This window comes from Lygodium microphyllum, chromosome 28, assembly GCF_053477565.2.
Source record: "Lygodium microphyllum isolate KBCC chromosome 28, Lygodium_microphyllum_v1.1.10, whole genome shotgun sequence".
Taxonomy (NCBI): Eukaryota; Viridiplantae; Streptophyta; class Polypodiopsida; order Schizaeales; family Lygodiaceae; genus Lygodium; species Lygodium microphyllum.
The window spans coordinates 25054397-25126485 of NC_141162.1; positions in this window are offsets into that span (position 1 = coordinate 25054397).

A 72089-nucleotide genomic window follows, 5' to 3' on the forward strand; every position below is an offset into this window, starting at 1 on the left:
AGAGTAGGTTAACAGTAGGAAATCACACCCGAGAGGCATAGGGTTTGCTACTGTAAAACAGGGAGAAAATCGGAGAAAACAGGGGAAAAATGGAGGAAATGCGCATTTGAATGTGTAGGAATCGCAAGGAGAATGATCAGTAACATCCAGGGAATGTCCAGCAGGGTTATAAGTTCTTGAAGGGCAAGGGAATCCTCATTTGCAACCAGCTGAGAGAGAGAGAGAGAGAGAGAGAGAGAGAGAGAGAGAGAGAGAGAGAGAGCTTGGGCGACCCGTTCAATCGATCAACGCAAGGAGTGACGTTGCTATCGGTGATCCCCAGGTATATAGATCTCTCCCCCATCACTCCAACATCATTCCTGGTGAATTTTATAGTCTATAGTCATCGATGACTTGAGATTTTGGACGAATTTGTGCTCGAAAGTACATTCGGGCCGGCGGAATCGGACACCCAATTCAATGTCCGATTCTCAGAATCGGATGCTCGAACAACCATTCGATCGGACCAACCCGTCTGACTCGGACACTCGGACTCAGACACTCCGACACTTGGACCAACCCCATCCGATCGAACTACTTCTCTGATTGTCCGATCGAGGAAATCGGACTCACAAATTAGGACACGTCAGTAATCGGACCACATGCCTGGTCCGATCGGACCACTTGTCTGATTTTCAAAAATCGGATACCTAACCCCTGTCCGATTCTGAGACTCGGAAGGCTCAAACTCGGACCCACCTGGTCCGATTCCTAGAATCGGACAACTGGTAAATCGAACCACTAGAATTGGGCCACTGGTAAATCGGACATTTGATTCCCAGAGTTGGACACACCTTAGGAAAAAAAAAAGGGGGAGAAAACATCAAAAATTGACCCCCACGAGCCACTGGAAGTGCAACCCGCTCCAAGACAACAGGGCGAATGCCTTGTAGGCAGTTCCCGACGTAGAAGTCAAGACCAAGGGACAGAGGGATAGTGCTAGAGCACTCCCCAGCGACCTAACGTGTCGATAATGGAAATCCAATCGGAGGACCTATGATCGACCCCCCTAGTGAACAGCAAGAAGCAGCGCAGACCCTAGAACCCGCTAGAACGGCCAGGACTTGAGCAACGAAGCCTATCAAGCCCGAAACAAGCGAGAGTGTGTAAGACATCGAGGAATCGCTTGCAGCACTCACATTGAATTTTCACACTTGAAGTACACTTAAGAAAGCTGAAAGCCTGATTGGGCACAAGTGCACGAGAAACAACACACTCACCGAGTGACCATAAATTGAGGTTTGTATTCAATAACCAAAGGAACTCACTCAGATAAACCACTCAAGGAACCCACCAATAAGAGAGGACCCAATACATAAACAAACAATTGAAGCGCAGGGTAGGACCAAGCAAGGAGTGCCAACAACGAGGATCAGTCAAGTCTATTCACCCTGGTCGACAACGTAGTGGAGCGCACGAACTCAACCATGACTGAAGAGAGATCCGACCATCGATCTAGTGAGGAACTTGATTTGAACATATTCCCAGATGCTATTCAGCAGTAGCTGGTGAGCAGCTATGACGAGCACGCCCGGTACGAGCACCGTAGCAGGACAACAGACACAATCATTGCAGACCTAGAGGAGGAGAGAAGGCTAGCCCGCAAGGCACTGTAGGGAATAGCTGAGTATAATAGGGATTAGCAGGCTAGGAACCAAAGGCAAAGCATGGAGCTGCATGAGGTGCAGCGAGTGCTAAACTTGGCTGGCCGAAACCAAACGGACCATGAGAGAGCACTAGAGGGAGACTTGACATTGAGCGAGCTCCTCATGAAATGACTGCTCGATAACACCGCAGTAGAGCAGAGTGCCGCCACACTAGCGACGTCTCTGCTTGCAAGATTAGGGGCAAACCAAGGCTCAAAGATCCAGGCCAAAATACCGATTGTTGCCAAGCAACTCGATAAGTACCATCCATACAGCTTTGTTGAGTAGTTTGAGCAAGTCTGCAAAGCCAACGGCCTCAACGACTAGACTCAATGTTTGCAAGCATTCGGGCTTTGCCTAGGCGACAAGGGTAGGACGTGGTATACAAGCCTGGATGCCGTATAGCGAGCCAACTTCAATAATCTCAAGGATCTCTTCGTCAAGAGATTCACTGAGCCGGGATACTCCGATAACCTGCTGGTATGCTTGATGAACGTCAAGCAGAAAGAGAAGGAGGACATCCACGACTACATGACCCATGTAAGAAGTCTCTTTAAGAGAATCCCTCTAGGCGAGCGACCAACTGACAGAGCAGTTTCAACTGTATTCATCAGCGGAATTCGAGATGAGGAGTTATATAAGGCATTGGCAGGCAACTCAAGCTTTCAGCGGGACGTGGTGGCTAGAGTTTTTTAGGAAGCCATTAGAGTCGATGACTAGTTGAAAGAGGGGAGCTCTAGAAGCTCAAATCTAGAAGAGACCAACCCGCGAAGCTCAGAGAGAATGTCAGCCTCTAGTGAGCGGTCAATCCCATCATCCCAAGATAAGGGGAAGGCCACTAAGATAGACCAAGGCTTGGCTGAGGTCAAGATGGAATTAGCCAAGCTACAAGACATGTTGAGACGACCAACGCGCCCACACATCCAATGCGTGTACTGTGGCGGAAACCACTTTCCGGCCAAATGTCAAGACCCTAGGTCAAGAGCTTGTGCTAACTGCGGTAGGTTCAGCCATGATGTCGCGCATTGCAGACTACCAAGAAGACTTCCATACTCGCAACCCTACGGCCAGCCTTATCTAGCTAACAGGCCGTAGCCATTCTTCGGAAGGGGAGCCCCATTGGCTCTTCCCACGCCTAACGATATGAAACCAGCCATCCCTAGAATGGACATAAATCCTATAGGCATTCCTAGACCGCTTGGTCCTTATGTGACCCACCCACCGAGCGACGCTCCAGTACACTACGTGGAGGAGCCTAATGATGAAGAGACCTCCATATACCCTCTCGAGGACAATGCGGTCCTCATGGATTATCAACTCGTGCCCGTGATGGCGTTAGGATAAGGACGAGGTAGAGGCCTAGGAGGGTAGCCGCATGATCCAGTCACTTGTGGACTTGCGGACACCCCGGTCATGTCTCATCACGCTGCCCTGAAAGAAAGTAGCAAAATAGGGACAAGGCTGACCAAAGGTGCGCAGAGTGCGGAATCACCCATCTTTTCATAGACTGCCCAAAGCGGAAGCCGTCCTCTAGCTCAGCCAACTTGCCATCCGTCCCATTGGGGCTGTTTGGTATCGAAAACCCCAATGGGGAGGCCACACCTATTCCCTTGTGGGTTATGACCCGAGCCCAAATGAAGCAGGCCGGCATCTCTCTGCCAGGACCTAGCAATCTTAACGCAACCTCGAAAGGAAAGAAAAGCCGCAGGCTGAAAAAGAAGAGATTGGAAGCTAAGGTCACACTAAAGACCGAGAGTGCAACGACTCTACCTACGGGAAAGAAGGTCTCAGATGCGGAGGCAGAGACTTCAGCCCCTAAGACAGCCGAAAAAGGAAGCGCTAAGGTAGGGGAATACCTGCATCTGAAATGACAATTAGAGGCCATAGAAAAGGTGAAGGAATGGGTGAGGGAGGCTCAACAGCATCTCAAAGATGCTGAGCCCATCGTAGAGGACGAGATCGATGATCTCTCCAATGTAAGCAAGCCAATATCACCGCTTCAACCTAAGTCAACAGAAGCAACTGTGCTGCAAGCAGTGCCGCTAAGACCAAGCCTATACACGACAGAGCCGTAGATCAGCCGCGCAGTCATTGGCACCGACAATCTAGACTAAAGGAAGGAAGAGCATCTAACGATCTCTTGACCACGCTAGTGACCACCCTTGTAACACTTAGCCTGGGAGATCTGCTTAAGTAGCACCCTCCCCTATGGCAAGACCTTAAGCAGTGGGTCGAAGGATCACAAGAGCAGGTCACGGCGGCAGACCCTCAAGACCAGGATGTAGAAACGCAATTGCCAAGTTTGACACTGCACTCTGTGCCTAAATCCTTGCATGTCAATGCCTTTTGGAAAGGCTCTGAGATGCATGTGGTCCTGTCGGTCCTAGCCCTGGGTGACACAACAAGGATGGGAATCGTAGACATGAGAGCTGGGGTTAGAGTGCTTAGCCACGTAGTGCTTCAGACTTGGGGAAACCTGCCTGTCAAAGCTGCTAGGTTTAATGTCACGCTAGCAAATGGTATGAGAGTGAAGCCATTCGGGGTACTAAAGAATTGTCCAGTGAAGATCGCAGGTGTCCAGTTCTCTGTCGACTTTATAGTCATGAAGGGAGTGGACTACGATGTCCTATTAGGCCGACCCTGGATGCTCAATGCTAGAGTCATTGAAGATTGGGGTAACGGCTTGATCTTCCTTGGCAATAGAACGAACGCCGTAAGAATAGAAATGGACACTTGGAAGACCTCACCAGGCGACCTAGACGCCATCTCTGCTATGCTCAAGGGGAACACTCAGGTCAAGAAGCCCTATGGGTCCTTGACCAAGTATATCCCATGCCCTGATAATGAGTGAGATTGGATGCAAGTTCTCGCTACAATCAACTTGCCATTATCAGACCATGAGGCATATGAGCAGGCCATCAAAATGATTGGCAAGACCAACGAAGCACTCTCTACACCAGTCTGCATGATGGTAGCAAGCCTCCATGGAAAGCCTAAGCATGTCACCTTCTAAGTACCATCCAACAAAAGGGAACTCCAAGGGATACTGGAATACCTAACGGACCAGCTAGCTGGCAACCCAGCTGCAAACTTCAAACCACTCCATGATCTCTTAGAGGATTCCAAGTGGCAATGGACCGGGGTGCACAAGTTAAACCTCATGTATAATTGGACCATGGTTCCTGACCAACGACACGAGGCATACCAAGCCCTAGGAGATTACGAGCAGTCGAATGACAAAGATTGCAGTGTGACGAATACGAAGACTACCAATCCTTCAGTGAGATGAGAGCGAGGGTGAAGTAGATACCATAGAATACGACACTGAAGGGCAAGAAATTGAGCAGATACGAGCAGACGCCAAGCTGCAGAAAAGGCAGGCCCTTAGAATAGAGCTAGGAGTCATGCGCATGGAATGTGATCGTGCTTTGTTGGAATGCATATGAGCCATAGACCTTGAGCAAGCAGGCCTAGCCCAGCCAGGAACGACATTAATACTTAGGACCGAATCGCCATCTAAACTACGGCCACCAAGGGAGACCACCTGTTCTAGTGAAGATGGAGGGTTTGAATCTCAATCAAAAGTTACTTCGGATAGTGACTCAGAGATCCCTAGGCCGCCCATGACCAGATGCACCGAGGGAGACTTACCCGTCCACTTGAGGCACAGACGGTTAAGGCAGGATAAGGCAAAGCACCCTAGGGATACACGATCAGAAGAACAACGGAAGCTGCAAGACCTCCCTAAACGCTTCAGGAAATTCAAAAAAGGGGATAGGGTAGTAGTTTTGCTAGGTGCCAAACGTCAAGAGTAGAAGAGCGAACCAATCGAAGGACTAGCCAAGGTCAAGGAGGTAGACCTAGCCCAGAAAGGGGAAACACCCCGACCTGTGTTCATTGCCGAGACTGGACTGGTAAAGAAGAAATGAGTCTTGTCACTCTCTTGCGAGAGTACATAGACGTGTTTGCCTGGTCCTTAGAAGAGCTACGGGGGGTAGATTTGAGTGTTGTGACTCACAACATACCCATGACGACGGATGCAACACCGGTCAAGCAGCGACTGTACCATATGAATCCAAAACATGCTCATGCTATTAAAGAGGAAATTGACAAGCTGATGAGAGCTGGATTCATTTACGAAATTGAGCACACAGACTGGGTATCACCCATAGTCATTGTGATCAAGAAGAACAGAAAAATCCGAGTGTGCATCAATTACAAGAAAGTGAACGCTGCTACAAAGAGAGACAACTATCCATTGCCGTACAACGAGCACATGCTGGAAAGGGTGGCAGGCAAGGAAGCCTACAGTTTTTTGGATGGCTTCTCAGGGTACAACCAGGTGCAAGTGCATCCTGCAGACACAAGATTGCCTTTGCCACTGAGTGGGGCATCTTTGCATACATAGTCATGCCCTTCGGGTTGACCAATGCCCCTGCCACTTTCCAACACCTCATGTACACCATCTTTAAGGACATGCTTCGCAAGGAGTTAGAGGTCTTTGTCGACGACCTGTGTGTCCATTCAACGTGGATCAAACACTTAGACAAACTCCGCGCAGTCTTTGAACGGTGCCACTTATATCGTCTCTCCTTGAACCCCTTGAAGTGTCAATTTTGGGTGAAGCACGGATGCATCTTAGGACACGTGGTGTCGAAGAACAGCATTGCCACTGACTTCTCGAAGGTCAGGGTTATTGTTGACCTTCCACCCCCAATTAATTACAAGGGAGTTCAATGCTTCTTAGGCCATATAGGATACTATCGGCGGTTTGTGCTGAACTACGCGTTGATCATCAGACCATTGTACAAGCTGATGATTGTCTTTGAGTGGATCGAGGCATGTCAACGAGCATATGAAGAATTGAAAAATACTCTAATAACAATACCAATTTTTCGAGCCCCAGATTGGACCATTACCTTCCACGTGCACATCAATGCTTCTAAGTTTGCCGTGGGGGCAGTGTTGTGCCAACCTAGTGAGCATAACTTAGATTACCCATTGAGCTTTGCTAGTAGACAACTCACTGAGATGGAGATGAATTACTTGACAACAGAAAGGGAGGGATTAGCCATGGTGTTCGCTGTGAAGAAATTCCAGCATTATCTATTGGCCACACCCTTCATCTTTTTCGTGGACCATCAAGCCTTGCTCTATTTAGTGAACAAACCTTGTGCTACAGGGCGCATAGCTCGATGGCTCCTCCTACTCCTAGAGTTCAATTTCTCCGTGGTGGTACGAAGGGGAAAACAACATTACATGGCTGATCACATGTCCCGCATACCCACAGGAGAAGCCACTGGACAAGGCATCATTGACGAGTTACCTGACGCCCACTTATTCCACCTGTCCAGTGAGAGAGATCTATTTAAGGCTGATCTAACACCATACTGGGTAGACGACATAGTCCAAGTGCTCGAGCATGGACTACCTGAGCGACCAATAGAAAAAGGCACGACTTAGGCGCTTGATCCCAAAGATCCAGTCCTACCAGCTGATTGTAGGCCAACTCTATAGGCTGGGGAAAGACGGATTGCTGTGTAGGTGCATGTGTGAGCATGAGATGCACGATGTGCTCTCGGAGGCACACAGTGGTATTACGGGAGGACACTTTAGCAGAGACATGATAGCACGAAAGGTGCTGCAGTCTCAACTATGGTGGCCCACACTTTTTCGCGATGCAAAGCGATTCATCAAGCATTGTGACGAGTGCCAATGGACAAAAGTCCCGATTCATAAAGATCAAATGGAGTTAACCCCAATTATTGCTCGCCATCCCTTTGAAAAATGGAGAATTGACTTCATAGGACCCATCAGCCCTGCGGTGCAGTACTCACAAGCCAAGTACATCGTGGTGGCCACGGATTACCTCACAAAATGGGCAGAGGCAAGAGCCACACAAAAAAACAACGCTAGGACGACTACCAAGTTCTTATGGGAGCAAGTGATCTCGCGCTTCGGTTGCCCCATCAAACTGGTTAGCAACCAAGGCACACACTTCATCAACGAAGTGATAGCACATCTCCTATCCACCTTTCTCATCATCCATCGCAAATCCTCACCATACTACCCTCAGGCTAATGGCCAGGTAGAATCAACTAACAAGATTCTTATCAATGTCCTAACTAAAATAGTCTCAACCTCACGAAGTGACTGGGACAACAAGTTGATGGCAGCCTTGTGGGCCTACCGCATAGCTTATAAAATGGCTATCGGCCAAACCCCCTTTAGGCTGACCTATGGGACTGAAGCAATTCTACCATTAGAATTCTTCGTTCCTAGCCTAAGAGTGGAACTTCAAGAACGATGGGAAGGGAAGGAAGCATGGACGCAACACTTGGTCGAGCTGGAACGCCTATCAGAGACTCGTCTTCTAGCCACCCATGCGCTTATCTACGAGAAAGCCTGACGCAAGAGCTGGTTTGACAAGCATGTCAAGCAGTGTGAGTTTGAACAGGGTGACTTAGTGCTCCTCTGCTCAGTTAAAGGACATAAGCAAAAGATGAAATTCAGAGGTCTTAGACCCTTCAAGGTTCAAGCAATCAGCCGAACCGGCAATGTCAAGATCTCGGAGGAGGAGCAAGTGAAGTATGGCCTCACGGTGGAGACGAGAGCCTTCAACCAGTTGAAGTTCCATCACGTCTTGAACCTTGAAGACGTGATCATCGAAGAGCTAATAGTGCGCCAAATTATAGATCAGTGCCACCTGCAGAAGTACCTAGATGCAATGGGCCGGAGGGTGGACTACACCCAGTGCGTTGACTTCTTGTGCACCTTCAATAGGAATAGAGGCACCATCACGGTGCGCGACAATGAAGCCACCAGACGTGCAAATCGAGCTGACCCTCAAGCTGGTGGAAAGGGCACTAGGGCTGCCGAATAGGGTGGAAAGAAAGCCGAAAAGAGACATCTATGCCATGTTGGGAATGGACAAGGTGAAGGTCCATACCAATGATGGGATTAGCTTGGCGGACATCCCAAACCCAGAAATCCAGCTGTAGGAAAAAATGGTGCACGCCTTGTTCTCAAGCCAGAGGTACAACAGCATAATGAGCCGAATCAACGTACCTCTGCTTGACAACATTGCGGCACAATCGATGGACGAGGTGAACCTTAATGGGTTTTTGAGGAAAACCATAGAGGCTTCAGCTAAGGCCCTGGCAACAGGAGGAAGAGCCGTTGGAGGGGAGTCCCCTCATCCCGATCAACCCGCAAGGCATCATCCTCCAAAGCCGCAACCATAGGGTTTGGAGGTGTCCTTACGGCCATCATCCAAGCACTAGGGCAAGGACGAGAAGGAGAAGGCAAGAAGGGAGGTGATGAAGGAAGTGACGAGTCACCATCACAATCTGCACCTCACACAAAAGAGCAGCTAAGGTCGTCAGATGAAACAGAGACTGACGTAGACGAAGAGGGAGAGTCCCAAGGCACCCCACAGAGGCATGCAGAACAATAAACCAAAGCCCTGCATGGAAAAAGGAAAGAGGAGCGCAAGAAGAAAGAAAAGGAAGATGTGGAGAGGGCTCGAAGGGAGTCAGTCAAGGATGAGGAGGAGAGCAAAAAGAAGACTGAAGAGGAGCTGAGAAGGAAGGAAGAGGAAGAAATAGCGCTGGCCACCCATCGCTCCATCGAGAAGTAGCACAAAAGAGACGAGGAAGGCGTAGAGAGCCCGCACTGAACAGAGGCACCTGGTTCCAGTACCAATGTTCCGAAAATCACACCCCTACCCCCAGCAGAAGGAAAAGGAAAGGAACCAATGGTGCCAACTCCCCCCCTCTTCATACCTTCCATGCCAGCCACTCCTATCATGACAACACCCACTGCCACCGCCACCCAAGGTTCCACCCCAAAAGTTGATGAGAGCAACATGGTCACTTGGCTACAATTCCTGGGGGAACAAGAGCTAGCAAGAGAAGCAGCCATGGCCACCTCAGCATCAGGAGTCAAAAGGGCATCCATGGCTGATCTGGAGCTAAGGCCGAAGTTGAAGAGACAGAAAACAGAAGACGCTGTCACCACCACCACCATGCCCCACCCCTCACCTCCAGTAGGCCAATACGATGAATATGTTAAGGAGATGCTCTCGCAGTTAGAAAGGGCCAGGGAAGAAAGGAGAACAGTTGTGGAGGAGCTGGCAACAGAACGAGAATCACAAGCCACTCTCCAGCTGGAGAAAACAAAACAGATAACAGAATACCAAAGGGAGATCATTGCGCTCAGGGAGGAAGCTAGCAATAGGGATACATATGAATCAAAGATCCTGAAGGAACGTGACGCTGCTTGGGAAGGAAGGAGAAAAATCTTGATGGAGCGTCTCAATGAGGAAAGGGAGACCAATGCTCACCTAGGGCACAAGAACGATCAGCTATCTACAGTCAACCTGGAAGCACAAAGCCAGCTTGACAAGATCAGACAGGAGGCTGCAGAGCTGGACTAGTTAAGGGAAGAGCAGATGCAAAGGATGCAGGTGAAGCTGGACTAGCTCAATGCACAAATCGCCAATGAACGCCAGGAGTAGTCATGTCTACACCGTGAGCTCGAGGCCCAACAGCAACAACTCATGGCTATGACCCTCCATCAGGGGGAGAACCTGGAAGATATAGAAAAAAGAGCAAAAGAATGGGCTGATCACAATGAGGGGAGAATATGGGACTTGGCACACCGACTAGCCAAAGCTGAAGGAGATAGGGTGCTGGCTGAGAATCAGGCAAAGGCGGCCCAGTTCCCCATGATAGCCCAGCAGCACACCTTCCTCAATACACTACTCCACTCCACCAAATCGGAAGGAAATGAAGCCAATGATCAGCTATTGCAGAAGAAGCTAACCATTGCACGCAGAGCTCTAACAACAGGCCTGCACGTGCCATGCAGCTAGGAGGCTTGCCGCTAAGCCTGGAGGAGCAAAGAAGATATCTTGCACAGGTAGGCCTAACGGCGTAGGAAATAGATAAACTCGGTTTCACAGAGGCGAAGGCACAAGAAGACGTGTAAGTAGAAGGGGGTGAACCAAAGTTTGATCTGGGACCTTAGGAGAAGGAATACGTCCCACCACCCCCTAAGCCACAACAAGAGGAAGTGTAGCCCCCTGATACATCTGCTGAGAGAAAAGCAGCCCAGGCTAACCGCAGGAAAGAAATGGTAGAGAAGGCAAGGAAAAAGCTGAATGTTAGACCTGTTCCAAGACAGCCTGCCCCGCTCCTACTGTGCCCTCAAGATCCCCCTGCTGAATTCCATGCCGAGTTGATTATCTGGGAACAGCAGGAATGTAATAGCGACCCCTTCGACTTGAACTTTGAGTTTCCCACCACATTAAATAGAGTAATGCCCATTAAACTTGTAAATGACGTCATCGCTATGGGTGCAAGGCTCAAGGCCAAGTGGCTAGCAGAGCGAGAGGCCAAGTGGCTAGCGGAGCGAGAGCTAAGGACCGCGAATTTTGGCAGGATAAAGTCCTCCAGGTGCCTAGATCGGTGGAAGGCTATAATTGCCAACCCACCTGGAGAAGACGCATTTTTTACGTCAACCTTGACGCGTGGATGGCATTTTGTAACACCTCCCTTCTGAAAGAAACGACCCCACTTTCATGCCGTATCCTTGAAGGGTAGGGGTTTGACTTTCCACGGTAGGTTCGACTTTCCCATTATCTATAACGCCAATAGCACCTCCCATAGGGATGCCCTTCTCTTTACCCTCCCTAATTTGTACAGCTCTATAGATAGATTTCTTAGCGAGTTCACCTCCTGTCCTGACACCGCCTTCATAACCACTTGCAATTATCTTAGACTAATTAGGGTCCTAGTCCACCAAGAGCCTGCACCTCAAGAACGCCACCTCTTATCCCTCTACTTTGACCCCAATGCCATAGATAGCAGCACCATAACTCGCCTCATGATGCGCGCTTCTCTTTTGCCATACTTCTGTGTTGCACTACTCGAAGATATGAGCGATAGCAAATTCACCCAGTGCAACCACCCCTTCCTTTCCACCACCACTCTCAAAACCCGCCTCAACCTCAAGGGCTACTTGTTGAGTCGTAGATTCCTTAACAAGGCCCCCCGCGCTCCACCATCCCCTACCCACCACTCGGATGACGAGGAGTAAACTCCTGTCATGCCCTTGTATCACATGTATCCATGTATAAGACTCTTTATATTTATTATTTAAAAGAAGAAGAAGAAGAAGAAGAAGAAGCAAGCCACAAGACAAAAAAAAAAGAAGGGGTGAACTGGAAAGAAGAGACGACATCAAAGCATAGCAAAGCCAAGGGATGCATCTACCATTAAGCAAAGATAAGCGGTGAGACCTTCGCAAGATCTACTTGCGACCCCCCATTCGCCTCGACGTGCACTACCGGCACTGCACCTAGGGTTCTATCTAGCCCCTTCCCCACTTCACGCTTAGGGCACCTCCAACAACACACTAATTGGGTTCTCAAGTATGGGACATTACCAAGGGCTTGCCCAAGGTTAGACCCATCTCCCAGTTCCACTGCCACGGACACCACGCACTCCACGGAGAGGCAGACACACCGCCTAGGGAGTGCACAACTTTTCTTGCAGGTTATGATCAAGTCTCAAGAACTGGCTACTCTGCTAAAGAGGATCATCCACGGCATCCTTTAATGACCAAAACTTTTTCCGCGTACCAGTGTCCAGCCATCTGCCTAGATGGCTACCATGATTGAACCAAGCCAGGATAGATCTGCCATTGGCATAGATCTTGGAACCTCATCTTCCAAAGATGCATGTCCAATGCCTCAAGATCTATTGTTGCTTCCTTCTCGGTCTTTCAGCCTCAACTCCTCCTCCATCAATAATGCACAAAACTCCTCAAAAGTCAAAGCTTGAGATCTCACCTGAGTATTAAGGGCAGTTACTAGTCCATCAAACTTTTGTGGAAAAATCCGAAGACACCTCCAAGCTAGCTCTTCGCTAGTCTTTTGTATCCCAGCGCTAGCAATCTGGTCACCCAGATTCTTAATTCGAGTGATGAATACTTCAACCGTCTCTCCTTCAGCAAACTTCTCCGTTGCTAGTTGATTCTCCAAGTTTTAAATCCTTGTTTGGTTTTGTATTTCATACTGACTCCTTAGTACATTCCAAGCCTTTGACACTTTGGTTATATGCTGAATCAAAGTCAGAATACTGTCAAAACAGCTTGTAACTAAGGCACACAATGCATCTGCATTCCTTTGTTTCCAAGCTTGTAGAAGATCTGCATTCGGAGAAATCATCACACTAGAATTTGATGGGTCGGGGGTAGGCTGTGGTTTTGCGTCAGTCCCCAGCACAGTCTCCAGAAGCTCATAAGAATCAAGGATAGTTGTAATTTTGAACTTCCACAAGGTGTAGTTTGTACCATCTAACTTGCCTTCGCTAAAGGTTGGTGGACGAATCCTCAGTGTTTGAATAGCCGGTACAGCAGCACCACCTCCTGCACCACTTCCTGATGTGCCAAAACTGCTTCCAGAAGTCGACATAGTTTCTCTTTGCTGTTGAAGCCTTTGCCTCTTGCACACTCTCCGATCTCTAGATGTTGAGATGACAAGCTCAACACATGCGGACATTGATGATGGACTACCTGGTTAGATGGGTCCACATGTCTACACTTAGCACGTCAGTGGTCATTATGACTCTCACATGGCCACTGACTCATTACTTATTATATTCACGTTGTTACACCTATTTACAACTGGCATAGTTATAGTGCCAGTCGACTAGTGTAGTCGGTTATGCATTGTTTGACTTAGTAGGCCACTTTCCTCTATGTTGTATCTTATCTATACTTTGTGTACATTGAAAAGTTTGTGGAATAAGAAGAAGAAACTAGCAAGAAAACGTTTTGGCCTCCATCTCTCTTCTTGTCACTTGAGTGAGCTTCTCCTTGTGCATTCTGTGTGTGTTCGACGCAACATCTTGAGCAAGTCCCCCCCCCCCCACCACGTGATTCTTGACATGGTATCAGAGCCGCGCCATTGAGAGAGGCTAATTTCGGAGGCTAAAGTGAAGGAGAAGAAGCAAGGTTCAAGCAAGCAAGCCACAGGTAATAAGCTCTTCCATCCTTCCACTCTTTCTCTTAGATAGTGCCTGTGGAGGCACCGAAAGCAGGGCAGAGCAAAAATCTCAGATTGTAGTGAGATTTGGTGTGCGTGAAGAGCGTTGTGTATTCTGCAGATTATCCCTTTAGGGCCGTCCGGCAGTTGTTTCGGGCATCTGAGCCGTTTCAAGCCCCGTTTTAGAGCCGCAAGGTTGCAGACAACAGTTTCAGGGTACACTGTGATTTCGGCTGTTTTGACCGAAAGTTGGTGCGTAGGTTACAGATTGCGAATTTGTAATTCTTGAGGTGTTTGCAGGAAGCAAACATAAGGTTTATCTACAAACAAGTTGCAGATTGCATGTATTGTTGAGCAAACAGTGAAAAAGGTTGTCTAGTGTATTGCTGTGCACTACAGGTCGAGGGTTGCAGAAGATTTGCTTACTGTTTGGTATTAGTTTTGTGATAATGGCAGAGAACAGTGGAAGCCCCATCATTGAGAAGCTCGACAAGAACAACTACCCTTCATGGAAGTTCCGTGTCACGAACTTCCTTATTGGAAAAGGCCTCTACGAGTTTGTTACAGGTGAAGAAAATGAGCCAAAGGTGAGTGATCCTCCAACTACATAAGAGACTTCGTATAAAGGACAACCTTCTCATAAAGGATGTAGTGCCTAAACTTTTTAGTCACAAAGACCATTGCAAGGCATAAATTTTCCATATAAGTATAATTAATTTCGGATACACCTAGCTCTGGCAAAAGTAATGGGGTGATACCACTTCTCTTCCCACATCTACGCTAAACAGCAACTAATGCTATGCATAGTAGCTGCTAAAAAGATATAAAAAAATCTGCCCCTCTTTGAGACTTTTAGCATAGGTTCTCTTGCGAGTTCTTGCTTTACATCATCGAAAGCCACCTTACAAGGGTCACTCTACATAAATAAACAATTGAAGGATAACAGAATTGTCAATGGCAATGTTCTTTCTGCTAAAGCATTTATGAACCGTCGATAATATCCAACTAATGACAGAAAGTTGTGGACTTCTTTGGGGGTGTGTGGCAGACTCATGGCAACTATAGCTTTGATGTTTTTAGGATCCGTCTCAATCCCTACCGAGCTAACTACATGGCCTAGCAGGAGCCCATAAGGTATGCCAAAAACACACTTCCTCGGATTAAGAGCTATGCAAAATTGTATGCATCACTCAAAACATTTTCGTAAAATAATCAATTGCCTTTCTCTCACAGTGGCTACCCCTAAATCATCAATAAATACCTTCAACTCCTCAAGGGAAATGTCACCAAAGTTCTTATTGGTAGTTCGTTGCCAAGAACCAAGCACATTGCATAGACCAAATGCCATCACATGATACACAAAGGTTGCGAAGACTATTATGAACATAGTTTTGAGCTTATCCTCTTCTACAATCGCCATTTGATTATAGCCTGCAAAAAGTCCATGAATGAATATATCTCCCTACCCGCCAATTGACCAAGAATCTGGTCGATAAAGGGTAGTGGGTAGTAATCCTTAACTGTTTGCTTGTTCAACTCTCGAAAGTCCACACACACAGCCAGATTCAATTATTTTTCTTCTTCTTGATCACAACTGGTGAACACCATTCAGTGTGCTACACAAGGAAGATCAAACCCGCCCCTAAGCTCATTGTAACTCCAAGTGAAAATATCATGGAACTCTTGGATCAGAGTGACATAATCCTCCCATTCCTCTGCACTAAGCATGGACCCTAGCTTTATTGGCCGCTCATTGTTTGGCGTATCAAGGTCTAGCTCGATAACATCTACATCTCTTATTCTATCTTGAGCTTCTAATGGCTCATTAAACGTTACTTGATAGACGTCTTCTGTGGTGTTCAATCCCTCTTTGGATTCGTCAATCAACGACGTCTCACTTGCAGACACATCTCCCATTGTCTCTAACTCTGTAGAAGACAGAGGAGCTCGCTCACTTTGAGGTGATTCAGGATATGCAACAACTACCACACGTCTAGCACCTCTGCCAAATATCAATCTACCAGTAGGTATATCTATTTGACAATCTGCTTGCAAAATCCAAGGTCGAACAAGCAATACTTGGTAACTCAGATGCCCTACAAATTGGATTACCCTAAAGTCCAACATGCATTCTACGTTGGCAACTATCACGTGGACTTTAGTAATGCAGCCCTCCGACTGTCTCAGAATATTGTTGGCATTCCAAGGATTGTGAAGGCATCTTTTTGAATCACAAGACCCAACCTCTCCATCAATTCAAAACTCATAATATTAACCAAGGATCCTATATCGACGATAGCATTATCCACTAGACTGCAACCCTTGGGCAGTGCTTTTCGGCATGTTCAAACCAGTCATCCCCTACCTACGCTATTCCCAAGGGTTCTACGATATAACCCATACGGAAGATCTTTTTAAATTCTTTGTGTACTCCTAGTGACAGCTTGATTAGCTACAAAGGATTCATGTCTGGTTTAACATCGCAAAGGGGGCTAGCTAAATCAAAATAGTGATAATTTGCTAAAGCTCGCTTCTCGTGCCAAACCATCTGCTCTTTAGGACACTACACCAACTTTATTGCCTCTTTTTTAACTCTCACCTTCTTTCTCGACACCTCTTTATCTCTCTTGGCGTTAGCCTTACTCTTTATAGGTTTCAGAGGTTCCCCTTCCTCATTAGGATTTAGAACTTGCATTCCTTTATCATCCTGCCTAGGGCTTCCATTGACAAGTTTTACATTATCTTTGTCGCCTTCTCTATTTTTTTTGGCCTCTTGCTACGGCACATAGGCGAGAAGCTTCAATGCCATTAACGTGCATAGCCTCGATGAGGCTCACCCCACTACCACCTAGCAATTCTTTGATAGTAGCCTTACCCCTTTGGAGTATTTGTTTCGGCCCATCATCCTGCTGAAAATTGTTTCCTTGCGCACGATGATTAACAAGCCCTGGTTGCCAACTGCCTTGCTAGAGGGAACTGATCTTGCTCCAATAAGTGGCTGCTAAATGGTCGGACTTCCCGCAAATGTCGCACTTGACATTTTTCAAGAATCGCATGGTGGGGGGAGTTGCTCAAGATGCTGCGCCGAACACACACAGAATGCACAAGGAGAAGCTCACTCAAGAGACAAGAAGAGAGATGGAGGCCAAAACGTTTTCTTGCTAGTTTCTTCTTCTTCTTCCACACTCTTTACAATGTACACAAAGTATAGATAAGATGCAACATAAAGGAAAGTGGCCTACTAAGTCAAACAATGCATAACCGACTACACTAGTCGACTGGTGCTATAACTATGCCAGCTGTAAATAGGTGTAGCAACCTGAATATAATAAGTAATGAGTCAGTGGCCATGTGTGAGTCATAATGACCACTCACGTGCTAAGTGTAGACGTATGGACCCATCTAGCTAGGCGGTCCATCATCAATGTCCGCATGTGTTGAGCTTGTCATCTCAACACTCCCCCTCAAGCTCAACTGCATCTCTGCAACTCCAAGTAAGCTTCAAAAATTTTGAAGCTTCTCTGTACCCAATGCCTTCGTGAAGATGTCAGCTATCTGATCCTGTGTGGTGACATACACCAAGTCAATCTCACCTGCTAGTACCTTCTCTCTCACAAAGTGGTAGTGTACCTCAATATGTTTTGTCCTGGCATGGAACACAGGGTTTCTAGCCAACTGTATACTGCTCATGTTGTCACAATAAATGACAACTGGACCTTTCACCTGCACATCCAAATCAGCCAATAACTTTTGCAGCCATACTACCTCACATGCTGCAACAACAGCACCTCTATACTCAGCCTCTATACTCAACAAAGCAACTGTAGATTGCTTTTTGCTGCTCCAAGCAACTGCTGCACTACCAAGAGAGAACATGTATCCACTGGTAGATCTTCTATCAGACATAATACCAGCCCAATCTGCATCTGTGTATCCAAACACCTATACATCTATACCTGCCTCATAGAAAAGTCCATAATGTAATGTGGACTTCACATATCTCAATATGCATCTGACTGCATCCAAATGTGGCTTTCTAGGTACTTGCATAAACTGACTCACAAGACCAACAGCGTAGCTCAAGTCTGGCCTTGTAATGGTCATGTAGATCAAACTCCCCACTATCCTCCTGAACATAGTAGGGTCTTCTGTCTCATCCCCAACATCAGCACTCAACTTTACATTCTGCTCCAATGGGACTGAAAGTGGTTTGCATGCTGTCATACCATACTTGGACAACATATCCAAGCCATACTGTCTTTGGGACAGCCATATACCATCATCACATTTGATCACCTCAATGCCAAGGAAGTATCTTAGCTCACCTAAATCCTTTATCTCAAACTTCTTCTTCAAAGAATCCTTGACTTCAGCAATCCCACTATCACTATCACCTGTAATAATCAAGTCATCCACATAGATGACTATGATGACCAAACCTGCATCTCCCTTTCTCACATAAAGTGAGTGATCAGCATCAGAAACATAAAAGACAATATTGACAAGATACTCTCTGATCTTGTTAGACCGTGCTCTAGGTGCTTGCTTGAGCCCATAGTGCGCCTTCTTCAACTTGCACACATATGTGGGATGCTCTAAATCTTCATAACCTGTTGGCTGATTCATATACACCTCTTCCTGCAAATCACCATGCAAGAAGGCATTCTTCACATCCATTTGCTGCAACCTCCAACCTTTGGTTGCTGCCAAAGCAATCACACATCTGACAGTTGCCATCCTAGCAATTGGACTGAAGGTTTCATCATAATCTATGCCATATGTCTGGGCATAGCCTTTTGCAACCAACCTAGCTTTGTACCTGCTAATAGAACCATCTGCATTGTGATTAATCTTATAAACCCATTTACATCCAATGGCTTTCTTGCCCTTCAGCAATCATACTAGATCCCAAGTCTTATTGGCCTCTAATGCAGCCATCTCCTCATCCATTGATGCATCCCAATGAGCATGACCAATAGCCTCCTCAAAACATGTGAGCTCAACATCCTCAATTAGTTTCACCATATAAGCATAATGGTGAGCTGCATAACCTTCAAAACCAAATCTTTTAACAGGGTATCTGACCCTGCTAGATCTGCATGTCACTGGATCACTCAATGGAGTCTTTGCATTAACGCGTGCTCTTTGCACACCTAGAGTCCTCACTGAAGGAATGCCAAGCTCATCATCCAAGCTCTCTGAGCCACTGGAATCTCCATCAAGAACTGCATCAATGCCTTCCGACACTTTATTCTTTCCTTTGTCTTTACATGCAATGCTACTAGATGCACCCGAAGATGTAGAGGTACTCCTTAGTCTCCCAGACCAAGGACTACTAGATGATGTCTCTGGTCCACTAAGAGTCCGTGATTCTTGCTTTTTAGCCTACATATGAGTGTCATGATCATCATCATCATCCAATGCATCACCACTAGATGCATACCAACTGCTCATTTCATCAAAGATGGCATCCCTACTCACTCTGAACTTACATGTGGCAGGGTTATAAGAGCGATACCCTTTCTGCTCTAAAGAGTATCCAATAAAGACACACTTTTCAACCTTTGGATCCAGTTTCTTTCACAACTCATCTGGCACATGAACATACGCAATGCAGCCAAACACTTTCAAGTGTGAAACATCAGGCTTCTTACCTGTAAAACATTCTTCGGGGGTCATACCATGAACTACAGTTGTGGGAGTTCTGTTCATAATATAAACAGCAGTATAAACAGCCTCAGACCAAAAATGCTTAGACATATTCTTTTCAGCCATCAAGGCATGTGCAACTTCTACAATATGCCTGTTTTTCCTTTCTGCAACCCCATTTTGCTGTGGGGTATACCTGCATGTGAATTGTCTCTTTGTCCCATGAGACCTCAGAAAATCACTGAACTCATTTGAGAAGTACTCTCCCCCTCCATCTGACCTCAAGCACTTTACTTTCAAGCCTGTTTCTCTTTCAACTGCAACCTTGAAGGTTCTAAAGTGCTCAAACGCTTCACTATTTTCCTTCATAAAATATACCCACAGCTTTCTAGAACAATATCAATGAATATGACAAAGTATGAAGTGCCTCCAAGAGATACATTTTGTGTAGGCCCCCAAATGTCCATATGCATAACATCAAGGATATTTCTGCTTACATCTTTGTCATGTGAAAAGGGTTGTCTTGCTTGCTTACCAAACTGACATGCTCCGCATACCTTATGAAATTCTGCAACTTTCAAACCTGTAACCAACCCTTTGGACTGCATTAATTTTAGCCTTTGTACATTTGCATGTCCAATGCATTTGTGCCAAATTTCAATGTCTGCAACAACACCTTTTCCTTTGGCATACATAGTAGCATTCATAGTAGGAATTCCAGCATCCAGAGTAAACATACATTCAACTCTACTTCCCTTTACTACCAACCTGCACTTGTCATTGAAGTCTTCTACAAAGCAGCCCTTTCCATTAAATCTGACTTGCAGCCCTTGCTCTACCATTTGACCGACTGACACCAAGTTCTTTGTAATAGATGGCACATGTAATACATCTGAAAGACTCTTTGTCTTACCATCATGCAAGGACAAGGGAACTTTTCCAATGTGTGAAATTGGGTGGCATGAGTCATCACCCGTCTGCACATAACCTACATTCTGCAAATCCTGCATCTCTCCAAACCATTCTGCATGGCTGGTCATATAATTGGATGCACCTGAATCAACATACCAAACATCTTCATGTGTTCCCTTTCCTATAACAGCATTCAGCATATGCTACATAACGAACAAACGTTCATTTTTGTCTTCATTCTGTCGTGAAGACGATGCATAGTTTCCTTGCTGTAACTTACCACTACGGATATTATCTTTCTTAGCATAACATTGGGCTGCAATATGACCTATTTTGCCACAGTAGTGGCACAAAATACCAAAGTTGTTAGAACCTCTATTCTGCCATCCACCTCTTCCTCTAAAGCTCCCCCTGCCTCTAAAGTTACCACGACCTCCTGAAACCTGCATATCGCCAAATTGCTGATTCAATCTGTTTTGCTTGTTGTCACTACCACGTCCTGTATCACGGCCTCTTGAAGAGAACCTGCCATGTCCCCTTCCTGAACTGGAGTAGAAAGCCTGGACCTGTTCACCACTTCTTTTAGATGTCTCACTCTGCATATTGATTTCTTCAGTGATCATTAGAGAGACCAACTTATCGAAACCTGGGAATGGCTTTCTAACATATACAGAAGATACAAAAGACTTCCAAGCCTTTTCATTGTTAAGTCCACCCAAGGTTGACGACACCAAATCATCATCATCGGGCATTGCATCAATCGCTGCCAATGCATCTGCAATGCTTCTTACCTTCAATGCATGCTCATTGATAGACATCTTCCCTTTCTTCAATGTATTCAACTCTTGCTTGAGTTGAATCTTTCGTGCCTTTGTATTTACAGAAAACATACTTTCAAGTATGATCCAAGTTGCATATGCATTCTTTGCATTTCTAATGTGTCCCAGCATATTATTGTCAATTACTGCAGACAACCAATACATGACCTTCTTGTCTTTTGCATTCCACTCATTTCGTGCCTTTGTCTCTTCTACAGTTGGAGGATCACTCACCTTCGGCTCCTTTTCTTCACCTGAAACAAACTCGTAGAGGCCTTTTCCAATAAGGAAGTTCGTAACACGAAACTTCCATGATGGGTAGTTGTTCTTGTCAAGCTTCTCAATGATGGGGCTTCCACTATTCTCTGCCATTATCACAAAATTAATACCAACAGCAAGCAAATCTTCTGCAACCCTCGACCTGTAGTGCATAGCAATACACCAGACAGCCTTTTTCACTGTCTGCTCAATAATACATGCAATCTGCAACCTGTTTGCAGATAAACCTTGTGTTTACTCATTGATAAACACCTTTGAACTTACAAATCTGAAATCTGTAACCTGCGCACCCACGTTCGGTCAATACATTCGAAGTCACAGTGTACCCTGAAACTGCTGTCCGCAACCTTGCGGCTCTAAAACGGGGCTTGAAACGGCCTCAGATGCCCGAAACAACTGCGGGACGGCCCTAAAGGACTAATCTGCAGAATACGCAACGTTCTTCACGCACACCAAATCTCATTGCAATCTGAGATTTTTGCTTTGCCCTCCTTCCGGTGCCTCCACAAGCACTATCCAAGAGAAGGAGTGAAAGAATGGGAGAGATTCTTACCTGTGGCTTGCTTGCTCAAACCTTGCTTCTTCTCCTTCACTTCAGCCTTCGAAATCAGCCTCTCTCAATGGCGCAGCTCTGATACCATGTCAAGAATCGCGTGGTGGGGGGAGTTGCTCAAGTTGCTGCACTGAACACACACAGAATGCACAAGGAGAAGCTCACTCAAGAGACAATAAGAGAGATGGAGGCCAAAACGTTTTCTTGCTGGTTTCTTCTCCTTCTTCTTCCACGCTCTTTACAATGTACACAAATTATAGATAAGATGCAACATAAAGGAAAGTGGGCTACTAAGTCAAACAATGCATAACTGACTACACTAGTCGAAGGGCGCTATAACTATGCCAGCTGTAAATAGGTGTAACAACCTGAATATAATAAGTAATGAGTCAGTGGCCATGTGTGAGTCATAATGACCACCAACGTGCTAAGTGTAGACGTGTGGACCCATCTAACCAGGCGGTCCATCATCAATGTCCGCATGTGTTGAGCTTGCCATCTCAACAACATTTGGGAAATTACGTGGATAATGATGCCCAACACACCATTTCTAGCTGAATCTAAAGGGTGCACCCTCTTCAAGGCGTCGACTCCCTATCAGATTCTATTGTTTCTTTAAGAAATTAATGTCAATGGCTATTTTTAGATATTGTTCAAAGATCATATCCGTGTAGTGCTTCATCATGTCCTTGACTTTGCTAAGGACATTTGACGAACTCAACTCATAGCCCTGATGATCTACCCATCAGCACAATTTGATTAGGCATTGGTTGCTGACCCACAGGAATGATGTTAGGGTTCACTGCTTGGCCTCCCACATTTGGAGTCATCTGACTAGCCATAGGCATAGTCACACTAGGCGGAGCTAGCAATAAAGGCACATTTAGCACCACGTTCCCTCTCCCATTAGGGTTGGCCATCCCTATCCCTTGGTTTCCACTACCAGTAATCAATTGCAATTATTTCCCGATGCTAGACCCATATTGGGATTGGTTCGAGAAGCATAGACTGCTTGTAGTAGGGATTCTATTTCTTGGGCTTGTCTAATAGTAGTGTCTATATCCGCCAAGGTGACACTATTCAGCTACACCTGGATGTTAAAATCAAGACCATGCAAGAAGTATTGTAATTGGGCAGCATGTGGGATAGGGATAGAGGCATCCAATTTATGGAAAACCTCTTTGATCTTCTTGGCATATGCTCGTATATCTTCATGCGGTTCTTGCGTGTCAAATTCAACATGTACAGCCAATATTGGCCACCCCTCTCAGGGGCGAACTCCCTTCGGAAGTCTTCATAAAATAAGTCCACTATGGTTATGGTTTTGACCTCAAGGCCATGATACCATATAGCTGCCCTTCCCTTTAGGGTCATGTTGAAGAACATCATTAGATGCCCTTCCTCTTGGATCGGCAGTTAAACATTAGCTTTTGGAATTCCCTTATATGAAGCTCCACATCCTCTTCCACTTATCCATTAAAAATGGGTAGGGGAAGACCTAAGGCTAGAAAATCTGTCGTTCCCGTAGGGATTGCGATAGATTACGCCATGGCAATGGTTAGATTTGCTAATGGAATCGGGATAGGCAAAGCTGTCACACCACTCAAAGTGGGCAGATTAATTGGGAGGGGGGAAGTACTAGAACTTCCACCTCCTGACAGACTTTGATTCAGGCTAAGGTTACTAAGACCTCGCCCTTGAATAGGTTTAGGACTACTCCTTTTAGGAGAATAACGCCTATTGATTTTGGCCCTCCATCTAGCCCTCTCGCTCTCTCGTGTTTTTGGAGTTCGGCTTGACGGATCTCTTCAAAGGACATCAACTAACAAGTAGGACCCAATAGACCCTAGATTCGGAAACCACCACTTTGAGGTGACTCCTAGCAAACGCACCACTAATGGGACCAAAAATGGTCCAGCACTGGCTATGGCACTAGCCAACCTCATGCACACAATAGACACCTCCACCACGACATGGCCTCCTGGGCCAGGAGCATCTGTAATAACTAGATGCACACTAGATACATCTAATATTGAGTTTGTAGTAGCTGGATAAGATTCCAATGGCACCTTCTCCAAAACCCCTCAAACGGGTATCTCGCACATATTGGTAATAAGTGCCATGTATCACAAACATAGGAGGCACCACATCGACTGATTGTCGTGGCCCCACTACAGCTCTCCTACATCTTGGGGATTGGCCCCTAGATGCGTTGCTTTTACATATAAAAACATTCGCACAAGACTCCTCTTTTTCCAGCGAGATCCAGGAGATACCATGTTTCCTCACCAATAATTTCCCCTAAGAAATGAACGGCTAACCTACGGCAAGGGGAATCTCACCCTCTCAAGCATGGGTCAACTATAATTCAAACAATTGCTATGCATTTCTAGGGGTTGATACCATATGTATGATCAATGAAATAGTGGATGTTTCATTGTGCATAAACAATTATGTTTCGAAATCAGCCTATGTGCTAGTATGCAAACACTCTTTTCATGAATTCCAACTAATACGTATATGCTTCATTGCAAGAATCTAGCACCAAGGCGAACCTTGTGCTACTAGATCCCTTATTTCCAAATAGGCTGTTTCCTAAATGCTATGCATAGAAAAACAATCTAAATTTATATTATTTCAGCCCTCAAACAGTTGCACAAAATCCTCCTCCCCCTCACCGTCTAAGTTTTGCTTCGTTGCATAGGTGTATAGAGCTTGTTTTGTCATGGTTTAATGCATAAAAATCAATACATCACACATTGTGAAAAAAAGATAGGGAAAAATGAGGCCAAACCTCATACTTTGCCACTACCATACTTTCATAACCAATTATTATATTTTTTCGTATTTTTCTAAGGGATATTCCTATTTTTCTCTTATTTTTTCCCATTTTTCTCTATTTTTCTAATAAGAATACTGATATATTTTTAGAGATGTGGCTCTTGAGTTTTAGAACAGTAGAAATATAGATTTTATTGGCATTTTATCCTATGTGTATTGGTTTATCCCACCCGAAAACACCAAAAACCCCATTTTTCTCATAAAAACAGTGTTTTACGGGTTTCTAAAAATTATTTCCAGCATTTTGACTTTATGTTTTCTGATTTTTTAAACTATGCAAGCATAGAAAAAATATTAAAAAACATGTCTACCAATTTTCACTCCATAAGAACAACATCGGCTCAATCAAATATAAAAAACAAACAATTTTCCTTTGTAAAATAGAGTTGCCAATTTTTTCCTTCTTTGCAGGTTTTAAAATGTGATGCAGGACTACAGATCAGCCCTCATTCAAGGCTTAGCCCACCTCGGAACAGCCAACTCTAGCCCTCCATCGATTCGGGAGTGATCCAATACCATGCCGGACAAGCGTTCACCACCCGATTCTCTTCTTGATTCTTCCCACATGAATTGCCTCTTGGAAGAGAGAGAGGGAGGAGAGAGAAAGGCTGATTTTTGTTCCCCTTTGGCCCAAATCACTTTTACACTTCACCCTCTTGGTCCTTGGCCTCCCGAGCACTCCCATTTTGACGTCTAGCATCCGAATTACGATCTAAAAATACTTGGGTGTCCTTCTCGAAGTCCTACATTGCGGGGAATCTCCAAAAGTCCTGTCTCACATGCCAAAAAATTATGAAAATTCCCCAACTACTGCTTAGTGGGTCTTTAAAGCACTTTTGGGCAAAGGCCGCTTAAAATCGTACTGATTGCAGCTCTACCGCCTTCGATGAAGTCTATTTTTCCCCTGAAATTTGGAATATTTGGCTATTTTTAAGCATTTGTGGGTGTCAAAAATCATATGTCATTATTTGAAATCTAGACATACTACATAGAGACTTGCCTAGTGTGATAAGTCATAAAAACCTAAGTCCGCCAATGGCATGGGGTGTAATAAAGATGGGGGACTCTCTACCTTAAAATACAATAAATTTATCATGGGTCCTTGACAAGATGAATGATTGTGGTTACTTACTTTTATGTTTCCTTGCATCACTTATATGAAAATTGCTACAAGTTCTGTAAGTCATGAAGCATTAAACAATATAAAATATGGACATGAGCAGTTGACTTGGTAGGTTCTCTTGGATTTCATTTTCCAGAAGCCAATGATGTGGTTGTGTACTTATGATATTAAAAAATATTCACAAGCCAAGTCACAAGGGAGACGGAGTTACCTAGGTTGACTAAGCATAGGACATTGTATACGTCTTGTGCTAAGCTTATGTGACTAATGAAATAGTCAAAGAAGAGATCAAGGGACAGCGTGATCTACACCGCATTTCGCGGCAGATATTTGATCAAGGCGCATCCTGAATGATAGAGCAAAGAGCTCCTTCACTACCACCTTAAAGGGAGAGAAGGCCATGCAATCACAAGCAAACTCAACTTGACATGTAAGTGCTACTCCTCTCATGCACCAAAAAAAATGGAAGGCTATTCTTGACTGAGTAAAATAGGGTAGAACTATGTATTTAAAGGGAGCTCGATTATGAATCTTGAGGGAGGACTAGGCTGTTGAGTTTGATCTCCCATATCAAGAGAGACATTAAATCCATTCTCTTGAGTTTTTTAATAGCTAATTAGGGATCGTTATTGGTTTTCCAATCCTGTAAATTGAAGGCATGAAATTCAACTACTTGATCAATTGATTAATCCTGACTCAAAGGACTCATCCTTGCTCTTGAAGCTTGAACAGGGATGTGACAAGAAGCCTTCTTGGCTTGTTTATGAGAAGAAAGTGGACTGAATATTTCAGCCCAAACAGAGTATTGTAGACAACAACACTTATTTTTCTCTTCTTGTAGATTCATGGCATTGCTATGCTTGATGCAAGTAGATATTGCATAAGCATTGTGGAAGGGAGCATCTTGATTGCTCTATGTACATGCTTAAGGCTGAAATAGATGGCCAATTACAAAGCAAACAATGGAAACAGGAAGTTCTTCTTCTCTCCTACTTCTACATGCCTATTGCAAGCTACCTATTGCTTGTTTCATGCTCTTGGATATAGGGGCTGTTTTTGTGCTACTTCAAAGTGTCTTCTTGGAAGGTTGAAACCATGTACATTGGCTGAAATAGGCAACCCACACAGTGATTTGTGGATAGCAAATCCTTTTACTTCTCTATTACTTCATATGGTATGATTAACACTTGTGTTTTGTTGATCTATGCACTCTAAGTTAGAGAAAGTTTATGCTATCATCAAAGTCGAACCTTAGGAGTTTATGGGCTGATTTGGGATGTTATCTTCAGCCATATTCAAAGAGTTAGCTTCCACAGTGATCTTTTAATTCATTTCTTGCTTTACAGTTGACATTCTGTCAAAATATTCATGTATTATGAGCCCTATGGCAGAGCAATGTTTGAAGACCATTCATTTATGCTTTGAATTGAATTAAGAAAAGCTTTCCCTCTTTACTTCTTGGCTGTGGTAACTTAGCCTTATCAAGATCTTTATTTGAATATCTTGTGAAACAAAGATCTTTATCCATCAAGCATTGTAAATGACTCATAAGCTTCAACTTACATTGAATGTAATCATACAAAGTTGAATGATGGGATGTAGAGTTGTTGATGATACGTGTACTTAATTTCTTAATCTGTGACTGATCTTACAAGAAAACAAGCTTGACTTGAAATTGAACTTATGAGGTAATACTCTTGTATCAACCCTTTTCTTATCTCAACCAACTCTAGAGTCTAAGCTCTTGAACCCCAATACAATCTTCTCTCCCCAGTGATTAACCAAGAAGTACCTCTTGAACCTTTTAACATTCACTGTAATCTGTTTATCTCTTGAAGACACATCTCCATTTGTCTTGGCTAGTTCTCTTGCCAAACCCCTATGGTGACCTTCAATCCTACATGCTGCGACAATGTTTTCCTAGTTTGTCTACCATAAAGACAATGCTCACATGAATCAAAACATGCATAGTCAAGGGGTGGTAAGTACGACAAACCAAAAAACATTTTTGTTTCCTTCAAGGACATATGGCCCAAACGGGCATGCCAAAGAGATACATGTGGGATAGGACCCACAGACAAAATATGATCAATAGAGGATCCATCAACTACAAGAGGATAGAGGCTGCTAGTCTTGGCACCTCTAGGAAGCACAAGTTGGCCATGTGTGATCTTCCAGGAAAAATCCCCAAAAGAGACATGAAACCCATCATCATCAAGCAGACATAAGATTGTGTGTAAGCGTAGGTACATGATCATATAATAGAAAATTAATGCCAATAGAGAACTGCAATCGTACATTCCCAATGCCAACAATAGCAAGTGACATGTCATCACCCAAGAAAACTAAACCAGAGATAGTGCAGTAGGAGTGAAATCACTCACATCATGGTGCAACATGAAATGAAGCATCATAATCCAAAAGCGAACACTGCACATACATAGAGTGAACCTCGATCAACAGTGTAGCATCACAAGAACTAGCTGCAAGTATGTACTCCCCATCGGAGTCATCAATTTGCATGACATTTATCTCCTCGATTTTCACACTGGATTTTGTAGGCACAATGTTGTGATCAGAGGACTTTTCTTGTACTTTGTCTTTCCCCTTCTATTTGCGCTTCTCATTGCACAATTCATGATATTGTGGGTGTATATGACCCTTCTTACTGCAATGGTGACATGTCACATTAACATTTCTCCCACAAGACTTGCTATATGACTTACCACATGACTTAGACCTAGACTTATGTGAGTCTCGACCATGGCCATTCTTTCCATTACCATCTCTGCATCTAACACTCAAAGCATGGGACACATGAGAGGCATCCAAATTCTTAGGTTGATCTCTTCTTGAAAAAGAGCACTCTCTACATCATGCAAGTTCAAAATAGTAGTAGGAGCACATAAGGCAGTGCGGAATACATCCCATGACTCTCTCAAAGTCCCAAGGAAAAACAATGGAGTAACCTCATCATTGAAGCTAATGCCTTGCAAAGTCAAGCTCTTGAGAATAGCATGGAATTGGCTCAAATGAGCAAACATCATCATATTCCCCTTCATGTGCAGGTCCATAAGTTGCTTCAACCCAGTATATCTAACTTGCTGGACTTTTCTTATCATAGAGGTTCTTGACCTTATCCCAAAGCTGCCAAGCACTATGTGCTTCCTTAACCACATTGTAATGCACTTGTTCACTAGGAGACAATATAAGGGCGGAGTTGCATAACTCATCAAGCTCTATCCATTTGTCATCAATCAAAGTTTCAAGCTGCTCTCCATGCAACCTTAGTGGTTTTATCTGTGATTTCTACACCAATACCTACCAAACTTGGCTCTTCCAATAGGCATAATTTATACCATCAAGCTTAGTGATGTTGAAAATAACACTCTCAGTGGAAGAAGATGCCATAGTGCAAGTTGAAACAGTGCAAAGAGTCCAAAACTGCTTGTTATTTTCTGTTGTAAACAACCAAAATACCACCAAAACCAAGGCAAAATGACCACGAACCGATAGCTAATGATGCTGTCCACCAAGTATCATAAAAAATACATAAAATCAGGATGATTCAACAAGAAAATTCCATATCAATCCATACATAAATGCTTTTTGTAATAAATTACAGCCAGGTACAATGAGAGCAAACTGTAGGCAAAATGAATGCACCAAGTCAACCACTGATTGTCAAAGCATAATCCGCATCAAGCACACATAAATCAACAAGTGACAATCCTACAGACATCAAGAAAACATCCAAACATGTCAAGTGAATCTGTCAATAAGCTGACATACCCCTTGTGTTATAGAGCAAAGTGTACACAACACTAGCAAGACCTGACACTAGTAGGTGTAGGTGTTCACTCAGGGAGTGTAAAGCCCAAATTAGCCCAAGTATATCTGTGAGGACCATGGCATATCAACCATGCAACATCCAAGAGTGTAATAAAGCATAAATGCCTTAGTCTAGGGTAGGCTACGGTTAAGTATAAAAGGTGGAGATGTAACATGTGAAAGATCTTTTTGCCATTTTACAAACATTACATGTTTGAGGTCTTAACCTCCTACCATCTAAGAGGGTGAATACTCTTGGCCACCATAGCTTGGGATGCATACCTTACTACAGCCACTCATCATTTGATTCTTAGCCAACATTGGTATTATCATTTCATGCCTAGCCACCTTGGCTATGGTTTCTTGGCATTTGATGTCTATTTCTTGTATTTTTTAGTTAATGACTTGTCAAAATTAGCTTCCACATTGGTATCAGAGCATGGACTTTGATCCATGGGAAGAGTCATTTTCATGGTGAATCTAGTTATAGTTTAGGCACAGAGTAATTGGAGGACAATAATTAGTCACATGATTTGATTCAGTTAATATCATGACTAGTTAAGGTCTTTATAATAAATCGTGACTAAATTTGATAGTCTTGATGAATATCTGAAGAAACAATTGCATAATCTTAGTCATTTTGGTGGTACGTGGTCAATTTGGGCCAATTTTGAAGATCATGGACTTAACTGAAGCCTAAACAAGATTTGGAGAGGTTAAACCGTGGTTACTTTTTGGAGCAAGCTTCTCTTTCCTCTTTCCAAGCTTCTTGTTGAAAACTGCCATGAAAATCTCTACTCATTTCTCTTTGCCATGGCCATATCTCTTCATGAGACCTTCAAAGAATGATTCCTGAGGTCTTAAGCAACCTGTGGACTACCTATTTGGCCAAGCATCAACAAGGTATTGATCACGTGGAGTAGGAGAAGCGGCTGAACAATTTGCGTCATTTTTCTAGCCCATCTTCTCTTGAAGAATCAACAATCTTCATCATCATTTAAGCTTCTTCCTCTTTTGAGTGATCAATGGCAGCCCTGACATGAAGTACTTACCCTCTATTGCTTGATCTTTTACTCAGATATTTTACTCAACCCTGAAGCTTCCATCACAACCCTAGCTATGGCTAAAAATGTATAGCATGAAGAATCCTCCAATTTCTTGAAGATTTGGCCTCTTCTTGGCTTCTTCTAGCTTCCTAATAACAAGAGCAAGCATCTACATCAAGCATTGGAGTGACATTGAGCAAACATTGGAGCTTCCAAGCAAGATTGAAGCATTTTCTTCATCTCAGATTAGGCCATCAATCTTCATCAAATCTTGCTTCATTCACGCTTCAATTCATGGGGCTTTTGTTGTCTACAACCCCAGGAAGGTTCAATTGAAGGTATTCCTCAAAGATTGGGCTTACATTGAAGAATTCATTCAAGTTTGAAAGCATTTTTAGCCTCTTGAACATGGCAATATCTGAAAATTCATGGAATCCATGATTCTAATGAGAATTTACACTCATCAAAGCTCAAAGGATCTTCTCCAACAAGCTATTGTAGACTTCCATCAAATCATTGGCTTCTTTTGATTGCATTGGAGCATTCTTATTGATCGGGAGTTGAAGATTACATGGGAGCAATCATATTGGACAAAGCTTACTTGAAGTTGGTATTATGATCTGACATCTTGGTCTATTGATGGTGATTTATGCTGAATGTTGATTGGTTGGATTCATATACTACTTTCTATCAACATTAAAGAGGTAATTCTATTGCTTTCAGCTTAATCTCTCTTTTCATCCAATTGTTGAACCAATCCCATTGTTCATAAGAGAGATTGAGTATAATAGAACCTCTTATTTCCCATTGAATGGTATGTAGAATTCAGCCCAGGACTGATTATGATTACTTGATGAGTTTCTTTCCTCCCCATTCAAATGTTGAAGCTCAATTGATTGTATAAATGCTACTCACTGCCTACTTGACTTGGATTTTTGTTGGATGATTGAACATTGATGCTATAGAATTGAAATAATGATGAAAATGGTAAGTGGGAATATTTTAAAAGCAGTTATCATTGCAAAATGGTAATGTCCTATCCATAGCCCTTTCAATTCAGTCATTTTCTAATACCCACTTGCATTTCATTAAAGAATTTAAAGAATTTTTCAGTCAATGCATAGCATCCTTGTTTTATTAGCCATTAGAATGTACTTGTCATGTTGGTTTCCGTGAGAAAAAGTGGATGCCAGACGAGTCGAGAAGACAAGGGTGACCCTCCCTTCCCGATTAAGACCCTAAAGGGGTGCACAACCTAGCTTGAGGTGGAACTTTGCACATCCCTCTTGTCTCGTAGCCCATGCAATTTTCAACTTTAGGTGCAAGTACATTCTCCATTATCATGGTTTGGCACTAGTATAGCATTGATCAGCCATATTTAGGGTTCCATAAGTGGTTGAAGGACCATTGGAAGAGATGTAGGGCATCTCCTATTTTAGGGTACCTACAGGTTATTGACAGAGTTTTTACAGATAAAACAGCAGGCATATACCAATCTATAGGTTATTCTTGAGCCCTCTAGGTGCCCCTAACCCTCTTCTAGTTGCTACATTGGTTTACAAAGTTTTCTTCCACTCAAGGTATTCCTACAGGGTCAAACAAGGCACTTACATGTGGTGGACAGGGTGTAGGAAACTCCTATTCAAACCTGAAGATTCAATCACAAAAAATTATATCTCAATCCAAATTGAGAATTTGATAACTTCGTTTGAGGAGGGGATCCTAATCTTTGATTTGAATTAAAAAATTTGGAGATACGATATTGGGAGCTCAAGTTATTGTTGATTTTTTGACACTAGGTATGCTAAGACAACACCCAGACAACGTACAAGGGGCCATTGTTTGACATCATTCCACTCAAAATATCCAACCCAAGTCCATATCTTTTGAAATCTATATATTCCTATATAATAATCTTCCCATATAGATATTAAGCATTGGGATTGGTGCCATATTCCAAGAGAAACAAGGGATTAAGTGACAAACTGTCTACTACTATATCACTATCACTTAATGGCCAGGCATAAGAAGAAAGATCCCATTATTGAGGCATTGATGGTGTTAGAGACTTTCAAGAGGATCAAAATTACACAAATGAAGCCCATAATGTTGAACAAATAGATGAAGAATTAAGCATTGGGATTGCTTATAGCACACATCAAGGACAACATGAGATACATGAAGAGCATCCAGGGAATGATTATCTCTTACTGTCAAAAGAGTTGGGACCTGTCAATGAAGGCCTTTCTAAGGATTTGAAGGATTTTAATGAAGGCTTAACACATATGAATCAAGGTTTGTTGCAAGGGATGGCACAAGTAAACCAAGGAACATCTAATTTGTAGTAAAGAAACAAATCTTTATTCCAAGAACTCATCTCAACCATAAAGGAAATTGGAAGCAAGCCACAAAGAGAACCTCAAACTATTGAAGACTCCCATGTAATTCCCTTTGTTGGTAATCCTTCCCATTCAAGAAAAGAGAAGTCTTAGCCAGTTATGCACACCTTTGAAAGGGGAGAACCATCTAGAGTGAGGGGCAACCATCATCCTTCACAAATTCATGGCATTTATACCCCAAGGCCTCATTTTAGTAGCCCAAAAGATAATCATAGACATGAAGGGGAAAAAGACAACACTCTATGGGATAATGATTATCATGGATGTGACCCCTTCTACAAGAATTTTTATCATCAGCCCCTCAAATGCACAAAAAGGAAATGCAGTCAACAATCAAGTTCATGAAGGTGGAAGGCATGATGAGCGAAGATTAGCTCATGGCATCCCAAACCAAGAGCATGTTTCAAATGGACAAGCTTCATCTCATGGTTTTGGGCCACCTACTTTTAGGCAAAATTCATGGAACAAAGATTCATGGAGACAATATTCTCATTGGCAGCCATCTTACAATGAAAAAGAATATAAGGAAAAGATCAATATCACTAATTTAAAAGGAGACAATGCTTCAGGAGTGGATCTATAAGCTTGAGTTATACTTCACCCTTTATCCTAGAAGTGAAGAAGCCAAGATTTATTTTGCGGCTCTTCATCTTGAAGGTTATGCCCATACTTAGTGGTGTTACATGCACAAGATGGACTCTTTGGAGGAGTTCAAGCACGCAATGATTGATAACTTTGTGTCTCCTTTGACTCTTTGGAGGAGTTTAAACTTTGACTCTTTGGAGGAGTTCAAGCACGCAATGAATGATATCTTTGTGTCTTCTTTGGAAAAAGAAAGGCTTCAAAGAAGATGGTATGCATGCACTCAAAGAGGAATGTCCGTCAGAGACTATTCCAACACCTACTTGAATCTCTCCATGTATGTTGAAGGCATTTCAGATTTTACTAAGCTAAATAAATACATTTTTGGTCTTGACCCTGCCCTATCATTGAAGGTAGGAGCTTAACAACCAAAAACATTACATAAGGTCATACAATTGGCTGAAAGATATTCCTTGAAGTACAAGAGAGATGCAAGAAATTTCCAGCAAAATAAGTATGGGTAATAATATTTCCAATCAACCTACAAAGTATGGGCGAATTTTCAGCCAATCAAGAGACTCTTTTAGGCAAGAAAATAGAGATTATAACAGAGGAAATTTCCAGCAAATAAGTATGGGTAATAATATTTCCAATCAACCTACAAAGTATGGGCAAATTTTCAGCCAATCAAGAGACTCTTTTAGGCAAGAAAACAGAGGTTATAACAGTCAAAATAGTTATAACAACAAAGTGCCAATATTTTGCACTGTTTATGCCTCTAAACAAGGTGAAAATTTTGTACAAAAACAAGGGCAAACTTTCAGAGATGTGGCTAAGCCAAGAGGTACTTTTTCAAGAGCTAAAAATGCTCCGAAAGTGCCCCAAAACAGTTCTAATAGTAACTTTCTTCCTCAGGACAAGCTTAAAGAAATGCATGCAAAAGGATTATGCTTCAAATGTGGGGAGAAGATATCACAAGATCATAAGCTGAAGTGTAGAGCTAAGAACTCAAAAATCAACATGGTAATCACTCAAGATGTGGAAGTTGAAGAAGAAGAAAATCAAGAGAGGAATTTACTGCATGTTGATGCATACCCAATGGTTGAAGAGATTCATGAAGAAGAGCATGCCACCAATGAAGAATTTTATGATCCCATGGATGGATTTCCATTTGATCCAGGTGGTACTCATGATTCTCATGCTTCCTTGTGTACCATCTCACATGATGCATGGACTAGTTGCAAAGGGGAAAATGCACTTAGGCTCAAAGGTTTCATTAATGGCAAGGTTTCACATATTTTAGTGGAAACAGGCATCACTCATAGCTTCATTAACACCATGTCTTTGAATAGGCTGAAGTTGCTATCCATTGATATGGATTTTTCCTTGCGGATACAAGTTGCCAATGGTGCATATGAGTCTAGTAAAGAAGTGTGCCCATGTACTTCAATTGAGTTATCGCCCTCTTGCACAATAAATGTAGACTTGATCACTTTGGATATGGGGCGGCCTATTGACATTGTCATTAAATGTAATTGGCTGAAAACACTTGGCAAATACACCTTAGACTTGGAGCAAATGCAAATGGGATTTAATTGGCAAGGACATCATATAGAGTTGAAAGGCATAGACCACAAACAAATAGAACTCATTTCCATGAAGAAATTGCGAAAAGAAATCAATGCCAAGGCATGCATCTTCACTCTTTTGCTTGCAAAAGTAGATGAAGGGCAATCAACAAATCGACCATCTTCTTCTTCAAAGAAAAGGGATCCAAGATTGGAAGAGCTATTGGAGAAATACAATGATTTATTTCAACCACCATCATCTTTACCTCCAAAGTGAGAGGTTGAACATCCTATTGATTTGTTGCCTAACACAAAGCCCATCAACAAACCTCCCTATTTCTTGTCCAAGTTTGAAAGGGAAGAAGTGCAACGACAAGTCAAAGAATTTTTGCAAATGGGTTTAATTCAGCAAAGTCAATGACCATTTGCCTCTCCCGTGCTCTTAGTCAAAAAGAAGGACAGATCATTTTGCATGTGTATTGATTATTGGGATTTGAACAAGTCAACGGTCAAGAATAGGTATCCTATTCCCCGAATTGATGATCTTTTGGATGAGCTTAAAGATTCAAAGGTCTTCACCAAAATAGATCTTTGATCGGGTTATCATCAAATTTGAATGAAGGAAGGAGATGAGTTCAAAACATCCTTTAGGACTGAAAGAGGGTTATACCACTTCTTGGTTATGCTATTTGGGCTTTCCAATGCACCCACTACTTTTCAAGCCCTCATGAATAAAATATTGTAGACCTTCTCGTTCAAAAAATTCCTTGTTTTCTTTGATGACATCTTAATCTATAGCAAATCCAAGGATTTGAAGACACGTACTCTTTGTCAAGATGTCATCTTAATCTATAGCAAATCCAAGGAGTACGTGTCTTCAAATCCAAAGAGTACGTGTCAAGGATTTGATGACATCTTAATCTATAGCATATCTGAGAGGTATTTGAAGACACGTACTCTTTGCCAAGATGACAAAGTGTTCTTTCATGGAAAATGAAGTTGAATACTTAGGTCATGTTGTGGGAGAGAAAGGAATTAGAGTGGATCCCAATAAGGTAAAATGTGTTAAAGAATGGCCTACTCGTATGAATGCAACCTCTTTGAGAGGATTCCTTGGGTTATTATCCATCTATAGAAGGTTCATCAAGAATTATGCTCATGTGGCGGCCCCATTGATGAATAGACTAAAAAAGGAGGCTTTCTCTTGGGACTCCATCATCGATCAAAGTTTCAATGAGCTGAAATCTCTTCTAATTTCAACACCCACCCTTGTATACCCGGATTTCTCCAGGGAATTTATCATATGTGCGGATGCTAGTGGGCAAGAGATGTTAGCAATATTGTATGCTATCAAAAAGTGACATCATTACATCTATGGCAGCCATTTTAAGGTCAAAAGCGATCATCATGTGTTGAAATACTTCCTTTCACAACCAAATTTATCTCCCAAGCAATGAAGATGGCGAGCTACTCTTCAAGGATATGACTTTGAGATCTCTTATATGGCTGGAAAAGACAATGTGGTGGCAGATGCCTTATCAAGAATGTGGACATGTTCTATCTCTGCTATTTCAATCATGCATAAGGATTGGATCCATGACATCCAAGAAGAGTATTTGCTTGATGAGCAAGCATCGAAGATGATGAAGGAATTTCAACAAGGTAAAGGAGAAGAGTATTCCAATTTCAAATGGCACAATGGTCTTTTATGGTATCATGATAGAGTCTACTTGACAGCACAATCTTCTTTTAAAGACCAAGTCTTGCATGAGATGCACTCTTCGCCTTTAGAGGGACACCATGGATTGTTCAAAACATTTGATAATATCCATAAGAGTTTCTATTGGAAGGGCATTTGGAGGGATATAAAGGATTATGTTATGCAATGTCTTCTGTGTCAACCAAATAAAGACTCCTCTCTTTTACCTAGTGGTTTACTTCAACCACTTTCTATTCCTCAAGGCAAGTGGATTGATATTAAAATGGATTTTATTGTGGAATTACCTACAACAAAGCATGGGTGGAATAACATTTATGTGGTAGTGGACTGGTTGACTAAATCAACTCATTTTATTCTTACCAAGGCTCAATTTACAGCAAAGCAAGTGGCTGAACAATTCATGGAATGTATTTTTAAGCTTCATGGTATGCCATTGAAAATAGTATTCGATCGTGACACTAAATTCATGGGAAGTTTTTGGAGGAGTTTGTTCACTTCTATGGGAACAATTTTGACTCCTAGCACAACATATCATCCCCAAACCGATGGCTAAACAGAGCGTGCCAATAAATGGTTGGAAGTCTATCTTTATCATTTTTTCCATGATACTCAAGCTTTTGGGATCATTGGTTACATCTTGTTGATTTCTGTTATAATAACACTCATCATATGAGCATTGGCATGTCACCATTTGAAGCACTTTATGGACACAAAGTGTAAATACCTTCATCCTTTTTTCATGAAGATGTGAATCCACGAGCCAAGGCTAAAGTTGAGAAAATGGAAGCTCTTTTACATCAATTCAAGGAAAACATTAGGAAGGCACTTCCCGTGTACACTGACCACCCATATTCTTTATTCATATATATGAGATAGTGCAATAAGGTTGTCATATCATTCTTGACAGCACCTACATTGTGTGTGCTCTTCTCTGTCGCATCTTCCTCTTCTCCTCTCCACTACCATTGCATCCCCTTCAACAATTCCAACTTTGAGGACAAAGCTCTTTTAGGCCAAGATGGCTTGTAATAAAGCATAAATGCCTTAGTCTAGGGTAGGCTACGGTTAAGTATAAAAGGTGGAGATGTAACATGTGAAAGATCTTTTTGACATTTTATCAACATTACATGTGAAAGATCTTTTTGCCATTTTACAAACATTAAATGTTTGAGGTCTCAACCTCCCACCATCTAAGAGGGTGAATACTCTTGGCCACCATAGCTTGGGTGCATACCTTGCTGCAACCACTCATCATTTGATTCTCAGCCAACATTTGTAATATCATTTCATGCCTAGCCACCTTGGCTATGGTTTCTTGGCATTTTATGTCTATTTCTTGTATTTCTCAGCTAATGACCTGTTGTGGGAATTAGCTTCTTTACAAAGAGAATATCCCAGTCTCAAGTGTTTGAATGCTTAAGTAGCATAAACTGCCTACTCAATGTCATTCAAGCATCCAAAGACACTCCCACTGGCACAAAAGCCATAAATATCAAGCAAAGAAGCTCAACAAGGGCATATGATAGCACCAGTAAGATCCAAGATCAAGCATCAATAAGACCTTATGAGCATATAGGCCATGCAACATCTATACATAACATCCATAGACATCAAGTACATCCAAGCTGTAACTCTGGCAAGCCAAGAAATAGCAAAGTAAGCTTTGGGCAATCAAACACCAAGCCCAAGTAAGCCAGAGTAGCAAAACCAACTCCAAGGCAATGTAACTAGCATGTATAAAGATGGTATAATCCAAGCATGTCATGACCAGTTAGACATAAGTGAGATACATGCCAAAGTACATCCAAAGATGGAGATTCAAATGCTATTCAAAGTGAGCTCAAGATCAACCAATGATCCAAGAGAAAATCCAAGCTCTATGTTGATCCCCAAGAGTCACTACATTAATCTATACATCCAAGACATAGCCCGAATCCAATAAGTATATCCAAACATAAGAAAATGAGCTTCAACCCTGAATACTCCAACAACAAATAAATGTCCAAAATTGAGCAAACAGTGGCTCAATCCAAGCTCAAAACCATAGGCAAACTATAGGCATACTTCCCCATATGTATAGGCACCAACCGGGCATCAAATGACCATGTAGCATAAGCATAAAATGTAATGATAGGGGGACTTCCCTATTTTGGGCTGCCTATGAATTGTGTAAAAAAGTCAATGATTGATCAAATTCAGTCCCAAAAGATGGTCACATCATAGGCATACATTTCCCTAGCATTCGGGACCACCAACCAGGCAACCAATGTCAATGCCAAAGTGGTCCAAACATAAAATGTTAATGTAGCATTGTTGTGGGCTGCATGTAAACTATGTATAACAGTCCCAAACCTAAAGTAAATCACATCAATGCTCAATTCCAAGGCTCAAGATCAAATTCCAAGCATAAACCAAGTGTATAGTGCCCAAATGAGACTGCCAATGACTGGGATGAGCTGTCTAGGGGTTGCCATAAACTAGTGCAAATTCACGATGACTATATGGGGTTTCTCCTTGCATTTTTTTGTTAGTCAAGGTGGTAGGAAGCTCAAGGGGGTGCCACAGAAGGCACACAACAAGCCTAAGGCGCCCCATAAAGGCTATGTTAAGATATGGAGCCAACAAGATACAATGGTGCTGCCCCCTTCTTCTTCTCAGACTTGTAGACATGTAACCAACATGAAACCCTAAAGAAGATGAATGAGTACCTTTGTTGAAACGTCCTTGAAGGGGAGCTATGGAGATCTACCTTGAAACCTATGGACCGCTTATTGATCAAGCGTTTCAAGCCGAGAGGCCATGGCTACCTCTCACATAGCCAACACGTAATGCCTACCTTACGGGTGTAGTGAGCTTACCTTGATGCTCGATCGAGTTTCCTCCTCTCTCTTGCACTTCAGTAGCTCCACGATCCTTGTGGCAAGCTCAAGCAATCTCAAGCCCTCTTCGTCAAGCTCCATCCTCCATAGCCACACAAGAAAAGAAAAGAGAAGAGAAGAAGAGAAGATGAAGAGAGAAGATGGGGAGCTTCTTCTCCATGATCCCTCACTCTTACACACTCACTCCCTCACACTCCCTCAATCCCTCACTCAAGCACAAGCAAGAAGCCAAGAAACAAGAGAAGAAGAAGAAGAAGATTTGGCCACACACAAGAATGATCTTCTCATTCACTTTTGAACTTTATATACATGCCCTAATTTTTGGGCAGTCATCCCCACTTTTTACATGGCCGGGTCATTATCCTAGGCCCTCTTTTCCTATTTCCCACCATTCTAACTTATCCCATTCCCAACTAGTGCATAAAATTTGCATAGGAGTCAGCCTAGCACTCTTTTACAAGGATTCGGGAGCACTTTCACAATTAATGGTACGCTTTTACTCTTTTATTTTCTCGAGGCGACATTGAGGCCTTTTGGAGAGGTCGTCATTCAAAATTTTCAGGGTTTGACTTCCATCTAGGGTGCCTTTTCCTTCCTTTGTCCTGTGCCCTTTCGGTTATCTCCTTTTTCCATTTTTCCACTCCTCTGCTCCATTTTCCTGCTCCTCTGTGTTGCGGTAAACATTAACCCCCTCCTAGCTGAGTGCCAGTCCCATGGCCTTGTGTTGGGGAGTAGTGGGGTAGTTGGGGTTGTTGCTAAGTGGAACTAGTGGATAGATGACCACAATCAAAAGGTGCTGTTGTGAATGAGAGGTGATGGAGTTTGATTAACGATGATTGAGAGAGATTCCAACGTGCTTTAGACTTCATGAAGATGCTTGGTATTTCTCACACATTTGTAGCTCCCATTCTACGATGGCTGATAAAGGTTTTGCATGGGCATCTCCAATCATTTGGAGAATATGAGGTTCCAAAATCTATGCCAATGGTGGGTTCATCACTGAGTTTTCCTTCTGCTTGATTTGGTTCAGTCATGGTAGCCATCAACAGGCAGATGGTCGGCTACATCAAGCATGTTGGTCCATCCAACCATCGAAGTATGCAAAAGCTCCTGAAGCTGCTGTAGTGGTGTCCTGTTCGACTCAGGGAAAAATTCCTGGTCATTAGCAGATGTCGTGGATGATCTTCTTTAGCTGGGTAGCCATTCACTGAGTCACGATCATAGCCTGCAAGAGAAAGTTGTGCATTCCCTAAGGGGTGTGTCTGTCTCACGGTGTGGTGTAAGTGCATGTGTAGTGGAACTGGGAGATGGGTCTAACCTTGGGTAAGCCCTCGGTAACATCCCACACTTGAGGACCCAGTTCATGTGTTGTTGGAGGTACAGTGCAAAACTTAGGGTGACAGGTCTGGAAGTCCTGCCCTTGATGTGCCCTAAGCGTGAAGTGAGAGAGGGGCTAGTTGTAAACCCTAGGTGTAGTGAGTGAAGTAAGCCCTCGTGCTTTTCTCTTTTCTCTTTTTCTTTTTCTTCTCTTTTTTTTTTGAAGAATTGCATACAAGGAAGATGTCCTAGCTAATGCCTATCACCTTTAGCTGGATTACAAGGCGGTCGCAAGCATTGGGATAGGAATGCTTGACTTTGTAGATATTCTTTAATACCGGCTCGGGCCTTTAGAGGTGTGGATAAAAAGAAAGGATGATTTCACCTTATGAAGTGAGTATCACTCATATCCTCTAAGATTTCTAGGCAAAAGGAGGGAAGAAGGGTTGCCCTCATCATTAGTCTAGTCATGGCTCTACTATCTATCCCTAGGTTGATGTCAAAAAAGAGTGGAGGGAGGTGGGCTTCTGATGGAACCTAGAACGGGCTGGCACTGGCTCGTGCACTAGCCGGACCTCTATCTCACGCGCTCAACAACCCCACGGCCTCGCGGCCAGGAGCGTTGATGACACATACATTGCCTTCCAAAATATCTTGCATTTGTATTACGTCGTTTGTAGTCCACTCTTCTCTCATCCACTACTCCTCAGAGGGAGTCCCTTACACATTGCCTAATGGCACGAAGCACAAACATAGGGGGTCCTCCAACGGCTGAATGCCACCACCCCTCTGCGACTCTCCTACACCTTGGGGATTGGCCCCTCGGTGCGTCGCTCAACATATAAACATTTCACACAAAATCCACTCAAGGTACCATTTAATCATATACAGGAATGTACCATTGTCCTTACTCCTCTTTCCCCTAGACCCCACAACTAGCCTATGGCTTAGGGTGTCCTGTCTCTCACTCAACGTGGGTCAAGGTCCTAATGAAAGCAATTGCTGTGCATCCAGGATTTCTGATACCTTTAAATATTTCCATGATTTATGCATATTGTGGATGCCAAGTGCTCAGACAATTATAAAATCAATATTGTGCACATGTGGAAAACATCCTTTCAATGATTTTCAACTACCGTCCTTATGCGGCGTTGCACGAACCTAGCACCGAGGAAACCCTCGTGCTACTAGGCTCTCATTCTATAATTATTCACCGACCTATATGGCATGCAAACAAAAACCTAGCAATCTTTTCGTCATTTTACTCCACATTTAGACACAATTTAACCACTACCCTCCCATCGATCAAATGTTGCATTGTTGCATAGATTTATAAGGCATTTTGCCATCATTTTATGTGTAAAGAGCGGGAAAAACACACTAGAACAAGAAGGTGGGGTTGAACTGAGGCAAATCCTCATGCTTCAGTCCCCACAAACATGCACAAACATTGTTCTTAATTTTCATTAATTTTTCGCACCCAAAATGCATTTTTCCCCTATTTTTTAGTGGTTTTTCTCTATTTTCCTTGTATTTTTCCTTATTTTTTGCATTATTTAATTACTGAAAATTCAAAATAGGTTATGGGCTATGGCCCTTAGTTCCTTCTTGCAACAAAAATGAAAATTTAGTTGGTGTTCCTATTTATTCCTCCATTTTTATGCCCAAAAACATCATTTTCCCTTGATTTTCCATATTTTACGTGTTTTAGTGTATTATTTTGAGTCACAAGATGCATGGTTTTCTGATTTTCTGATTATGATCAACAAGTACTCACGGAAAACAGCAACATAAACAATTTTTAGCCCACATGAACAACATTTTATCAATCAAAAGCCATGAAATCTCAAATTTCCTTTGCAAAAATTGAATTACCGCTTATTTGCGTGTTTCGGGTTTCATATCCATGGCTGCAAATCTGAAAATCAGCAGCACTTCATGCTCATGACGATCACAAGTCACCATTTCCAGCCCGTGGAGCAATCCGATCGATGCCGGACAAGCCTCCATCATTCTTTCTTCTTCTTTTCTCTTCCCACATGAACTCCCTCTTAGAAGAGAGAGAGGAAGGAGAGAGAAAGACTAGATTTCTATCTCAGCATTCAGGCCACCAATGGAAGGGCCAGAAGCGGCGATAGAGTCAGCATTCAGGAGGGAAGCAAGGGCCAATGTCTGTTGGCATGGTTGTTCACAAGCAGGAGATGGCCTCTCCATCAACATGGCGCAAAAATCGGGCGTGATCTGATGGCGCCTTCTTCTCCTCTCTCTCTCCACGATTTGTTGCTAACTTTTCATGTGGCATGAAATTTCTTGGGCTCCCAAAGGTCATGCCCACTTTGGCCAAACTTTGGTCCACCCCTTCGCATCTTGACTGTTTCCTTGGCACTTTCCGGCACCAAAATTCCGCTCTCATTGGCAACCATGGGATAGGGCGACTCAGCTTGTCGAATCCACGAACATATCTGCACATAAACAACCAAAGAAGCATCAAGCTGATACAAAACAAATATATAATAAAACTCAGCACAATGCTCACCCTACCCCTGGACAGAACCAAGGCATGACATCCACAAGGAGTAGGCCTAGCATCATCTAATAGAAGATCCGAAGTGAGTCGCTAACCAACTGCTCCAATACAGCCAAACTAAAAAACCTATCAAAGAGGTTGCCCTAAGTGGTAGTCTGAACTACTTACCAACTAAAGACAACACAACTAGGAGCTCCTACAAGGCGAGGGCTCCTATAGCCTGATCAAGGGGTATTTTCTTTCAGTACATTTCTTCTTTTAGGGTTTTTTTTTTAAATGAACATACTTGGGCATGTAAAAAGGAGGGAGCTGAGCGTAGTGACCCAAGGAGAACAGGGCATCGGCCTCAGGACCTGTCTCGGCACCCAAGAACCTACCAAGCCCTCGCAAGGTGACACTTAATCCTTTTCTAATGCTCACTTTTATTTTCGCTCCAACCTTCCTTGTTTTGTCTTTTTTTTTTCCAGCAAGAAGCCACCTCTAGGAAGACAAGGTATCGGCCCCGGGTCTAATTCGTCCCCAGGAACCTACCAGGCCTTCGCAAGGCAATGACCAACTGCCCATACATTTCCATTTCTTTTCTTTTGATAGGGGTTAGAACCCCTTTTTACACACCTTCATATTTATATTCCTCTTGTAGGATGTTCAAGGTTTCTTGGCATCATTATTATTATCTTCTGGCAGGCTTCTCTAACTGCCTCACTACTAACAAGAACTCCTAGAACGGTTGTCTAGCAGGCTAACAGAACAGGGCCACTAGGACTTCCTTCTAAAACAGGTCTTTCGATGCCTGACAATGTCTTTACAGGAGGCAATAACTACTCCGACCTCCCTTAAACATACTTAGCCTAAACCTGGGACTTCATGCCTTAGTTGCCGGTCCCCAACAAAAATATATCCCCTCGGCAAGTACAAATACACATACAACAGGAAAGAAAGGCACTCGTAAAGGAGAGGTATCACCTGGATTGGCCACAAGAAGCTTCCATCGCAGCAAAGGCTCCTCCATGCTCCACCAAATTCCACGAATCACAAAACCTGTCCAGCACAACACTTAAACCAAAAACCCAATTAAGCGCACCCGCACTAGACAGGGAAATGGCCCTCTTGGCCTAATGAAATAAAACAATACTACGCATAACATCCTCCTGGAAACAACTATGATAGACATCAAAGCATACCATTCCCAGGGGAACAGAGGCTCGTAGCCCTAAACTAGGTGCATTAAATTATGACCCATCCCTCCTGCGTATATCGCAAGAGGTGTTCGCATCACATGTTGTCTAATCAGTCTGTGGGTCCAAGATAATAAAGGCAGATGAGTCTCACTTACCCTGTGCATCACCCAGATCAACCATCGTCTGCCAAAGAGGGCATGTTCAGAAAGCATACCCCACAAACGACCAGGTCCTGTCTCACCATCAATAGATATATCGGGACAAGGGCCACAATTAAATAAGAGGTCTTCTTCATACGCAAAATTAGCCAATGAATTGGCAAACTGATTCCAATTTCATGGAATCAGCTGAAAAGACACTCTATCAAATTAGTTTAGCAGGGCTATAGCAGTATGATGGTACATGCAAAGGATGGGGTTTCGTACCATGTACGTCCCATTGAGTTGATTTAAAACCAACTGAGAGTCCCCTTTCACCAATAACTGGCGGATACCACCCTTCTTTGCAATGTTCAAACCCATAATCAGGGCTTTGTATTCTGCCATATTATTGGTAAAATTCACCCCGAGATAAGCAGCTAACTTCATGACAATGCGTCGTCGGGGATCTCAGATGACAACTCCTACACTTCCTTTTTTGCATGCACCCCTGGACGCCCCATCAAAGTACAATGTGTACGTCCATAAAGGGTTTACATACCCCGCCATCCTGAACTCTACTCATAATTATGGTAATCGAAATTCAGCATATTCAACGAGTGGACTGTAGGCTCCATCCCTCCATCCTCATTGAATTCAAAAGGGATGCTCGTCAAAATTTATAGGCAGTGATGGCAGAAGACCTTGATCTCCCAAATAAATGTCCTGCCTTCTTGCTCAGTCACCTTATATCCTTTGCTCCACCAAATGAGCTTTCCCTAATGATACCTCTGTTCTAAATATGGGTGTTCTAAATAAGGGATCAGACGACCCATCAACCTCTATCACGATTTCCTTGCAGATATTTGATCGATCTCTCCTAGACCTGCAAGGCAGTCATAGTATTAGTGCAATTAGAAATAATAAGGTTTAATCTTATTAAGATTAACCTTATTTTTAAATTCTATCCCCTCAAGGTCAGCTAACAAGACTGTAGACTTATTCTTTCCTATTCTAACGATCCTATAGGGCCCGTCCCATTTGGACTCTAGCTTGCCTGGATATAATTCACGTCGTGCGTCATAATACAGAACAAGCTGTCATTTCTTGAAGGTGTATTTCTTGGCTTTGAGGTCGTGTAGCTGCTTCATTCGGCGCTTCGCCACTTCTTGGTGCAATAAGCTCTGTAGCTTAAGCTCATCTAAATGTGCCAGTGTCGTCAAGCGCTCAAAAAGTGCGTCTTCATCACTCAAAGAATGATTGATGGCAAACCGAATAGTCAGTAGCTCAATCTCTAAAGGCAAGACACACTCCTCCCCATATAGTGGCTCATTTGAAGGTTGTATTATAGGCCCACACTGCCACGTATAACTTTTTATCCCAATCCCGTTTCTTTTCCGACACAATTTTGGACAGGATGCCCACAAGCTACTTGTTGGTGCTCTCAACTTGCCCATTGGCTTGCGGGTTATATGGGGTTGTCTTGTTATGCTTGATTTGCCAAGTCTCTGTCAAACTTTTGATCACCTTATTCAGGAAATGGGTTCCGCGGTCCGACGCTAATTCTTTCGGCGGACCAAAACGGCATATTATCTGCTCTAAAAGGAAACTAGCAGTTTCTTTAGCATCATCTTTCCTTGTTGCACGTGCTTTTGACCACTTTGTGAAGTAGTCAGTTGCTACAATGATATACCTCTTTTGCGCAATCGACGACGGAGTAATAGGACCCACAAAGTCTATTCCCCACTTCTCAAATGGAAGTATCGCCATAATAGGGGTGAGTGGTCGGTTCCTATTCTCTCGACTATCATGTCATTGACAAATATCTCATCTCTTAACATAGGCAAACGCATCCTGGAAGATGGCAGGCCACCAATAACTTACTCTTAAAGCCTTTTGTGCTGTAAGCCGTCCAGCAAAATGGCCGCCGCAAGCAGAATCATGGCACTCTTCCAAAATGAATGGCACCTCGTCAGGCATCACACATCGGTGATAGATGTCATCAACCCCTTGCAGATATAATGTACCTACGATCAAGGCAAACTTTAACGCTTGCTGTTTAATTTTCCTTCTCTCAGCTTTAGATAATTCGGATCCCGCCTCTCCCGTTGATAAATAATGCGTTATTGCAGCATACCAGGAGGGAATAGATGCCGTATCTATTTTGAATAACAACTCCATGTCACTACCTTCAGCCACAGATTCTTTCGGCTCCCCAAAGTCTACAAGACATTCCACGATGCCTTGCAACCTTGGTGGCTTACTCCTGATTTCACAATCAAATTCCTGCAAAGTGATTAACCACTTCGCTAGACGATCAAGCGGCTGTAGCTTATTCATCAACAATCGAAGTCCCTCCGCCTTTGTATAAAGCACGACTTTCTCATAGAGAATATAATGCCTGAATTTCTTTGTCCAAAAGACCATCGCTAGACACAACTTCTCCATGTATGTGTAATTGATTTCGGATACCCCTAGCTTCCGGCTAGCAAAAGCAATCGGGTGGTACCACTTCTCTTTCCAAATTTGGGCTAAACAACAGCTAATACTATACATGGTGGCTGCTGAGAATATATAGAACACCTCACCTCTTTTAGGTGCTTTTAAAATAGGTGCTCTTGCTAGCTCTTGTTTCACATCCTCGAATGCTACCTTACAAGGGTCACCCCATACAAACGAACAGCTAAAGGACAATAAATTTGTAAGCGGCAATGTTCTTTCTGCCAAGGCGTTTATGAATCTATGGTAATAACCAATCGAAGATAGAAATCTATGAACTTCCTTCGGAGTGCGTGGTGGACCCATGGCAACTATAACTTTGACATTCTCGGAGTTTGTTGCAATTCCTACCGAACTGACCACATGACCCAGCAATAGCCCATAAGGTACTCCAAAAACACACTTCCGTGGGTTTAGGGCAATGCAAAATTGTCTACAGCGCTCAAAACATTTTCTTAAAATGATCAACTGCCTTCCTCTCACGGTGGCAGCCCCTAAGTCATCAATAAACACCTTCAACTCTTCAGGGGATATGTCACCGAATGTCTTATCTGCTGTTCATTGCCACGAACCAGGCGCATTGCATAAACCAAAGGCCATCACATGGTACGCAAAAGTACCAAATACAGTAATAAAAGTTGTTTTCAACTTATCCTCTTCTGCAATTGCCATCTGGTTATATCCTGCAAAGCAATCCATAAACGAATATATTTTCCTACCTGCTAATTGATCCAAAATCTGGTCAATAAATGGCAACAGGTAGTAGTCCTTAATTGTCTGCTTATTCAGCTCTCTAAAGTCTACACATAATCAAATTTGATTATTTTTCTTTTTTTTTATCACAACTAGCGAATACCATTTCATGTGTTGCACAGGAAAAATCAAACCCGCTTTTCGAAGCTTCTGTAACTCTTCAAACAGCCCGTCCCTCAGTTCGAAAGGCATACGCCTTACTTTCTGTCGTACAGGACGACTGCCCTCTTTCAACGGGATTGTATAAACAGCAAGACTAGGAGGAATGCCTCTCAACTCATTATAACTCCAGGCAAAGATATCACGGAATTCCTGAATCAAGGCCACATAGTCCTCCCTTCCTGCTGTGCTGAGCATAGAACCTAATTTGATTGGCCGTGAATCATCAGGCGTACCAAGGTCTAGCTCAATAACATCTGCATCTCTTATACGATCTTGGGCCTCTATCGGCTCATTCAAAGTGATCTGATAGATGTCTTCTATGGTGGATCCCTCTTTGGACTCATCACTCGATGATGTCTCACTGGCAAATAAATCTTCTAATGTCTCCAATTCTATAGAAGATAGAGGCTCCCTCACTCTGCGGGGACTCAGGATAAGCATCAACTGTTGAGATATCGAGCTCCACTCGTGATACGCCAGGGTGACCATTGTGTATTTATGTCACCGACTTGTCAGTTGCAGATGCGGTTGGTACACCGCCCATGAATAATAGCCACATGATAGCTATCCTTATCCACTCTAGTTCGTGGCTCAGTTAGTATGCCACCTTAGTTAGTTGAGTTTGGTTTGAGACCCATATAGAGGGTTCTTCTATTTCTTTGTACTAGAGTTCTTTTGGCTTACACAACTAAGAAGAGGAAAACTGTTTTCAGCCTCCACCCTTGTGTGTCTTCCCCCATTGTGCAAGCAAGAAAGCTTCAAGCGAGACTCCTTCCTTCTCTCCCACAATCTTGACATGGTATCAGAGCCTTGTTCGTGGTAAGGAGCTCAAGAAAGCAAGCCAAGCTCGCGGTGTTCTGGTAAGAGGAGCAGTGTTGCTTTCATTTTCTGTTTTGGGAGCAGATCTGTGCAGGCAGCACAACCGGAAATTGCAGGAGTGCATTGTCTCAGGTTGAGACGCCCTTCGCGGTGAAGCAAGAGGGTAGTATATACTGCGGGGGAGGGCTTTAGCCCTTGGCGACCCTGTTTTTTTGATTTGAGGCCATTTCGGGGCCTGTTTTGGAGGCGGAAGTTTTCTGCACGCACTCAGAAGAAAGCCCTGTTTTATGCTTTGCAACCACTGCTCTACAGGTTGGTGAAAAGTTACCACAGAAATTGCATCGTATGCTTGTGTGCAAAGACATTGGGTTACAGAATCATCCTTGGTTCCTGTTTATGCAAAATCGTCACTAGGAAGTGACTGTGTGGTCAAATACCACTTTCGCCAGTTTTACAGTTTTTCCCTTGTGAGGGTGAAGCTGTGGTTTTTGCAGTGACAGAATTTTTTGCAGTCTTCTGTAATGGCATCTGATTCTCTTTCCCAGATTGTCACTGAAAAACTTGACAAGAACAACTTCCAAGCATGGAAGTTTAGAATGACGAATTTCCTTATGGGAAAAGGATATTGGGAATTTGTTGCAGGAAATGAAGAAGAACCAATTCTTCCTGATGTTCCCAATCAACAGCAAATGCAGGCATTCAAAGCATGGCATGAGAGAGCCAGGAAAGTTATGTACTGGCTGTCTATCAGTATTTCGGACTCTATGATTGTGCATATTCAGGATGCAAGTACGCCAAAGGAGGCATGGGATACTTTGTCAAAAATGTATAGCACAAATACGCAAGCCAGGAAAATGCAGCTCAAGCAAGAGTTGCATAATGTGCAGAGAGAAAGTATGAGCATCAACGACTACCACATGAAGGTGAAGAAGATTGCAGATGCACTTGCTTCCATTGGGTCGCCAGTGGAAGATGATGATTTAGTTTCCGTGACCTTGAATGGTCTAGGAAAGGATTATGCACAGTTTCGGACATCCATTTCAGTTCGTGAAAGATTTCCTGATTTTGAGGAGTTGATTGCTCTTCTAATTTCTGAGGAGCAGAGAAATGGTGGTGCATCTTCTTCAGGAGGAACTTCAAAAGAAGCTGTCTTCTACTCAAATGCTGGAAGAGGTAGAGGCAGAGGTAGAGGAGGCCGATTTGGAGGCCGTGGTAGAAATCAGAGTATGCAGCAAACTCAAGAAAACCAGTCCTATGGAGGAGGACGTGGTAACTCTAGAGGCAGGGGGAGCCAAAGAGGTCGTGGTGGATGGCAAAGAGGCCAAAATGCAAACAGTAATGTTGAATGCTACTATTGTGGTAAAATGGGTCATATGGCTAAAGACTGCTATAAAAAGCAGAATGACATCATGAATGGAAAACTGCAACAAGGGAATTATGCATCTTCTAGCAGACAGGGTGATGACAGAAATGAGCATTTGTTCATGGTGCAGCATATGAACAATTCTGTGACAAGTGCAAAAGAAAGAAATGATGTATGGTATGTTGACTCAGGTGCATCAAACCACATGACAGGTCATGCAGAATGGATGGAGGATGCAAGGGAAATGGAAAAACCAGGATTTGTGGAGACTGGTGATGATACTGCACATCCTATTGTGCAGATTGGAAAAATTCCATTGTCTATGCAGGATGGAAAAAAGAAATACTTGTCCGATGTATTTCATGTCCCGAATATCACCAAGAATCTGGTTTCTGTCGGTCAAATGGTTGAGCAGGGCTTGCAGGTCAGATTTAATCCTCATGGATGCTTTGTTGAGGATATGAAAAATAAAGGTCGCTTGATAGCAAAAGGAAAGAAGAAGGGCAGAATGTTTACACTGGATGCAGACATGTCTGAATTGAGTGCAGCAATGTTTGCACATGGGACCGGTGTAGTTGCAGATATTGATATCTGGCATAAACGCATTGGTCATGTTAATGTACAGCGACTTAAATCAATGCAGGCCCAAAATATTGTTGCAGGTTTGCCAAAATTCAAGGTTGCAGAAATGCATAAGGTATGTGAAGCCTGTCAGTTTGGAAAACAGGCAAGGAAACCATTTCCTAGACATGTTCAAGAGAGTAAGAAGCCATTGGAATTAATCCACTCTGATGTGTGGACTACGAAAGCTGCATCTCTTGGAGGCTGTCATTATTTTGTCACGTTTATTGATGACTATAGCAGAAAAGTTTGGGTGTATTTTATGAAAAAGAAAAGTGAAGTGTTTGGGCATTTCAAAACCCTTAAAGCTATGGCTGAAAAAGAAACAGGTCTGCAAATAAAATGCCTAAGGTCAGATGGAGGGGGAGAGTACCTCTCAAATGAGTTTGCAAAGTTCTTGCAGGAGCATGGCATAAAGCAGCAATATTCATGCAGTTATACCCCACAACAAAATGGAATTGCAGAAAGGAAAAACAGGCATATTGGAGAGGTATCTCGTGCCATGCTCAATGAAAAAGACTTGCCAGATTTTTATTGGGCTGAAGCAGTTGCTACAGCAGTCTATATAATGAACAGGACTCCCACTGCAGCAATACATGGGATGACTCCAGAGGAGAGGTATACTGGTAGGAAACCAGATATTTCTCATTTGAAAATTTTTGGTTGCATTGCCTATGTACATGTGCCAGATGAGTTGAGATCCAAGTTGGATCCAAAAGCTGAGAAGTGCATCTTTATTGGTTACTCTCTGCAGCAAAAAGGGTATAGATGCTATAACCCTTCTACTCGTAAGTTTACAGTGAGCAGAGATGTTGTTTTTGATGAGATGAGTAGCTGGTATAAACCAGTAAATGTGATTGATGATGTAGATGCACAAAATGGTAATGCTGCACAAAATTCACAGCAGCAGTCACAAAATATTAGTGGACCTGGAGCGTCCTCTAGTATTGGTTCACATTCTTCGCCATGGACAGGCAGATTGAGATCAAGAGAATCTTCTCAAAGTAATGCAGATAGTGGTATGCAGGTATCACGAAAAGGAAAAGAGAAGGTTGATCAGCCCATGTTTGATGTGAATGCAGGTCACTCTTATGTGGATGGTGAATCCAGTGGCTCAGAACACAGCATTGATGATGAGTTGGGTATTCCTTCTATTGTTACACCTGGAGTAAGGAAGACTAGGGATGTTTTGAGAGCACCTGGGAGTGAACCTACTTTGCGCAGGTCTACGAGAACTAGGTATCCTGTGGATAGGCTGAAATATGATGGATTTACAGCCACTCACTATGCATATATGGTGAAGGTGATACAGGAACCAGAACCCACTTCTTTTGAGCAAGCCATGGGAAAAGAAAAATGGGAGAAAGCCATGGATGAAGAAATGGATGCCTTGGAAGCAAATGCTACATGGGAGTTAGTACCTTTGCCTAAAGGTAAGAATGCAATTGGCTGTAAGTGGGTTTATAAGGTGAAGCACAATGCAGATGGTTCTGTGAATAGATACAAGGCAAGATTAGTAGTCAAGGGGTATGCACAAACATATGGCATTGACTATGAAGAAACATTTAGTCCGGTTGCAAGGATGGCAACCGTAAGAGCAGTCATTGCTATGGCTGCATCAAAGGGATGGTCTTTACATCAGATGGATGTAAAGAATGCCTTCTTGCATGGTGATTTGCAAGAAGAGGTCTATATGGAGCAGCCACCAGGTTATGTGCATGCTGTTCATCCTGAGTTTGTTTGCAGGTTGAAGAAAGCCTTGTATGGCTTGAAGCAAGCACCTAGAGCATGGTCTGACAAGATAGGACAGTATCTTGTCACTATTGGCTTTCAGATTTCCAAGGCAGATTTCTCACTTTATGTGAGAAAAACAGAGAAAGGTATTATGCTACTTGTCATTTATGTTGATGATTTGATTATGACAGGTGACAGTGATGAAGATATCCTTCATGTGAAAATGCTATTGAAGCAGAAGTTTGAGATGAAGGATTTGGGAGAGCTGCGTTATTTCTTGGGCATTGAGGTGATTAGATCACCAAGTGGGATACAGCTCTTGCAGAGGCAGTATGGATTGGACATGCTGTCCAAATATGGGATGACAGGCTGTAAGCCTATTTCAGTTCCTTTGGAGCAAAATGTGAAGCTGAGCACAGATGCAGGTGAGCTTCTAGAAGACCCTACTATGTACAGACGCATAGTAGGAAGTTTGATTTATATGACTATTACCAGGCCAGATTTGAGCTATGCTGTTGGATTGGTAAGTCAGTTTATGCAGGCTCCAAGGAAACCACATTTGGATGCGGCTAGACGCATACTTAGGTATGTGAAGTCCACATTGCAGTATGGACTATTTTATGAGACTGGGGTTCAGATACAGTTGCATGGATACACTGATGCTGATTGGGCTGGTAGTATTTCTGATAGACGATCTACCAGTGGATATGTATTCTCTTTTGGGAGTGCTGCAGTCACTTGGAGCAGCAAGAAACAGCCTACAGTTGCCTTGTCGAGCACAGAGGCTGAGTACAGGGGTGCAGCAATGGCTGCATGTGAGGTAGCTTGGTTGCATAAGCTACTTTATGATATGCATCAGTCTACAGATGGGCCAGTTGTCATTTATTGTGACAACATGAGTAGTATACACTTGGCAAATAACCCAGTCTATCATGCTAGAACAAAGCACATTGAGGTGCATTATCACTATGTGCGAGAGAGGGTTTTACTAGGTCTTATTGATCTAGTTTATGTCAGCACAGAGGATCAGGTAGCTGACATATTCACGAAGGCATTGGGCGCAGAGAAGCTGCGCAAGTTCAGAGACCTGCTTGGTGTGCAGGAATTGGGATTGAGCTCGAGGGGGAGTGTTGAGATATCGAGCTCCACTCGTGATACGCCAGGGTGACCATTGTGTATTTATGTCACCGACTTGTCAGTTGCAGATGCGGTTGGTACACCGCCCATGAATAATAGCCACATGATAGCTATCCTTATCCACTCTAGTTCGTGGCTCAGTTAGTATGCCACCTTAGTTAGTTGAGTTTGGTTTGAGACCCATATAGAGGGTTCTTCTATTTCTTTGTACTAGAGTTCTTTTGGCTTACACAACTAAGAAGAGGAAAACTGTTTTCAGCCTCCACCCTTGTGTGTCTTCCCCCATTGTGCAAGCAAGAAAGCTTCAAGCGAGACTCCTTCCTTCTCTCCCACAATCTTGACATCAACCACCACACGCTGGGCACCTCTACCGAATATTAGTCGACCGGTGGGTATATCTACTTGGCAGTCCGCTTGCAAGATCCAAGGTCGTCGAAGTAATACTTGGTAACTTGGACGGCCTGCAAAACGAATCACCCTAAAGTCCAACATGCATTCTACATTTGCAACAGTGACGTGGACCTTAGTAATACAACCTTCCGACTGCCTCAAAATATCATCTGCCATTCTGAGAATTGTGGAGGTATCTTTCTGGATCGCAAGACCCAACCTTTCCATCAGTTCAGAACTCATAATGTTAACAGATGATCCCGTGTCGACAATGGCATAATCTACTAATATCCCATCGACATAGGCTGCAACCCTTGGGCAATGCTTCTCAACATGCTCAAACCAGTCATCACCAACTCGCGCAATACCCAAAGGTTCTACAATATACCCGGTACGTAGGATCTTTCTAAATTCCTTGCGTACTCCTGGGGAAAGCTTAATAAGCTGCAGAAGATTCACATCCGGCTTGACTTCACAAAGAGAGCTCGCCAAATCGAATTCATGATAGTTCGATAGAGCTCGCTTTTCATGCCAAACCATCCGCTCTTTAGGTCGCTGAACCGGCTTTATTGCCTCTTTCTTAACTTTCACCTTCTTCTTTGGTGGTTCCTTATCAGCTTTACTCTCCACGGGCTTCAAAGGTCCCCCTTCCATGGCAAGATCCAAAACTTGTGTTCCTTTGTCGCCTTGTTTAGGGTTTCCATCGACAGACTTATCCTTGTCGGCCTCTCTACCCTTTTGACCTCTTGTAAGAACAGCTCACAGATTAGAGGTTTCAGCATCATTAACGCGTACAGCCTCAATCAAACTAACCCCACTACCACTGGGTAGCTCCTCCACTGTAGTCTTTGGTCATTGAAGTATTTGTTTAGGCCCATCTTCTCGCTGGGAATCATTTCCTTGCACACGATGATTAACAAGCCCTGGTTGCCAACTACCTCGCTGGAGGGAACTGATCTTACTCTAGCAAGTAGCTGCTAAATGGCTAGATTTTCCACAGATGTTGCACTTAACATTTGGGCAATTTCTTGGATAGTGCTGCCCACCACACCATTTGCAGCTGAACCTCGAAGGTGCACCCTCATCTGGGTATCTACTTCCTATCAAATTTTGTTGTTTTTTAAGGAAGTTTACATCAACGGCTATTTGTCGATACTGCTCCGTAATCATGTCGGTATAATGCTTTATCATGTCCTTAACCTCGCCAAGAACATTGGAAGCGCTCGACTCATAGCCTTGGTCATTACCATGTCGTTCCATTGGCCTAACAATTTGATTAGGCACTGGTTGTTGAGCCACATGCATGGTATTAGAATTGACCACCTGGCCTCCACCATTTGGAGCCATTTGACTGCCCGTAGGCATCGACATGCTAGGGGGAGCTGGTAATAAAGGGACATTCTGCATCATGTTCCCTCTCCCATTAGGGTTAGCCATCGCTATCCCTTGGCCACTACTTCCATTGGCCATCGCCATATTGTTTCCCAATACTAAACCCATATTCGAATTGCCTCGAGAAGCATAGACTGCTTGTAGTCGGGATTCCACCTCTTGTGCTCATGTAATGGCAGTATCTATATCCCCCAAGGGGACACTACTCAACTGCAATTGGATATTAAAGTCCAAACCATGTAGGAAATATTGCAATTGGGCAGCTGCGGGGATAGGAATAGAGGTGTCCAACTTACGGAAAACCTTTTTTATTTTCTTCGCATAAGCACGAATATCCTCGTGTGGTTCTTGGCGGGTCATGTTGATACACGCAGCCAATATTGCCCACCCCTTTCAGGGGCAAACTCCCTTCGAAAAGCTCCATAAAATGAATCAATATTCAATATGGTTTCGGCTTCTAAACCATGATACCATATAGCGGCTCTTCCTTTGAGAGTCATATTGAAGAACATCATTAAATGTCCTTCTTCTTGGATGCGACAGTTAAACATCAGCTTTTGAAACTCCCTAATGTGGAGTTCCGCATCTTTCTCAACTAGCCCATTAAAAATGGATAGCGGGTAACCTAGAGCCGGTAAATCCATCGTTCCTGCTGGAATTGCAATAGGCCACGCCATGATGAGGATTGGATTTGCACTAGGAATAAGGGACGGTGGGGTTACACCTCCCGCACTTGATGTAGACTGGCTTATGGAAGAAAGGGGAGCACTAGAGCTTCCACCTTCTCCAAACTTATTGCTTGTGGCCCCAAGACCACTAGATCCACTCCCTCGTAAGGGTTCAGCACCGCTACGCTTAGGGGAATATTTCCTAAAAATTTTAGCACGTCGCCTAGCTCTTTCGTCTCTTTCTTACTTTTGGATTTCTGCTAGACAATGCTTATTGATAAATAACGGATCAATCACAGTATCCTTTGGCATAAACTGCTAGTTGGTCCCTAGACAACCAGGATTCGAGGACCGCCACTTTTAAGCGGCTCCCGACAGACGCACCACTGATGGAACCTAGAACGGGCCGGCACTGGCTCGTGCACTAGCCAGACCTCTATCTCACATGCTCAACAACCCCACGGCCTCGCGGCTAGGAGCGTTGATGACACATACATTGCCTCCCTAAATATCTTGCATTTGTATTACGTTGTTTGTAGTCCACTCTTCTCTCACCCACTACTCCTCAAAGGGAGTCCCTTACACATTGCCTAATGGCACGAAGCACAGACATACGGGGTCCTCCAACGACTAAATGCTACTACCCCTTTGCGACTCTCCTACACCTTGGGGATTGGCCCCTCGGTGCGTCGCTCAACATATAAACATTTCGCACAAAATCCACTCAAGGTACCATTTAATCGTATACAGGAATGTACATTGTCCTTACTCCTCTTTCCCCTAGACCCCACGACTAGCCTATGGCTTAGGGTGTCCTGTCTCTCACTCAACGTGGGTCAAGGTCCTAATGAAAGCAATTACTGTGCATCCAGGATTTCTGATACCTTTAAATATTTCCATGATTTATGCATATTGTTGGATGCCAAGTGCTCAGACAATTATAAAATCAATATTGTGCACATGTGGAAAACATCCTTTCAATGATTTTCAACTACCGTCCTTATGCGGCGTTGCACGAACCTAGCACCGAGGAAACCCTCGTGCTACTAGGCTCTCATTCTATAATTATTCACCGACCTATATGGCATGCAAACAAAAACCTAGCAATCTTTTCGTCATTTTACTCCACATTTAGACACAATTTAACCACTACCCTCCCATCGATCAAATGTTGCATTGTTGCATAGATTTATAAGGCATTTTGCCATCATTTTATGTGTAAAGAGCGGGAAAAACACACTAGAACAAGAAGGTGGGGTTGAACTGAGGCAAATCCTCATGCTTCAGTCCCCACAAACATGCACAAACATTGTTCTTAATTTTCATTAATTTTTCGCACCCAAAATGCATTTTTCCCCTATTTTTTAGTGGTTTTTCTCTATTTTCCTTGTATTTTCCCTTATTTTTTGCATTATTTAATTACTGAAAATTCAAAATAGGTTATGGGCTATGGCCCTTAGTTCCTTCTTGCAACAAAAATGAAAATTTAGTTGGTGTTCCTATTTATTCCTCCATTTTTATGCCCAAAAACATCATTTTCCCTTGATTTTCCATATTTTACATGTTTTAGTGTATTATTTTGAGTCACAAGATGCATGGTTTTCTGATTTTCTGATTATGATCAACAAGTACTCATGGAAAACAGCAACATAAACAATTTTTAGCCCACATGAACAACATTTTATCAATCAAAAGCCATGAAATCTCAAATTTCCTTTGCAAAAATTGAATTACCGCTTATTTGCGTGTTTCAGGTTTCATGTCCATGGCTGCAAATCTAAAAATCAGCAGCACTTCATGCTCATGACGATCACAAGTCACCATTTCCAGCCCGTGGAGCAATCCGATCGATGCCGGACAAGCCTCCATCATTCTTTCTTCTTCTTTTCTCTTCCCACATGAACTCCCTCTTAGAAGAGAGAGAGGGAGGAGAGAGAAAGACTAGATTTCTATCTCAGCATTCAGGCCACCAATGGACGGGCGAGAGGCAGTGATAGAGTCAGCATTCAGGAGGGAAGCAAGGGCCAATGTCTGTTGGCATGGTTGTTCACAAGCAGGAGATGGCCTCTCCATCAACATGGCGCAAAAATCGGGCGTGATCTGATGGCGCCTTCTTCTCCTCTCTCTCTCCACGATTTGTTGCTAAATTTTCATGTGGCATGAAATTTCTTGGGCTCCCAAAGGTCATGCCCACTTTGGCCAAACTTTGGCCCACCCCTTCGCATCTTGACTGTTTCCTTGGCCATTTCCCCGTCCGGACTCGGAATTGAGCTCTGAAAAATCCTGGGCATCCGGCTTGGCCTCCCCCATTGGCCAATAGCTCGTGTCAACCCGCACGACTGTCTGAAAAATTATGAAAAATCAACAAGTGTCACTCGGGCACCTTCAAAGCACTTTGGTGCTTAAAATCGTCCTAGATCGAGCCGCCGCCTTTGACGTTGAATATTTTTCCCTTGATATTCATAATTTTTAGCTATTTTTAAGCACTTTCCGGCACCAAAATTCCGCTCTCAGCTTCCTCGATTGTGGGTCTCTGCATTAGTAGGAACTTGATAAGCCTAAGATAATTACAGGTAGTTAAGAGGTTGGATCTGGGCAAGAAGAAAAATATGCGAGGAAGCGGTTGATAGATGGGAGGAGATCCTCTAACCTAAAGACTAGGCATTCCTCGGGGCTCCGGGCATTAATATTATGTATCTTAGGAAAGTCAAAATCCCCATGAATATTTCGATCATAGTCAACTCCATGCCTATGAGGGTAGGGCATGTAGATGGGATCGTTGCGTTCTTCAGGGAGCGAGCTGTAGAAGGCAGTCTAGGCGTCAAAATTGGTATCCCAAATCCTCCTACGCCACTTTGGCTGTGCCTCATAGCCTTGGATAGTTTTGGAAACCTTGTTTACCTTGTTTTGCCAGTAGTCTTCAGGATCTTGCCTCCATTTGGTTATTATGAGGCTTCTTTCCTCTATCCTTGATCTTGGCTTCTTTCCTCTATCCTTGATCATTAGCCAGATCCTTGATCTTGGCTAGAATACCTAGAGGCAAAGCACGCATGGATAAGAAAATGAAAGTTCAAACAGCCTCTTCTGGAACTCCCGTTGATGCCATATGACCAATTCCTGAGGCCAATCGATAGGATGGCGATCTCCCCGTAGTGGCACAGGCTTATTAGGGAATTGTCTTAGCAGTGATCGTGCTCTGTGTTGGGCTTCCTCTGCTAGTTCTTGTCTTCTTCTTTTGCCTGCCACAATGCGCTCGGGCATATGGGCATCTTCAGGCTCTTCAGGCGGGAGGTCTGGTAGAGGCAAACTGGGCATTCTTTGTTGCTCTTCTTTAGCATCCTGCTCAAAGTTTGGACCCTCTTCGACATTTTGCTCGACAACTGATGGAACCGCTTGTGGTGGTGGTGGTGGTGGCTGCTCATGCTCTTCAAACCCAAGTTTCTTAAGCTCAACAGTGGAGAGGCCAACACGGTGCAGGTAGTGAAATTGTTGCTCTTTTGTGATTCATGTGCCTGTTGGAAGCTCCCATTCTTGAAGGCCATACTTTAGTGCTCAGGTGGCCAATTCTAGCTTCCTTCTTACCTTCTCCACTGAATGATTGCCCTCCGCCTGGGTGACGTGTAGTATTGTGCTGAGAAAGGCTTGCCTTTGTGTGTTGGCACATACATTAGTAGCTTCTGCCTTGGACTCTGCAAGCACCCTCTTGCACTCAATCATCGCCAAGTGTTCTGTTAAATCCCTAACTCTTTCAAATTTGTTTCTTTCCCACTCACTAGCTCTCTCGTCCATCTTCTTTCTTCCCTTCTCCAGCTCACTTGCCAAGGTTGTCACAACCTGCTGCTGCTCATTCGTTAAGAACCAGAGTTGGTTCCTTTCCCTAGATTTTTTGAGCCAGCTGTTCTTTAGCAATTTCTTTTGCCTGATTTGCAATGCTGAATCTTTTTTCTGCCTCAACAAATAGCTCCGACTTTTCTTGCACAAGCCATCGCCAAGTGTTCTGTTAAATCCCTAACTGTTTCAAATTTGTTTATTTCCCACTCACTGGCTCTCTCGTCCATCTTCTTTCTTCCCTCCTCCAGCTCACTTGCCAAGGTTGTCACAACCTGTTGCTGCTGCTCATTCGTTAAGAACCAGAGTTGGTTCCTTTCCCTAGATTTTTCGAGCCAGCTATTCTTTAGCAATTTCTTTTGCCTGATTTGCAATGCTGAATCTTTTTGCTGCCTCAACAAATAGCTCCGACTTTTCTTTCATAAGCTACTCGTGACTTTGGATCTCTGTGAAGTGCAATCTTCTTTGGGTGAAGGCCATGGCCATGAGGGCCTCTATGTCTCCCTTGGTAATCTCTAATGCATCTTGCCTCTCCAATCTATCTTGTTCTTTAAGTTCATACCATAGCCGGAAAGCTATGGCATCTTCTTGTTGCTCACTTGGCTTGCCTTCCTGAGCTTCTATCTGTCTGTACCTTTCTAGTTCAGCAGTTCTCTGTTGCAAGTCAGCATACTACTGCACTAGTAACTTCAAGGTTTGCTATTCTGCCACCAAGTTTTTCTCTTCATCTTCCAGCCTTTGTCTTAGGCAGCTCTAATTGTCCTCGAATTTCTTGGTCTTTGCTTCCAGCTGATCTTGTAGAGTTTTCACTTCCCTTCTTCGATCGGCTCCTTGCTTTGAAACTTCTAGCCTTAAGGCTGCCGAAGTTTCCTTTTCTTTCTCTAACTCCACCAGGGCTAACTTCTTTTCTTCTTTTGCCTTGTCCAATTGTGCTAGAAGCTCAGCCACATAAGCATCATAGTTGGCACCAGATGGCATGGGAGTAGGGGCTGTAGTGGTTAATGCCTCTAGCTTCTGTCGTTTTGGATCTTGCCTAGACTCAGCATCTGCGGCAGCGGGCCCTTTTACTCCGGCTTCTGGTACAATTTCAGCCACTTTACTTACAAGTAGCTGCATCATGTTCATCAATTGGGCCGTGTCTAGAGAGGGCATGGGTTGCAGGGTGGTTGTGGTTGTGGTGTCGATTGGTACTGGCACAAAGGAGGAAGGCAGGGGGTACAGCAGGGACTTGCCCTTGCCTACAACTACTGGGGCCGTTTCCACACTGCCACTTGCTTCAGCTTCATGGCGAGGACTCAAAGGATCGATCTCTCCTCCCCCATGGGTTTCTTCGACAAATCTATGAGTGGCCTCTGCCAACTCAGCAAGTTCTTTCATTCTTAGTTCATCGGCTTCCTCCTCTACCCCTTCTTTGCCTCTCTTCTTCTGCCCTCTTTGATTCTTCTCTAATTTTTTTGAGTTATTCCTCTTCTTTTTTCCTTCGTTACTCCTCCACCCTTCTTGACTCTCTTTGAGCCCTCTTCGTCTCGGCTCGCTCTTCTTTGCTCAGTCTTTCTTTCTTCTCCTTCTGGCTCTTGTCACTCTTCTTTTGATCCTGTGGTTTAGCCGCTTGAGTAGTTGGTACCTTTGGCTCTCCTTTGTCACTTATTGTCCTTTCACTCGAGCCTTCTTTCTCGCAGTGAGGTGAACTTTGATACAAGCTTGCTCTTCATCTACACGAGCATCCTTGATAGCCTCATGGATGATTGCCATCAGGACACCGCCATATCTGATTGTGGAGGCTTTCAAGGTAGGCTTTTTCCTTGTGGATCGTGCAGTAGAAGCAAGAGACTCCCCACCAGCTAGTGCTGCGGATGGAGCCAGGAGCGCGGCTGAACTCTTGATAGCTTTCTGCACAAAACTGTTCCAATCCACCTCCTCTAGAACTCCTGCAGCTATGCTCTCTAGTAATGGCACCCCAATTTTGTTCATTAAAGCATTGTATCTCTGTCCTGAGAAAAGGGCATGGACCATTTTAGCTTGCATCTTTGTTGCGGGGTCTGGAATATCAACCAAACTGATTCCATCCACTGTGTGCATGCCATCTTTTTTGACTCCCATCATGGTATATACATCTCTTCTTGGGCGCCTCTCCTTCTTGGACACAAGCCCTAGGGCTTTCTTGATGATAGCTGCATTAAGGGGCACTTGCACCCTTGTTTCCTAGTCACCAGCCCTTACTGTGACTGTGCCACAACTCCTATCTTCATCAAAGCTCCTTAAAAAGTCAGCGCACATGCTGTAATCTACAGTCTATCCAACCTTAATATTCCCCGCTACTTTCAAGGGCGCGGCGTTTCAGTGGTATGAGAGACAAGCAGCAGGAACTTTTGGCACATGGGACGACCTGAAGTTGGCCTTCCTCACTAAATTCAGGCGTGAAGGTTTTGAAGAGTGGATGCGAGAGGAATTTATGAATTTAAGTTAGTCCTCTGGAGAAAGAGTAGAAGCTTATGTCTCACGAATGGAATCCATCCTGAAGAGATGGACTAACCATAATCTAGATGATGGCATTCAAAAGGGGGTATTTCTCAGAGGATTACAACCAGAAGTCCGTAAGTTTGTGGAGCTGCAAAGACTAGCCACACTGCAAGCTGCAACAGAAGGTGCAAGACTATACGATGAAGTGGAAGCTAGATTGGAGATGAATCCAGGAAGAGGAATCCTACCTCCTCTGATGCCAAGAATGATGTACCCACCAAATGCAGTCCCAGGGACTATCCCCTACCCCTACCAACAGATGCCCCCAATATCATAGTACAGTGCACCAAATCCACAGTGGCCACAATCAATGCCTCAAATGATGGTTCAACCACAACAACAATGGTCCCAACCAATTTTCTCAATGCCAAATCAATAGCAACAGTGGAACCCTACCAACTGGAGTCCACAGCCAACAGTTCAAACAGGAGCTCTAAATCAGAATTAGAACAGAGACCCCTCTGCACCAGCCCAACTTGTTTATGTAGTGATTACAGAGACTCCTCAAAACCCTACTGCCAGTACCTCAAGAGGAGAAAGCTTGAAGGATTGCTTATCCAACTCAGTTGCAAATATCAAAAAGGAGTTGATGGATGTGATTACAGAGCAGCTACAGACGCTGAAAGTGAATACCGCTAGCATATCCAATGTTGCAAGAGCAGGAAGAGATGTGATGCGGTCAAATACTTGGTGTGGTAAGTGTCAAGCAGGCCATTTAGCCACTGAATGTACACGAAAACCAACCATTCTGGGAGCTTTCTGTTCCTACTATTTGCAGAAGAACCATACAGAGGATATTTGCTCTCTGAAGGAGATGCATGATAGGAGAAGAAAGGAAGAAGACGCAAGATTCAACTTGTTGGAATCCAAAATGACAACACAGGATATTGGACCCAAGCCTAGGGAGTTTGGTCCTAATTTCGGACGCAGGAGGTTTCCCTCTCAAAGTTGCAGAGGAAGACAATCTAGTGGTGGTCAGAGATCAGAAGTGGAGTGTTACACATACGGAGAAAAGGGACACATTTCACCAAATTGTCCAAATCCCAGAAGGTCAGTGGATTACAAGCCCTTATGTAGTCGATGCAAAGGAGAAGGCCACACTGCAAAAGACTGTCCAAGCCCAGCCCCAGTGAAAAACAATGCTACTGATAATCCGGCTAAGGCCCAAGAGCCTACCTCCAATTTAGTGGAATTGGAAATTGTTGCTATCACGCATGCAAAGAAGAAGGAACTACCTATCCAGAAAGAAAATAATCCTCCTGCCAGAACAGTGAAGTTCAATCTTCCAACAGAAGAACAAAACAGAATAGAGCCTGACAGTGCCGTACAGAGCACCACAGTGCTACAGAGAGTCACAGAGACAGTTCCAGAGACAGGACCAGAGGTCCAGGAGATAGAAGAGGAGGAGGTGCCACAAGTGGCAAAAGAAGTCCCCATGATGCCCCTGTTGGAAGAAACAAGGAAAATGAAAATGGGTGTTGCCCCATTCCCTAACTGGTTAGAGAAGCCAGTGGATCCTATTAAGGAATACGATCTGGTCAGAGATCTAGATACCTTTAAACCAAACCTCACATTCCGACAATTATTGATGTTGTCTCCGAGTTGCCGAAAAAGGTTCAAAAGTATACTGAAAAGAAGACGTGGATTAAGGATTGCTCCCTCAACAGCAACAAAGTCCAACAAATCTCCAGAGCCTGTAAAAGAAATGGACGTGGCTAACGCCTTCCTAGATCTGGGTACCCCAGAGACTGGCATGTGGATAGAAGGTTTCTTCATTGCAAATGCACTAATTGATGGTGGCTCATCAGTGAACATTATGACGGATGTGACAATGAAGGATCTAGGCCTACAAGGTGTGCAACCAACCCAATGGCTCATTAGACTGGCGGATCAAAGTAGAATCAAGTCTTTGGGCATTCTCCCATATGTGAATACTACAGTGCCTGGAAAAGATTATTGGCTAACCTATCTAGTGGTGAAGCCAAACTCTTATGGTACATCCTACCCTCTGTTACTGGGCAGACCATGGCTTTTTGAAGCCAGAGCAAGGACGGATTGGTTCAAAGGAACCTTGACCTTGGGTAGAGGACCTAACAAAGTGGTGCTGAAGCTATATGGTTCTCAAAAAGGACATGGATCCACCTCCTTGGAATTATCTTCTCACTCCCCTAATGAGGCTACAGATGGCACATCAGCAGACGAAGATGCTGTCAAACAGATCCTTTCTAAGAAAACAGTGGCACATTCCTTAATAGTGGATACTGTAAGCCGACTCCCAAACGATGCAAAGTCCCTGTCAATGGGTGAATACTTCCTGCCTGAACTAGGAACGATTTCCGAAATCACTTCTGACAGTGAGATAGAAGCATGGATGTACTGCTCTCCCTATTACATGGCCATAGCAAAGCCAAAGACAGAGGCAGAAGATGAAACAGAGAACCTGTTCTTCTCTTACAGAGCTCCTACAGAGATAGAGCCAGAGACAAAGACAGAGCCAGAGACAGAGACAAAGACAGAAGAGGATGGAGATGATATGGCAGAAGAAGGTTATGAAAGCGAGATGGAAGAATCTATCCCACCCAAAGTGGATGCATATGAAGAAGTTCAAGAAGCATCGGAAGCAAACGAGCTCATGCTGTGGGACAGAATGGCGATGGTACCATTTAGTCTGGTAAATGGATCTTCTCATATGCAAAATCTTTATAAGAAATGGATTAAGAAGACCAAGCTATCTTTCAGCAGTGGCTCATGCCGCCCTCACCCACCTTTGCCAAGAAAAGATGATGATGATGCACCGTGCCAACAAGCACCAGTCTCACGATTCCAATAGGCATCAGAGGGTCCCTGTTATGTGACGTTCCTGGACGTGTCATCAGAAGATGAGTCTTCAAACCAAGAGGTAATTAATCGTGAAACCAAACCCGAAACGGCTCTAATCCCATTTCAACATCTCAAGAGGCAACCTAAGTCTCCACCAAAAAAAGAAGTTGGTTCTAGTGGGACATCAGAAGAGGACACCACTCCCTTGAAGGAGTCAAATCTGTATCCAGAAGTAGTCCGTGGGACCTTCATCCGTGAAGTAGAAGGTGAAAGGCAGTTAACTTTTGTGGATGTAGATGGCACTGAACGCCATTTGAAGGTGAGTAGCAGCCTACTAGAGGAGGAGTTGTCAACCTTGTACAACTTGTTGAAAGAGAATTTGAACGTGTTTGCGTGGTCCTACAAAGACCTAAAGGGGATTGATCCCACAATATGTCAGCATCATATTGACTTGGAGCCTCATGCCAAGCCAGTACGGCAACGACTGAGGCGAATGAACCCGAATTATTCCACATTGGTGAAAGCAGAGCTGCTGAAGCTTCTGGAAGTCGAGTTCATCTATCCAGTGGCAAATAGTGAATGGGTCTCGCCCATCGTGGTTGTACCCAAGAAGAATGGCAAATTTGAATATGTGTTGACTTTCAAAAGCTCAATTCAAAGATGAAGAATGATCCCTTTCACAGACCAACTGTTGGACACAGTGGCAGGACATGAGCTTTATTCCCTCTTGGATGGATTCAGCGGATATAACCAAGTGCAAATAGCACAAGAAGACCAATCCAAAACAACCTTCACCACAGAATGGGGGACCTACGCTTACCGAATGATGCCGTTTGGGCTCTACAATGCCCCTGCTACTTTCCAACGAGTCATGATGGCCGCATTCCAAAATCATCTGCACGACTTTATTGAGGTATATTTGGATGACTTCTGTGTCTATAGTTTGATCCGTGAACACTGGGGACACCTGGAGCAATGTTTTGACCGATGCCGGGAGTATGGGATTTCCCTCAACCCCGACAAATGCATCTTTGGGGTCTCTTCTGGAGTTTTGTTGGGCCACATTGTCTCTGCACAAGGGATATCAACAGACCCTGCAAAGATCGAAAAGATCGCAGCTCTGACAGCACCCACCAACCTCAAACAGTTGAGGGGATTCCTAGGCCACGTGGGTTACAATAGAAGGTTCATAGCCCATTTTGCAACAAAGGAAACTCCTTGCACAAGCTTCTGAGGAAAGATGCAGAGTTTACTTGGACGAAAGAATGTGACAAAGCCTTCAACACTTTGAAGTAGTGTCTGATTGAGGCGCCCATTTTGCAGCCTCCTGATTGGACGAAGGAGTTTCATGTACACACTGATGCATCTATTGAAGGCTTAGGCGCAGTTCTATGCCAGAAGGGCTCCTCAAAATTAGATCAACCAATCTATTATGCAAGCCGAAAAGTCACTGATAGGGAACGGAACTAGACAGTGATGACAGAGCTGGAGTGCTTGGCAATTGTGTTTGCCCTAGAAAAGTTTCGCCACTACCTCCTATCTACCCACTTTAAATTTTATGTGGATCATGAGGCCCTGTCCTTCCTGATGAATAAAGCGGGTGTGAAAGGACGAATGATGAGATGACTCCTTCCATTCCAGGAGTTTGACTTTGAGGTAATTACCAAACCTAGTCGTTCCCATGTTTTGGTTGATCATCTGTCACGTATCCCACAAATTGCAGACGAGGAGCAGGATGATCCAGACCTCCCTGATGCTTCCCTATTCTTGGTAGAAACTGTAACCCCCTGGTATGCAGACATTGCCAATCTACTGGCAACCCAACAATACCCTCCTGGCATTTCTAGTTGGGAAAGAAAGAAGCTTATGTTAGAATCAGCCCCCTACACCCTGCTAGGCGGCACACTGTATAAGAAAGGCAAAGATGAAGTGCTCAGAAGATGTGTTGCAGGAGATGAGATTGGGGTTGTTCTGAAGGCTTGCCATGACGAGCCATGTGGGGGCCACTTTGCAAGAGAAGCCACAGCCAAGAAGGCTCTGCTACTAGCAGGATACTGGTGGCCTACCATTCATAAAGATGCCTATGATTACTGTAAAATATGTGATACTTGTCAGAGAATGGGGAAACCTACCAAGACAAGTGCCATGCCACTGCAACCTATCCTTCCCTTGAAGCCTTTTGAGAAGTGGGGCATTGACTTCGTAGGCCCAATTGATCCTCCCACCAGAAGGAAGTAGAACAGATACATCCTCGTATGTACGGATTATGTCACAAAGTGGTGTGAAGCTAAAGCCCTAAAGCGGGATGATGGAAACAGCGTGGCCCTATTCATGTACGAGAATATCATCACATGTTTTGGCAGTCCCCTAGAGCAGAGGCACTCATTTCATTAATAAAGTCATGGAAGAATTAACAGAACTGTATAAGATCCACCATCGCAAGTCCACTCCTTATTACCCTAGAGCCAATGGCCAAGTCGAAGTCACCAATCGCATCCTCTGCTCGATTCTGACACGAACAATTGCTGCACATTGTCGTGATTGGGACGATCGACTTATAGAGGCCCTCTGGGCGTACGGAACCTCCCATAAAGCAGTAACAGAACAGACACCCTTTCAGCTCGTGTATGGTACAGAAGCTATTTTTCCTGTTGAACTGGAATTGCCCTCTTTGCAAGTGGCTATCAAAGTGCGTTTGGGGGACGATGATTCACTGCAACGCCATCTCTTGCACCTGGAATGTTTGGATGAAACTCGCAGGATGGCTCTACAGTGTATGGAAGCCATGCAAGCTCGACGCAAGGCTTACCATGACAGCTTTATCAAGCACAAGGAGTTCAAAGAAGGTGATTTGGTCCTAGCCTATGATTCACGATTTGGCAAGTTTCCTGGCAAGCTTCAACAGCATTGGATGGGTCCATATAAGGTACTTGCTGTCAATCCTAATGGCTCTGTCCAAGTGCAGACCGTTTATGCCTCTGATGATCCCTTCCTGATCAATGGATATCGCCTGAAGAAGTACTTTCCTCCTTGGGGATCTTGACAATCACGGTCACCTGATCCTTTCCCTTGTTGGCATGGCACTATCACTCTTATGATGCTACTTCTGATAGCCGTTCTTCAGCCACTCCTGATGAGATGGACGCAACCCTCTATCCCCTCAGTCCCACCTTCCAGCCTTGATCTCTTATCCTCTATTTTCCACCAGCGACAGTGGCGAGGTGGGTTTCGACAAATGGTATTTCCACCATTCCCTTGCTTAATTCAAAGAAAAAAAAATGAAAAAAATATACATATCGGTCATGGGAGAAAATGACTTCGGTCCCTGTCATGCCGACCTATTCTTTGAGAAAAGGTGGAAACACCCTCGGGAGTAGGAGAAAAAAATAATTTTTAAAAAACAAGAAAAAAAAACAAGAAAGAAAAAAAGGCAAAGAGAACAGGAAAACAGAAAAAAAACTGTTATGGGAGAAAAGGAAGCAATTCCTTGTCATAGCAGGCCTCGTTCCCAGAAAAGGTGTTTAACACCCTTGGGCGGGAAGCTGGCTATGGAAAAGGTGGTAACACCCCACAGTTCAAGATAACTGACTCACCAGCAGAAAATGGTCTAGAAGAAATTTGAAGCTACCTCCCTTGGTGCGCTGTCTCTGTAACTTCATCAGTCTGTCTGCCCCCTTTCGCAGACGATCTTTTCTACAACCAATTGAAGTACCAGATTTGATGGCTGCCTCCCTGGGTATGCCTCTTCTGTTGAGATATCGAGCTCCACTCGTGATACGCCAAGGTGACCGTTGTGTATTTATGTCACCGACTTGTCAGTTGTTGCAGATGCGGTTGGTACATCGCCCATGAATAATAGCTACATGATAGCTATCCTTATCTACTCTAGTTCGTGGCTCAGTTAGTATGCTACCTTAGTTGATTGAGTTTGGTTTGAGACCCATATATAGGGTTCTTCTATTTCTTTGTACTTGAGTTCTTTTGGCTTACACAACTAAGAAGAGGAAAACTGTTTTCAGCCTCCACCCTTGTGTGTATTCCCCCATTGTGCAAGCAAGAAAGCTTCAAGTGAGACTCCTTCCTTCTCTCCCACAATCTTGACATCTTCAACAACTGATGACGTGATCTTCATCGACAAACAATCGAGTGATGTGAGCTTTCATCCTAATCGGATGGGAAAGTGAGTATGGTTGCCCTCTGTATCTATCAAAGTGTGAGACAGAGGGTGGGGCGAGAGACCAGTCTTTTCCCTTCAAATCAAATGAGAGGTGAGAAGTGTGAATGAAGTGTTGCACGCACGAGATGGGCCTCTCAATGCACAAAGCACAATTTGTTTTTGTGTACTGCACTATAAGGCTCCCTGGCCTTTCTTCTCGCACCGTATGCCGGCACGGAGTGGGATGCACAGTTGCACCATCAAATGTGCACAAGGCATACAATCTGTGCACAAGTAACCGTGAGGATAACATTAATGGGTTTCACAAACGGGCTGCCCTCTTGTATCTATCAGCAGAGCGTGAGATAGAGGGTGGGCTGAGTGTGGCTGGAGTTTCTTCAATCAATTACCGAGAGGTGAGATTGAGGGATGTTATAACACTTGGAGTCAGGTATGTTCCCGTTTCCCTATGCATCCACGGGATGGGTCTCTACCGTCATCACAAGACAAGCCACCCTGTTCTGTACACTACACTGTAAGGCTCCCTTGCCTTCCTCCTTGCACTTATGCCAGACGAGTTAGACGCACTAATGCACCATCAATTGTGCACCCTGGCATACTCCCTTTGCACCATCTCCCTTGTCGATTTTTAAACCGGGTACGAGATATGGGTTTCAATCATTATTCCTCGAGTGATATTAGTCATGGGGCAAGTGACAGTTCTTTCATCCCATTTGAGTGATTGTGAGTTGAGTGCAACATTCCTCATCATCGGCGAATTTCTTGCAATTCCTTCAACCAGCTACCTTCCTGGGTGCTACCGCGTGGTCCCTGCCATGAAGGACATATGCTATGAAGATGCCTTGGTACCTCCTGCAGCCGACAGCGATAGTGGAAGTGCCATGGACAATCAACCTTGATTCTCAACAACATGGGCCAAGTTTTTCTAACTCTACACCTTCTGCTTCTTAGTGACGATCATGTTTTAAGTGTGGGGACATTAGTGGATGGTTTGTTATGTGGTCCTAGGTCCCTGTTGCTCGGTTCACCCTATCCGTTAAGGTTTTAAGTGTAGGGACGCGTCCCTGCGCGTCTACATTGCATACCCTTCTGCATATGCCTCCAACTGCTAATGCCTCTATGTCATGCCTTGCTTTAACCCTGATGGGGTCCCTTCCCACCCACCTGTCCACTGTCACCCCTCCCTTGGGGCTGTTCCTCCTCCATTTCTCTTTTTCCCTTATTTTGTTGTGTTTTTATGTGAACGCACCCTACGTTCAACGGACTTCCAATCTAGCTTTACAAACATGTTCCTCCCTTTGAACTGACCATTTTTCCTTTTTACCTACCCCTATTCCGATGCACGGTTTTCGAGTTATTAATTTTTGAAGCATTTTGCGCACATTAGCATGTTTTCCATGTGAACGCGCTTTGCTTGCTTCGGAACCGTGATCTGACGTCATAGCCCTGACAACCACTTTCTCCCTGATATTTTTTCTTTTTGCTCCGTGTCATTCTGATACACAGTTTGTCCTTTTTTTTTTTGCGGTTTTTTACAACTTTTTCGTGCGTCTTTTTGACATTTTTCCATGTGAACCTACCCTGTTTGCGTCGGAATTCTAGTTTGATTTGACACTTGTGTCCCCCGCGCCTTTCCCCCACCTTTTTCCTTTTTCCTCCACCCTCTTTCGCCTTCTTGATTTTTAATTATTACTTTTTTAGTGTGTTTTCGGATGTATTTTTGGTGTTTTTCGCATGTGAAACCCTCATACTTCCGCCGGAACTGTGTTCTAACATGCCAATCCCTATACCCCCCTTCTTGGGGACATTTTTCCTTTTTACAGCATGTCATTCCGGCAAGCGATTCATCCAATATTAATTTTCGATCCCATTTTCGGGTCTGTTTTTTGGGTTTTTCCCATGTGAACGCGTCTTATCTCAGTCGAAACTATGTTTTGACGTGATAGGATTTTCAGGCACATCTTTCTACACATTTTTCCTTTTTCCTTGCACCTCGTTCCGATGCACGGATCTTTCGATATTAATTTTCATTTGCTTTTTTGGACCTGTTTTTTGCGTTTTTTGCATATGAACGCCCTGTCTTTCCCTCGGAACCCCCGTTACACATTTT